Source organism: Acomys russatus, chromosome 3, assembly GCF_903995435.1.
Source record: "Acomys russatus chromosome 3, mAcoRus1.1, whole genome shotgun sequence".
Lineage (NCBI taxonomy): Eukaryota > Metazoa > Chordata > Mammalia > Rodentia > Muridae > Acomys > Acomys russatus.
Window position 1 is genome coordinate 70,628,698 of NC_067139.1, and position 70,943 is coordinate 70,699,640.

Genomic DNA, 70,943 nt, shown 5'->3' on the forward strand with positions numbered 1-70,943 from the left:
TGGCGCGGATTCCCGACGGATAGCGCCGAGAGACCGGGGAGACTCACCATGATGGCTACGGTGCCTGAGCCGCAGAGGCGGAAAAGAGGACCGAGCTCTGCCGACCAATCATATCAACACGCACGGAAGGACCCCGGCGCGGGGGCGTGGCCAAAGTCTTGGGGCAGACCACATCAATGCCTGACTGAAAGTGCCTAAAGCCACGCCTAGCTGGCACTTAGCCACTCCCCCCGGAGGTGTGGACTAGTCAACTAGAAGGTGGATTAGCTCAAACTGCTGTATGGTTACACAACCTCTGTTCCTCTCCGAGTTACTGATTTTCCCTGGGGAGAATTGTTGTTTTCTGAGACAGAATCTCACGATGTAACTGGCTGCTCTGGAACTATCGCAGGATAACCTCTAACTCAAGAGTCCTGGGATTAAGTGGGGCCAGGAGACTGAGGCAAACGGATCTCTGCGTTCACGGGCAGCCTTATCTACATAGCGAGTTTCAGGACAGCCAGGGGGCAGAGGGATCTACAGAGCGAGTTCCAGGACAGCCATGGCTACAGAGAGAAACCTTCCCCCACAACATACACACAGAGGCTCCATAGAGAGCAGCAGGGTTCGCTGATTTCTTGCTGCATCTGCTTATAAAACATACAATTAAAAATGAGTCCTATATATTCCAGACATGGTGGAATGTAAACTAAGCGCTGAGAATATGGAGGCAGAGGATGACAAGTTCGAGACCAGCAGGCACTATATAGTGAGATCCTTTCTCAGGAAACAAAACACACACACACACACACACACACACACACCCTGCGCTTGTCTTTATTACATTTTCCCCTCAAATAACTTTATAGACTGGAGTGCAACTGTTATCTTCAGATACTTATTTCTTCTTTTGATTGCCCACAAGGTCCTCTTCTGTTCCTTTGACGGGTGGATTTTGGCTTTTAATGTCTCTTAAACAATTAGATGCTCTTTGTCCACAAAGTATTGATTTTAATTTTCCCCCCAGTTGATGTAACTTTGGCCTTGGAAAGTGCAGTACTTCGCTGCTCTTTCTTATTTTTTTTTAACTTGATTTTTGTTTTGTTTTGTTTTGTTTTCTGAGAAACCCAAAGGCAAAGACATTTTTTGATCAGCATGGCCTAAGGAATTTTCATGCAGGAGGCGCTAGGTGGCGGTGCAGAGGTAGGGCTCAAAGCAGCGTGCGCGAAGCCTCTCTTGATAAACTCCCGGGGCGGAAGAGGAAATGGCGCGTGCGGCGCTCTACGGTGGCTGAGGAGGCTGCTGCTTCTCCCTTAACACTTACTCGTGAAGGACCCCTGGAAGGAGCAGCGACAGTGTTTTCTGTAGTTGGAGCCCCGAGAAGGGCACCAGGGCAGTCGGCACCATGGTGAAGGAACAGTTCCGCGAGACGGATGTGGCTAAGAAAATGTAAGATGCGGCCAGGAGTGGGAGGCTGGGGACGGAGGTCCCGGGTCCCAAAAGGTCCCAAGTGAGGGACAGTTGTTAAGAGAGCGAAGAAAGAAATTCCAGGATGGGATTTCAGATCCTGGGGCAGTGGAGTCGGGGGAGGTGTCCCTGGACTACGGCGGAGAAAGTGGGATGGATTGAACAATGTCGGGACGGGTATCCTGGGCCAAGATGCCCCCTCCCGAAGCCATGAGCTCGGCGAACCCTTTTCCCTGGCACGAGGAGACAGTGTATGCTGACCCAAGGTTGCCAGCTACAAAATGACTTCATAGGCAGCAAGGTGGCAGGCCCTCCGCTTCAAAACGTGATTATTAAGCCGACTACCCTCCTCCTTATATGAGTTTTCCGGTTTTTGTTTTGTTTTTAAAAAGATGTATCTTTTTTTTTTCCCCCCAACGTACATGAGAAAGAATACTCAGGCCGGTGCTGTGCACTGACGCTTCCGCATGAATGCATTCTTTGCTGCTTTGTCTTGCAAGTAGTGTCAGACTTTTGAAGTGTTTGACCAGGACAACATCTGAGTCAGATTACTCCTTCTGGGAGATTGTGACAGGGATGCAGACTGGGAAGTAAGACGACATGAACGGGGGGGCGGGGGGGGGCGGGCGGTATCTGAGGGTGGCAGTGGGGACATTGGAGAGAAGCGAATTCAAGGAGTCTCAGGGTATAAAGCGGAAAAGAGAACTGGCATTGACGTAATTGTATGCCCGTTACCATTCACTGAAACAGAAGTTACCTGGGTGACAGCACCCCCCCCCCCACACACACAGCTGTTCTCAGTCTCCACCCATCCCAGTCCTGCACACCTACTCTACTCACATAAAATACTTTCTCCCACAGCAGTCCACGGAGGCTGTAAGAATTGCAGATGGGGGGGGGCGGGGCTGGAGAGATGGCTCAGAGGTTAAGAGCACTAACTGCTCTTCTAAAGGTCATGAGTTCAGTTCCCAGCAACTACATGGTGGCTCACAACCATCTATAACGAAATCTGGTGCCCTCTTCTAGCCTGCAGGCAGAATGCTGTATACATAATAAATCTTAAAAAAAAAAAAAAAATGAAAGAGAGAGAGAAAGAAGGGGGCCAAGCCTATAATCACAACCCTCAGGCCAAGGCAGGAGGGCGGGAGTTGAGGCTCTCCCAAGCTGCGTAGCTGTGCCCTTCATTTCAGAACAAAAGGAGACCCGGGTACTTGACTCTTCCAGCAGTTCTCCGTTACAGGGACACTCGATTCCCAAGCCTTGGCCCCGCAGGCCTCCCTAGACTCATCGTGTGCTCCACTGTGTCACTTGCGTGTCATTCTTTGATGGTGCCCAATGCGTGTGGGCAGGGGAAGCCTTCCGTTTCAAGTGTTTATTCTCCTTAATTGCGTTATGAGTGGGTTCCTTCCTGCTTGGAATTCAGCTGGAAAGTCAGCTTCGCAGAGAGGCTTTCTGACCAGACAAATATCACCACTCCATGGGACATTGGTTCCATACCCACTACCACCCCCACCACTCCAAACAGATAGTAAGCTATGAAGATGCTAAGTCCTTTATACAGAGTGGCACTGTGTGTCTAGATAGACTATTTGGCCATGTAAGTTGCTGTTTTACTGTGTGTGTGTGTGTGTGTGTGTGTGTGTGTGTGTGTGTGTGTGTGTTTTAAAGAAAATAACAAAAGGGAGAGAGCCTGTACATTTCAATATAGACATAATTTCTCAGATACAGTGAGCTGGAAATGCCTGTGCCCAGTTAACTAGAAGCAGCTAACCTAAAGAGATTTGGAAGACATCATCTACACAAAGGACACACTTGGGAGGACTGTGTGATAAAAAGAAAACGAGGAGGGTTGTAACCTAGGATGGGGGTTGGGATGGGCTCTGATATTTAAATAATAGCAGTGGGAGAAGAAAACTTCAAAAGGCACTAAAGGAGTAAGTGAGTAAATAAACGAGTAAATAAACGACAGTAAAGGAAGAATATACCGAGAGAAGAGAAAACAATGTGCAGGGCACCCTGAGAGCAGAGAGACGGAAGCAGTTCAGGTTGGACAGGAATTGGGACGAGCCTCCAGTGCCTGCAGGACAGTAAAACAAGAAAGTGATGTTCTTTTTTTTTTTTTTTTTTTTTTTTTTAATATTTATTTATTACATATATACATATAGTGTTCTGCCTGCATGTGTATCTTCACGCCAGAAGAGGGCACCAGATCTCACTATAGATGGTTGTGAGCCACCATGTGGTTGCTGGGAATTGAACTCAAGACCTTTGGAAGAGCAGACAGTGCTCTTAACCTCTGAGCCATCTCGCCAGCTCCAAGAAAGTGATGTTCATCACTAGGCCGCTCACCAAGTTCATGACCTTGGAGAGCAGTGCGTGTCATGAGGAAAATAGAAACTTTCCCATAGGATAAAGGGATGTTTTGAAGGAAGACTTTGAGATGTTAAAATACATTTGGGTGGACTGAGCCTGTCCAGAGAGTCGGAAGGGCAGGTTGGTTTTGATGGTTTTGTTTGTTTCTGCTGCAGAAGCCATATCTGTTTTGGAATGAAGTCCCCTGAGGAGATGCGCCAGCAGGCACACATCCAGGTTGTCAGTAAGAACCTGTACAGCCAAGACAACAACCATGCCCCCTTGTTGTATGGAGTGCTTGATCATCGGATGGTAAGGCCGGGTCCCTCCCAGTGTCTGAAGTTGACGCACTAAGTCAGGTGGCTTGCCATATAGCAAGGAGCCAGGGCTTCTCCCTCTCTCCCTCACCAACATGAATGATAAGGAGTTTCCCATATCAGTCTGATGCTGTTTGTGAGGTAGGAGAATTGGGCCCCGTTTCTCTTTTCTTTTCTTCTTCTTTTTTTAAAAGATTTATTTATTATGTATACAACGTTCTGCCTGCATGCATGCCTGCACACCAGAAGAGGGCACTAGGTCCCATTGTAGATGGTTGTGAGCCACCATGTGGTTGCTGGGAATTGAACTCAGGACCTCTAGAGGAGCAGCCAGTGCTCTTAACCTGTGAGCCGTCTCTCCAGCCCAATTGGGCCCCTTTCTTGTGCTCTCCACTTAGGGTTGGGTGTACTTTCCTCCACAGGGCACAAGTGAAAAGGACCGTCCTTGTGAAACCTGTGGGAAGAACTTGGCAGACTGTCTAGGCCACTATGGATACATTGATCTGGAGTTGCCGTGCTTTCACGTGGGGTACTTCAGAGCTGTCATTGGCATCTTACAGGTAAGCCAGGGAGATACTCAACGGGGCTTGGGGACGTTGGAGTGAACTCAGGAACTGAGCGAGGAGGGGTATATCCACAAGAAGTTCTTATACTAAATACATAGCATTAAAATCTTACATTATGTTAAATTCCTTACAGATTCTGTAATGTTTTCTTTCCCTTGAGAAAGTAATAGCTGTCAGTGGGTAAAGGCACCAGGTGCCAAGTCTGACCACCTGAGTTCAATCACCAGATCCCAAGTTGTCGAAGGAGAGAACTTCTGTTCTCTGATCTTCTCACTAAAGTAAATACTTGTTGGGGGCTGGAGAGATGGCTCAGAGGTTAAGAATATGGGCTACTCTTGCAAAGGTCCTGAGTTCAATTCCCAGCAACCACATGGTGGCTCACAACCATCTATAATGAGATCTGGTGGTGCCCTCTTCTGGCCTGCAGGTGTACGTGCATGCAGAACACTGTCAACATAATAAATAAATAAATAAATAAGTAAATACATGTTAAAAAAATCCTCCAACAAATTAAAGTGGTATTATTTATTGCAAACAGTGCTAAGCCAGGCTTAACACACACTGTATTCTTAGCATCAAGAAGCAGAAAAGGAGACTCCCAGACCCAAGGCCACCTGGCTGTGCAGTGAAACCTTGTCATAAGGCCTTAAAAATCCGGATTCCAGCCAGGCGTTGTGATGCACAACTTTAATCCCAGCACTCTGAGTCAGAGGCAGCTGGATCACTGTGAGTTCGAGTCCAGCCTGGTCTGCAAAGAAGTTCCAGTACAGCCAGGCCTACACAGAAGAAACCTTGTCTGGAAAAATAAAAACAAACAAATCCAGATTCCACCTGTTAAAAGCTCTGTAGGAGTGGCGAGGTACACCTGTAATCACAGGGCTGGAGAGGCAGAGGCAGGAAGATTGCACATTTGAAGCTAGCCCGAGACGTGTAGTGAGTTCAAGGTCAGCCTGAACTAGATAAGAAGACCCTGTCGCAAAAAGGAAGGGCAAGCCGGGCGTGGTGGTGCATGCCTTTAATCCCAGCACTCAGGAGGCAGAGACAGGCAGATCTCTGTGAGTTCAAGGCCAGCCTGGTCTACACAGTGAGTCCAGGACAGCCAAGGCTATACACAGAAACCCTGTCTCAAAAAACAAAAACACAACACAACAGCAACAAAAGGGCAATATGTATAGTTCATTGATAAGCACTTGCATAGCATGCATAAGGCCCTACGTTCAATTCCAAGCACTGTACAAAAGTAATAACAGTTCAAACAGTACAGAAAGCACAAAGAAAAACACAGCAACAAAATCTTGCTCTCTGGTCCTGAGTGCTGCCAACATTTTGGGAACACTATGGCTGCCTCTATGAGCAGATCTTGGTTCATGAGAATGCTCTCCGTGTACACAACAAAGCCGTGGCATTTAGTAGTTTTATTACATTTATTTATTTTGTTTGTAGGGGGCCTCTCAGTAGAGGTCAAAGGAGTGGGTTTCCTCCCTCCACTTTGAGGTTCCCAGGGGTAGGAGTCAGGTCAGCAGGCTTGGCAGCAGGTGCCTTTCCCAGTGATCTGCCTCAGTAGCTCCAGAAGTGCCATTTTGAAGAGGAGGAATTTTTTTTCAGCCTCTTATCTTTTGTCTCCATTCTGCTTAAACTTTAAAAGATGATCTGCAAAACCTGCTGCCACATTATGCTGTCCCAGGAAGAGAAGCAGCAGTTTCTAGATTTCCTGAAGAGGCCTGGCCTGACCTACCTGCAGAAGCGAGGCCTGAAGAAGAAAATCTCAGATAAGTGCCGGAAAAAAAGCACTTGTCACTACTGCGGTGCCTTCAACGGTGAGGGGAATGCCCAGAGCCTCGGGGATGGCCCCTCTGCCTACTATATTTCATGAGTTGGTTCTGTGTGATGTTTTCCTGTGAATTAGGCTTCAGGGTCCAGTCGCTAGCTGGTGTGCTACTAGGAAATGTTCCTCTCCCCCCTTGATTGATGTATGGCTTCATTAGACTGTTACCTATAGCCAGCAGAGCTGAGAACCTTTTTTATCCTTGGTAAATGACTTCACTCTTGTAGGGACTGTGAAGAAATGTGGCTTACTGAAGATAATTCATGAAAAATACAAGACCAACAAAAAAGTTGTGGATCCCATTGTATCAAACTTCCTGCAGTCCTTTGAGACAGCCATTGAGCATAACAAAGAGGTCGAACCGCTGCTGGCAAGGGCACAGGTGAGCTCTCAAGCATCGTATGGGGCACACATCAGCACACACGTACATTTGTGCACGCTCCTTCCGTCCTGCACTCTCCATCCCCAGTGCATCCACGTTCTTTCTGTTGTTGTTCTGTTTTGTGAGACAGGGTTTCTCTGTAACATCCCTGGTGCTTTGCAGACCAGGCTGGGCTTGAACTCAGAGATCCTCTTGAGTGCTGGGATTAAAGGCATGTGCTGCCACGCCCGGCTCTACATTCTTTTCTCTTTGATTTTTTGAGACAGGGTTTCTCTGTGTAGCCTTGGCTATCCTAGGCTCGCTCTGTAGACCAGAATGGCCTCGAACTCACAGCGATCCACTTGCCTCTGCCTCCCCAGTGCTGGGATTAAAGGCGTGCACCACCATGCCCGGCTCAGCTCTACATTCTTTTTTTTTTTTTTTTTTGGTTTTTCGAGACAGGGTTTCTCTGTGTAGCCTTGGCCATTCTGGACTCACTATGTAGACCAGGCGCACGCCTGGCTCCTACATTCTTAAAAAAGAAACGATCCAGCAGTGTTGTCAGCTCTCCACAGTACCTCATGGGACTGTGAGAGATGTGTATCTGGCACTGAGTTTATTTGAATTGACTTTGTAACTCCATTGGTTGGTTCCTGATTTCTCATTAGTGTTTTCCTTTCCTTATGGGGGTGGGGGTGAGGTGGACAGGTTCTCAGAGTGTAGCCCAGGATCCTCCCTCCATTCCCGTGATTCTTGTCTCCTAAATGCTGGCATTACAGGCTTGTGCCACCACGCCCCGGCCATGGGTAGATCTGGTTAGTCCAGCCCAGTATATACTTTTGTGGGCAGCACCACATGATTGTGTAGAAAAAGACCTGCAGCAGTGACTCTCAAGCAGTACAGGTCCTCCAGGAATTGGACAGAAATTATAGTCTGTCCCCAAAAGACTCATGAGTCCTCACAGTCACATCACACAGTACAGGCCCCGGGGCTGATGAGACCCTCCATGGAGGGCAGCAGTCATTGTGTCTCCCTCATCCTCTGCCGCTGTGCTTTCTCACCTGTCGTTCCTGGTCTTTGTGTCCTTGTGTAGAGCACAGTTGCCAGAAACCTCTGCCCAGTGCCCCCAGGCAGGCCTGTGTGTCACTCTTGGAGAACTGCTCTTCCTAGTAAGTGGTTTCTAGACATTCCAGTGTCCCGTCTAACTGACTAGTTCATAGCTGAGGTCTGGCCTTTGTCCTGTTCCTACCAATTCTCAGTGGACTTCACCATTTCCTACCTTATTTTCTCAGATGCTAGGGAGGTGTGCATAACTGGAAGAGGGGAGCTAATGAGGGGCATTTAGTGAGGGCCTCTGCTGATCTCCCTAGTTATTGGTGTCATCCCCGCTGCACCACAGTTGCCTTCCTCCCGTGCTTTGGGGTCCTAATGGCAGTAGCTATTCAGATGTTTCTTTCTACCTTTGTTGCTCTCCTAGATCCCCAGGGGAAATGTAAGATTCAGTTAATAAATCTCCAGAAAATGTAACAGTAGAAAACAAGACACATAATGACCATTTATTGTTTCTGTTCTATGTCAGCGGTTCTCAGGTTGTGGGTCTTGACTCCCAAGGGTTGAACATCCCTTTCACAGGGGTCACCTGAGACCATCAGAAAACACAGATGTTTACATAATGATTCAAAACAATAACAAGATTACAGTCATGAAGTAGCAATGAAACTAACTTTAGGGCTGGGGGTCACTACAACATGAGGAACTGTGTTAAAGGATTGCAGCATTAGGCAGGTTAAGAACCACTGCTCTATGTAGCCCTGGCTATCCTGGAGCTCACTATGTACAACAGGCTGCCCTGCATCTGCCTTCCAAAGGTGGGATTAAAGGCATGTGACACCACACCTAGCTCCATTCTTTGGATTTTTTTTTAATCTCTGGTAAGTTTCCTAGTTCTTAATAAGTTAGTGAATCATAGCTTAACTTTTTTATTTTGTTTTGGGTTTTTTTTTTTTTTTTTTTTTTTTTTTGGTTTTTCGAGACAGGGTTTCTCTGTGTAGCCTTAGCTGTCCTGGACTCACTTTGTAGACCAGGCTGGCCTTGAACTCACAGGGATCTTTGCCTCTGCCTCCCCAAGTGCTGGGATTACAGGCGTGCGCCAGCACACCCAGCTATCACATTTTAACATTTTAAATAAAATATTTTGTTAATCATTAAGAATTTCATAGCTGGGCATGAAGGCGCACACCTTTAATCCCAGCACTTGGAAGGCAGAGGCAGGCGGATCGCTGTGAGTTCGAGGCCAGCCTGGTCTACAAAGTGAGTCCAGGATGGCCAAGGCTACACAGAGAAACCCTGTCTCGAAAAACCAAAAAAAAAAAAAAAGAATGTCATATATGCATATAATATATTTTCATCACATTCTCTCCCTACTCTTCCTCCTAAGTCCCCTCAGATCCACTGCTTGTCCCTCCCCAGCTTCATCTTCTCTCTCTTTTAAATAATCCACCAGGTCACGTTTTTGCTACCCATATATGAAAGTGTGGGGTCATCCACTGGAACATGAGTGACCCACCAGGGGCTGTACTGTCAAAGAGAATTGGCCCTCCTTCCCCTAAAAGCCATCAGCTAGCAATGGCCTCCCAGCTAAGGGTTGTCTTGTGAGCCCGTCCCCTCCTTCACAACATGACAATTAGTGAACTTAATTCAAAGGTAATACAAGCTTATTAAGAAAAACACGATTATAATAAAAAGACAAAGATTCGGCCAGTGAGATGCTTGCAAAAGGAATTGAGTTGACCGTTCAGAGCCCTCAGGTGGGGAAGGACTGTGTGGTGGTACATGCTTATAATCCCAGCTCTGGTGAACAGAGACAGATGGAGCCCTGGGGCTAGCCTAGGCAGGTCTGCACCACATAGCAAACACGGGAAAGGTGGCCCTGCCAACCTATAGGAAACTAACCTGCTATCCCCATCCCTTCCTTCCTACTTCCTGTAGGAGAACTTGAATCCCTTGGTAGTTCTGAACTTGTTTAAGCGCATCCCAGCTGAAGATGTCCCTTTACTCCTGATGAACCCAGAAGCTGGAAAGCCCTCTGATCTGATTCTCACCCGACTTTTGGTGCCTCCCTTGTGTATCAGACCTTCTGTCGTGAGTGACTTGAAGTCTGGAACCAATGAAGATGATCTGACAATGAAACTGACAGAGATTATTTTCCTAAATGATGTTATTAAAAAGGTCAGTGTTTCCCATTAACGTGTGCATTCTGTACTAAGTGTGTCTAGAGATGGTTGATCGGTAAAGTGCTAGAGCAGGTCAGTTTCTGATCTCTGTGCTTGTAGCACCGGATCTCGGGAGCCAAGACCCAGATGATCATGGAGGACTGGGACTTCCTGCAGCTCCAGTGTGCCCTCTACATCAACAGCGAGCTCTCCGGCATCCCCCTCAACATGGCACCCAAGAAGTGGACACGAGGCTTTGTCCAGCGCCTGAAGGGGAAGCAGGGTAGGTTCTTGGCGAGATCTGCCATAGTTACCTATTGAGAGAGTATATGTCTGTTCAGATAACCCCAAACAGCACAGGGTATATCATGGGACCCACGGTGTGTTTTGATTTATTCAGGTCGATTTAGAGGTAATCTGTCAGGGAAGAGGGTGGATTTCTCTGGTCGAACAGTCATCTCACCTGACCCTAACCTCCGGATCGATGAAGTAGCCGTGCCAGTTCATGTGGCCAAAATTCTAACTTTTCCTGAGAAGGTCAGTACCACTCAGCTGCTCACTTCTCTTCTTTCAATCCAATGTTTTCATTTTGATAGTTCATGCTGCACATAGAGGCAAATCTCCAGAAACCCTCACAGCTTTCCGGGAAAAGAAAAATCTCATTTCACTCTGTTTATGGGTTTGTTTGTTTTTAAGTGTGTGAGAGCTCTGTCTGTGTGTACATCTGCACCGGAAAGTAGCATCAGATCCCACTATAGATGGTTGGGAGCCACCATGTGATTGTGGGAATTGAACTCAGGACCTCTGGCAGAGCAGCCAGTGCTCTTAACCCTTGAGCCATCTCTCCAGGTCACTCCACTTTATTAAGCATACATAACCTTTGTGACTTCTATGCTGGTTCAGTCGTAGTTGTAGCTGGTGGTTGGTGGGCCTTTGTTTTTGTATGTTTGTTTGTTGCTGAGGTAGCTATCCAATCTGGGACCACTTGTGCCAGGCATGTGACCCTTCAACCATTGTCCAACCACAGACCAAGAACGGAATCCTGCTGACTCTAATAAAATAGCTATATTCAATCATTGTTTTTAAGTGTTTTGTTTTTGGTTTGGTGTAGTATGTTTTTGTTTTTGTTTTTAAGACAGGGTCTCACTATGTAGCTCTGGCTGCCCTGGAACTCACTAGGTAACCAGGCTGGCCTTGATTTCACCAGTCTCTGCCTCCTAAGTGCCAGGATTAAAAGTGTGTGCCACCACCACCTGGCTCAGCTTTTTAAGTTTTTTGTTCGTTTGATTGGTTGGTTGTTCTTGTTTGTTTTTTGTTTTCGAGACAGGGTATCTCTGTGTAGGCTTGGCTGTCTCCTGCACTCATTGGGTAGACCAGGCTGGCCTTAAACTCACAGCGATCCGCCTGCTTCTGCGTCCTCTGTGCTGTGATTACAGGTGTGTGCCACCACACCTGGCTAGCTTTTTAAGTTTTTAAAGAGATGGCCGATAAAGCACTTAAGTTACTTTCTTTGTACTCTGTTTTTACTTTTATCGTGTATATATGCATGAGTGTGAGTGCACATGCCCTACAGTATGCATATAGAAGTCAAAGGCCAAATTTCAGGGGTCAGGTCTTTCCACAGTGAGTTCCAAGTGGTTGAGTTCAGGTCCTCAGATCTACTGGCAAGTGCCTTTACCAAACCACTGAGCCCTCTCACCAGCTCCTATCTTACTGCTGTCAGTTAGAGATACCTGCAAATGAAAAAGGAAAGCTTTTTTATAGCTGCAAAGCAAAAGAATCAGCTTTTCATTTTTTTGCATTTTCCCCCAGTGCTGATGGGGGAACTGGGGCCTCATAGGCGGGAGGCCAGGTGACCTGATCCGAAGCCCATTCAGTAGTTTTTTTAGGGGGATTGGTGGTTGAGACAGGGTTTCTCTGTGTAGCCTTGGCTGCCCTGGACTGGCTTTGTAGACCAGGCTAGTGTGGAACTCGTGGCAATCCACCTGCCTCTGTCTCCCAGAGTGCTGCGATTATAGGAAGTCATACCTTCTATTTCAGGCTTCATCCCCACACCAAACCCACGCAATTCACTGTCAGCTTGGTCCGTGCCACCTCACCATTCTGCTTTGCACATTTGGTGATATGGGCATTTTGAGATGTGTAACGGTTTTGGGGGTGTTGTCTTTGGAGTGACTTGTGTCATGCTTCGTGTTTATGAATGCATACGTCCTACCTTCTGTGCTGCAACTTGTTTTTTCTACTGACAACTTTCAATCCCTTTGTTGGTTTAATTCTCAATTTTTAAACTAGTTCACTGAAAACGTGTTTTTGTTTTTGTTTTAACAGTGCTATTAAAAAATAGGCAGCACTTTCTGTTTTGCTTGTACATTTTTGTAGTCTAGCCATCCAAAGACTTCTGGTCACAAAATTGTCAAAATAATCAAATTAATCAGTTCTCCCTAGTTAGTTTTCTTGGGATGGGTTGTTAGTTTTCACTAAGTCAAAAAGTCTGATCATTTGAAAGCTGTTGCTGTTCACCCATAAAGCCTACAGCAGTCTGCGCTCAGTTCCCACTCTGAGTGCATGGAGACCGAGACCACTGTGGGGCCTGGTAATAAAAGCTTGCTGACCAGCTGCGTGCCTGATGTTTATAGACAACCTGGACCACTGATGCTTATGGCAAACCTGTTCCAGGTGCCCTCATTTGAGTGAAGAATGAGCCAATGCTGTCCTCTGAAAGCACTGACAGAAGTTACTGAGCATGGCTGGAGCAGGCCGCTGCCCATGCTGCCGCCGCCATCGTATCTTCTAAGTCTTAGAGCCTGGAAGACATTGGCAGATGAAGCTGCCTCAGATTGCAGTCCAGTCCAGTGTGGTACAGTGCAGTTCAGATGGGGACACTAGAGTCCAAGGACTTTGCCATGGCTCCTGTCTGCCAGCTTGTTGTTCTTAAGACTTCAGTCAAGACTGGGCCACAGCTGCCCCACGGTAGCTCTCTTCCTCATAGAACCTATACAAGGAACAGCTGAGTCCTGCTGGCTAGCTTCTAGAAAGGAAAAGGTGTCTTACTGTGTGTGTATGTTTTTTTTGTTTTTTTTTTTATCATGGTTCTATAGGTGAACAAAGCAAACATCAATTTTTTGAGGAAACTGGTTCGAAATGGCCCTGATGTTCACCCAGGAGCCAACTTCATCCAGCAGAGGCACATGCAGATGAAAAGGTAACGCTTTCCCAGTTGTGTGGAATTAACTTGCCTTACAGTACACTTCCCAACACCGTGGAATGCATTGCAGATACAGTGAGTGGCAGTTCAGAGCGTAGAACGTCCATGTTTGAGCTGAGTGAATCTGTGTCTGTCACTGTCTCCATTTGGCCACTGCATGTGCATGAAGCTTGTTCTTTCACATGCGGCGTTACTAGACCTAGGTGCAGAGAGTACCTTGAGATAGAAATGGCTCATGTTTTATGTCCTGGGCTCTCGAGGAGCTCTTGTTGGTGCATATTCCACCAGGTTAGGTTTGTAGTGCCAAGTGAGGTGGCTACAGGTGGCTTATATCTTGAGGGTTTTAAGAATCCTATAGAAAAAGGAATATTGCTATATTTCTATGATTCTAAAGCAAAATACTTTCATATTTTAACATCGTCTTCTTAGATGTGGGGTTGAAGCCAGAGCTTTGAGGATGCCAAGCAAACACCCTATGTACTGCTGGGCTCCACTTCCAGCTCCCAGCACCCTCTCTAAAAACAGGGTCCTGCAGGGCGATAGTGGCGCATGCCTCTAATCCCAGCACTCAGGAGGCAGAGGCAGGCAGGCTCTTGAGTTCAAGGCTAGGCTGGTCTACAAAGCAAGTTTTAGGACATCCAAGGCTACACAGAGAAACCCTGTCTCAAAAAACAAAAACAAAAAAAGGGGGGGAGGGGGTCTCTCTGTATAGTCCATATTGGGGTATAATCTCAGCTAGGATTTGAACCAAGGGCTTCATCCATGGTAGGTTACTGCTCTACCACTGAGCCATATTCTTGGCCACTTTCCCATAGATTAGCAACTTTTTTCATGGTGACACATAGACCAGTGTTATGACTTGAGAATGGAGCCATGTATGGTGGCGTAGTCTGTGGTACCAGCTCATGGAAGGTTAAGGCAGGAGGCTTACAAGTTCCAGGTCAGCTTGGGCTACATGGGAAAGACCTTGTCTCAAATAAGTCAGGAAGGTGGTAGCATCTCAGCTTAAGTGTTGTATGTAGGCTTTGGTTCCTGATCTGAAGTGGGAGAACTGTGGTGAAAGAACTTGGTTCAGAGATCATGTGTATCCTGCATGCTCAGGTTCCTTAAGTACGGAAACCGGGAAAAGATGGCTCAGGAGCTCAAGTTTGGTGACATTGTAGAGAGACACCTGATAGACGGAGACGTGGTGCTGTTCAACCGGCAACCATCACTGCACAAGCTGAGCATCATGGCGCATCTGGTGAGTGTGGGTTACTACTATTTCCTGCTGAGTGGGAGCTTACAGGATATACTCAGAGCTAAATTCTGAACAAGTAAAGTTAAAATTGCTGGAAATCGCAAAGTTTTATAACTTTCAACTTTCCCTTTCAAGTTGAAATAAAACTTGTTTTAACCTTTAAAATTGTGTGTGTGTCTGTCTGTCTGTCTGTCTGTCTGTGTTCATGCTATGATGCATGTGTTTAGAAATTTAGTCTTTTTTTCTGTGTGCTTTCCAGAAATTGAACTCAAGTTGTCAAGAATAAAACCTTTAATTTTGACTTCATTTTACTTTATTTTTTAGATTTTATTTTATGTATGTGTATGTGTGGGTGGGTGGGTGTGTCTGTGTGTATTTCACATGTGTGTAGGCACCCATAGAGACCCAAAGGGGACCTGGGATCCCCTGGACTTGGATTATAGGTGGTCTGAGAGGACCAGAATGGGTGCTGGGAACTGAACTTGAGTGTGCTGGAGTAGCAAGTGCTTGTAACCTCAGAGTCATCTGCAGCCCGCTTCCCTTCAGAGTTCTTAAGATGGGAGGCATCAGAGTCACACCCAGCACACAGTGGCCCAGATCTAATTGAGTGTTGGTGTGAAACGGCTGGAATGGTTTCATTTGGCAAAGGAAAATATGTATGTTGTGCACATAGCTTTGTATAAAATAGGCAGAAAATGATTTGGTTTTGCTTCTGCTTTGTTAACTTGGCAACTAAAATGCCTAAAATGCTTTCATCAATGGGTCTCTTGAAGTGTTGAGTGCCTCACCATAGAGTCAGGCATGGCTTTGAAGAGCTGTGTGCTATGGACTTCGATGCTGCCACTGCTCTCCGTCCCTGTAAGCTCGAAACAGGCCTGAAGGTCTCACCAGATTCAGGTTCAGGTTTTTGGCAGAACTGATGGATAGACGGTGCTAGTTATTGCACTTGGCTTCTTTGGGGAGGTTCGTGTGATCTGGCCACCCAATTCTTGCTGACGCTAAGAAAAAGATTTTAAAACCTGAGGCTACAAAGGGAGCCCAATTTCAGATTCCTTCTGTTCTCAATGCCTTATCCAGACTTTTTCATGAAAGTATTTCCTTTGCTGTTAGGGCAGTGGCTAACCCTGAGTACAGTTCACAAAGGAGGCAGCATGCATGGCTAGTTCGCTCCCTTTATTTTTAGTTTGGGGAGTTGAGACTCAGTTCTTCCAAGTTATTTACTTGATAGGCTTAGGTTTCTTGGTTTTTTGCTTCTACCTGCTACAAACTTAGTATGAAACTTTATGAATATTTGGGGAGCGTGAACTGTACATATTCTCTTCTGTGTTGGTATTACCCAATAATAGGTTAAATTTGGCTTGGTCTACTAGAGCTTGTTGACTAAATATGCAAGTGATTTATGTTTACCTCAACAGAATAAATAGATGTTTATTCCTTAAAATGCCCAGCTTTCTAAGCAGCATTGTCTGTCCTTTTCCCCCACCCCCCAGCCTCCCAACCCCCACCCCCAACCCCCCATCCCCTCACCCCATGGCTTGAAGCAGAGAAGCTGTTGGGTGCATGCCTAAGTCCTTTTCACATTTCACACTGTTTTGTACGGTGTTCTACAGGCCAGGGTCAAGCCCCACCGGACCTTCAGATTCAATGAGTGCGTCTGCACTCCCTACAATGCCGACTTCGATGGCGATGAAATGAACCTGCATCTTCCCCAGACAGAGGAAGCCAAAGCAGAGGCCCTTGTTCTCATGGGGGTAGGTGGTGGGGCACTGCCCGTGAGAAGGGTCCCACATGAAACAGCACTGCAGATCAGTGCCCGGCTCGGTGCTATGCACCTTTAATCCCAGTACTCTAGAGGTAGAGGCAGGCCAATGCCTAGGTTACGTAGTGAGTTCCAGGCCAGCCTGGGCTACAGAGTGAGCCCCTACTAGATAGAGAGTTTCCTTTTCCCTTGATAGACAACGGCGCTTCGAGGTAGTAAGGATGCTGGGGTGGAGTCCTCTCTGTTCCGCAGTCACGGGATGGGGGCTACAGTGTCCACCCGAGTGGCTGACTTGTGCTTCTTCCTCCTCCAGACCAAAGCCAACCTTGTAACCCCAAGAAATGGGGAGCCACTCATTGCCGCCATCCAGGACTTTTTAACAGGTAAGTTTGTGACGTCACCTTGAAAGGAGACCTAGTTTTCAGCCACGGTGATTGGGGCATGGCCTGAACTAAGCGCTATCCATTGTCTGTACTTGGAGTGTTGTACTTTTGGTTTGAGGCAGGGTCCCTGTGTGGCTCAGGCTGGCCTGCTGCTCAGAATCCTGTCCCACACTCCCAGGTGCCAGGGTTATAGGTGTGCACCACTGTCCCTTGCCCTGTATTTAGGCTTGTTACTTGCCCTTGAGCTTGCTGGAGGGTTTTGTTTTTGTTTTGTTTTTACTGATTGTTGAATCATTTGATCTGTGTGTGCTCACCGAGCTCCACAGACTTGACATTTATTTTTCTGTTGTTTCTTTTGTGGTGGAGGCTGAGGGCGGGAGTGCTTCATGTAGGCTGAGTCCAGAGGATTCTGTGGGGCTTCATATAGGCTGAGTTGGGGGAGCAGTTTGGAGTGGCTTCATGTCACGTTGTGTTGGGGAGTGTTCAGTAGGGCTTCATTTGGTCTCACCCTGAGCTTATGATGCAGCCAATGCTGGTGTTCCTGAAACTGGGGGTTTTCTAGGCCTAGTGTCTGGCCTAGATACTGCCACAGCTCTGAAATGAAGCAGTGGCCGAAACAAAGCCACTTTTCTAACTCTGGGGTAGAGTTGGGGGTCACAGTCTGTTTTAATTCTTCTCTGGGGAACAGTGTGACAGGATTTGAAGGTTAAAAATGCATGCATTGCCCAGCGCGGTTCCTTTTCTCTGTATGCTGCTCCTTTACCTTAGGCGCCTACCTCCTCACACTCAAGGACACCTTCTTTGATCGAGCCAAGGCTTGCCAGATCATCGCTTCAATACTGGTTGGCAAAGATGAAAAGATTAAAGTGCGCCTCCCACCCCCTACAATACTAAAGGTGCGCTGGGGTCCGTGGGGGTTGCTGGTGGAGTGGAGGGGACGGTGCTGGTGCTGGGCTTGCCTGTAGTCACTGTACCTTCTTGCCTTCCTGACATGTGCTATGTTGAGAGCAGACTTAGCCCTCATCTGCTGCCTCTTTTCCTCCAGCCTGTGACTTTGTGGACAGGAAAACAGATCTTCAGTGTCATCCTCAGACCTAGTGATGACAATCCAGTGAGGGCTAACCTTCGAACCAAGGGCAAGCAGTACTGTGGCAAGGGGGAAGACCTCTGCATTAACGATTCCTGTGAGTGGAAGGGAAGGGGCGGGATGGGAGGAGCAAGCAGGTGGAGAAGAGCAACTCCATTGTTTCTGCAAAGGCTCAGGAGGAGTCGGTTTCTTTAGGAAAGTGTCCATCTCTGCTTCTCTAGCTGGCGGAGATCATTCCAGCAGAGTGGTCCTTTCCAACAGCCTTGTCAGTTAATGCAGCTTGTCTTTTTTTCTGGGGAGTGGGAAGCAGGCGGAGATCAAGGGTTGCATAAGGTTCATAATTTATTATCATTATTATCCTCATCATCATTATTATACGTGCCTTTTAGACAGTGTGTTCATTGTCTAACAGCACAACTAAAGCTAAGTTTTTACAGAGGTAAGGTCTCAGACTAGCCCAGGCTGGTATGGAGCTAATAGCAGCTCTTCGGCCTCACCTTCAGGGTGCCGGGACTTAAATGCTGGATAGACCCACCTGGCTCTTGGTGGTGTGGGTTGAACTCAGGGCCTCATACTTGATGCTGTCATGGAGCTATACCCCTCCCCAAGACTGGTTTTATTTTGTTTTTTAACTGATTTTACTTCGTCAGAAAGAAGTCTTGCTAACATGAAGATTCAGTATAATATAACAGAAAGAGGATTTAAGGACAGTATCTGAGTCTCTTTAATAAAAACAGTGACCCTGAGTGAGGTTCATGACCAGGACCCAGGGGTTACTCTAGCGCAAACTCATGAGCTCTCCCCCGGTCACTGGCAAACAGCCACTGGCATAGCGAGGGTCAGAGTGAACGTCACTAACCAGGGCCCTGGGACTGGCTGCGGCAAGTCTGCAGGGTGCCCTACTATGTTCTCAGAAGATCTGAACTTCTGCTGTATTCTGGTGTTAGGAAGGACACTAGTTCTTCTCATATTTGTTTTTTTTTTTAAAGGAGAAATTCTTTGGCTGTACTTTGAATTTTCAGTAAATGTAAAACATTTTTCTCAACTAGATAATTGTTCATCTAAATGCATTGTCAGTATCGCCCTTCCAGATGTTACTATCCAGAACAGCGAGTTGATGAGTGGCAGCATGGACAAAGGAACCCTGGGATCAGGGTCCAAGAACAACATCTTCTACATTTTGCTACGAGACTGGGGGCAGAATGAGGCTGCCGATGCCATGTCGCGGCTTGCCAGGCTGGCGCCTGTCTACCTCTGTGAGTGTCTTAGCAGCTTCCTGCCTCATTAACACTGCACTGGGGGAAGTCTTAGTGTTTCATGACAGTGTGTTCTTCCACGGCTTCACCCCCACACCACCCAGGACAAAATGCCGAGTCATTTGTGGATTGGCAGATTTGAATTTGATTTTTTTTTTTTCCCTAATCAGAACCTGCAGTAGCCTGCTATTGTCTATAATGGGGTGCATTGCATAAAAGGCCCTTTGTGCACTACCTCCCAGGTACCTGGGGAAGGTCTGCAGTCTCTGGGCTTCCCTTGCACCCCAATTCCAACAGGATGATTCACTATCAGACCTCCTGTGCTTACTCACTCTTTCCTTTGCTTGTTCGTATATTAAGTGATTTTTATTTTGTTTTATTTTTCAAAATACAATTTCTCTATGTAGCCCTGGCTGACTTAGAACTCATACCGTAGGTGAGGCTGGCCCCAAACTCTCAGAGATACACCAGCCTCTGCCTCCTGAAGGCTGGGATTAGAAGCATGGCCACCTTATCAAGTGGTTTTTACATGTTTCCAAAATTAAGTTTTATTGCTGTTGTGTGTGGTGGGTTTGAGTGTGTGTGACTGGTGCCACAGTGTGGAGGTTAGAGGCAACTCGCAGGAGTCTCTCCTTCCAGCATGTGGGTCTTGGGGCTCAGACTCTGGTAGTCAGGTCTGGTGGCAAGTACCCTTGTTCACTGAGCTGTCCTGCCAACCAGAAAATTGACTCACACTTGACTGACTTCTTGGATGGAAAATCCTAGACTGGATATTTTCCCTCCAAATTCCTTCAGTATTGATCTGTAGCTTCTAGCGGTGCAGTGAAAAGGGTGTCACCGTTTTATTCCCTCAGCGTTTCGAATCTTTTGCGTTTGCGTGTGTTTCATCTTGTGTTTATTCTTATTGGATAAGTTTACAGTGGTAAGCCTTGGAGTAGGTCTTTTCATTTCATCTCCGTCAGCTCCTATAAATTTGCATCAGTGTCCTTGATTTCTGGAAATTTCCTCATTATTTCTTTGATAATTTTATCCCTATTTCTTTCTGTTTCGAACTTGTGTTAATTGAATTTATATTTTGCTGCATCAATTCTGCCTTTCTTACCTTTTTTCTGTTTTCTATGTCTTTATTCTTGATTCCTTTGATCTTTTATAATTTCTGCTGATTTTAAATGTTTTCTTTGATATGTCTTGGATTTCTGACAAAATTTTCCGTGATTATTATTGTCAGAGAAGGTGAGGCTTTGTCATCTACAGTGGGATTTTTCCAGCTTCCTCTTATTGTTTGTTTTTGTTTTCAAGGCAGGTTCTCACTCTATAGCCCTCGCTGCTCGCTGGCCTGCAGTTGATGTAGAACAGGCTGGCTGCAAGCTCATGGTGATCCTCCTGCCTCTGCCTCCCATGAACTGGGATTAAAGGTGTGCGCCTCCATGCCAGGCTGGAGCTTCTGTAGTTTCATGTCTGGATTTGGCTTTGAGTGCTCTGAAGGAATATTACTTAGTATTTTTATATTTGTTTCTTGAATTTTCCATTTAGGGAGGTTTGATTTCCTCAGACATCAGAAGACATCTCTTCTAGTCTAATTTCCCACCCAGGGGATAGTGACTTGGAGCTGGACAAGGAAGGGGCTCAGGGCTCCCCGTCATACATTGTACAAGTGGTTTTCCAATCTCTTGTCAGCCTGTTGGCTGTGGCTGGTATTCCCAAATCCAGAGTGCTTGGCTCCTTTCCTGAGTGTGTGAGCTGCTATGCCAGAGCAAAGCCCAGAGCCTGCTCCTTACACAGACTTCCCGCCCCTTCTCCTTCTCTTCGCTACATTAGTCTCTGTCTGCAGAAACTAGTCATCTCACTTCTAAGCCTCTCCAGACTTGATGGTTCTCCACCCGAGGAACTGGAGGTCCTCTCCTTTCACAGGCAACTAAGACTGAGTCACGCGTTTCACATTTGAAGCTTAGGCCTAGTCTACTGGAGATACATTTGTATTTGCCTCTTTTTTTCCCTGTTGGGGACTGAACCCAGATTCACATAGCGTTCTCTCCACTGAGATACACCCCCAGCCTGGCACCTCCTCGTTTCTCTTTTTGAGAGTGATTTCAGTGGGGGAGGGTAGGCTTTGGGGACAGCTTGACTGACAGTGGTCATCACTCTTTTACTCAGCCTGCCCATTCTTCCTCAGCTAACCGTGGCTTCTCAATTGGGATTGGTGATGTCACCCCTGGCCAGGGACTGCTGAAGGCCAAGTATGAGCTACTAAATGCTGGCTATAAGAAGTGTGATGAGTACATCGAAGCCTTGAACACAGGCAAGCTGCAGCAGCAGCCAGGCTGCACTGCGGAGGAGACGCTAGAGGTGAGACTGCCCTCCAGATCGGCACGGTCAGTTGACCTGCTCACAGTGTGTTTGGGATGGGCCAAAAGCCATGAAGAGAAGAAGGCGGCAGAGGAGCAAGAAGGGAAGCCCCGTCTTGCCCCAGTCCTGGCATGTTTTTTTATGTGTTTAACAAGGCAGGGCCATTGTTCCTTGCAACTCCACACTCTGTGATGTGAAGACATGGGCATCTGCTCATTGGACCACACGGGGGCTGCTCTGGTGTCCCTCAGTGCCTCTGCCCTTCCTGTTTGCAGCATCCCTCCATGGAAACCTCACTGTAGCTCTCAGTGGGTTGACATTATCATGACTTGAATATAGGACAGAGGATGCTCATGTTGGATGGTCCTACACACCCAGCCCGCAGCCTCCTCACGTTTGAAACCATTTGGCTGAGTGCTAAACTGGCCAGATCAAAATCTGCTACCTCTCCTCTAGGAGCCTGGAGTTCCAAAGTAGCTAGAGCAGCAGTTGGGGTACCCAGGCTTTGTTTTGTTCTGTTCCTGACAGCCTCACTCTGTAGCTCAGGCTGGCCTCTAATTCAAGGTCTTCTCACCTCAGCCTCAAGTCCGGGGATTTGCCAGTACGTGTTACCATACCTGGCTCTCTTCTGCCTTCTCCAGGGCCTGCCCTTGCACCCTTACCTCACTATAGGTGGAAGACAGGCTCATGAAGCACTAAGTGTCTAAGCTGCATGTGGTGGCACTATAATCCTAGGCACCTGGAGGCTGAGGTAGAAAGATGAAGAGTTCAAACCCAGTATTTTGTTTTCTCTTCAGATCACATAACTATTTTGCTAAAGAGAGTTCAAAACCAGGTTGGGCATCCTTAGCAATACTATGACTGAAAGAGAGCTGGAGAGATGAAGAAGTCTTCCTTTTTGAGACAAGGTTTCTCTGTGTAACTCAGTCTCTAGTTCACAGTCTTGCCATAGCCTCCTGAGTGTGGGCTTGAAGGAGTTATTAATCCCCTGAAAGTCTGCTCGCTTTCCTTCAGTCTTCCTGAGTCTTCAGACAGAGAGGGAAGAGGATGCTTCTCACTGTGCCTGTTAGAAAATAGAGGTAGGGCTGGAGAGATGGTTCAGTGGTTAAGAGCACTGGCTGCTCTTCAAGAGGTCCCAAGTTCAATTCCCAGCAACCACATGGTGGCTCACAACCATTTGTAATGTGACATGATGCCCTCCTCTGGCCTGCAGGTGTACATGCAGGCAGAACACTGTATACATAATAATAAATAAATGAATCTTTTAAAAAAAAGAAAATACTTGAGGCTTCAGTAGGATCACAGCTTCTAGAGGGTGCAGCGCCTTAAATTGTGACTTGTGGCTGTGCTTTCAGGTCAGGGTGCTGTAGTCATTCATTCTTTGCTCATGCAGACTGAAGCATGCTTGGTGAGAGCAGGTAGAAAGACGCATTGTCCAAGCAGAGAAAGCACTTGTCCTTCACGTGCGTACGGTGCGTCTCTATAGGGGCGTGCCTACACACGGCCGTAAGTCCAGTTGCTGTCACATAGACAGCAGCACACAAAGCCATATGCAATCTGCTTCATGAGCAATTTGAAATTGTTTTCAGGACTTTGTTTTAAATTGCTGTTCACATTCTTCCAGAACTCTTCCAGAAGAAAAGCCTTTATGCAGCTTGGGCTTTTTGATTGTCTGAGCTCAGTAAACTTTATTGATTGGAATTCTGACATGCTATTTAAATGTTTTTGAATTTTCTATAAATGTCAGATTGAAGGGTTGTGATCTGCAGCACCAGAGTATGCCTCCTCAGGGACTGCGTTTTCTTCCCTCCTGTACCCCGACTCCCCAGGCCCTGATCCTGAAGGAGTTGTCTGTGATCCGGGACCATGCTGGCAGTGCCTGCCTCCGAGAGCTGGACAAGAGCAACAGCCCCCTCACCATGGCCCTGTGTGGCTCCAAAGGTGAGCTAAGCCCTCAGGGTTGTTGTGCACCCTGTAACATCATGGGCGCCCTTCACTTCTTTAAGTTCTTGCCTTTAAATCTTGGAAGACTGAGCCTTTGTTTGCATCTGGGGCAATTTAAGTCTTTGGAGAAATTAGTTGGTAGTATAGCTGGGTTTTTGAGTTTGAAGGTGCTTTGACTAAATTTGACGTTAAAAAGAAAGCTGAAAATTTTTAGTTACAAATTTAGTAATGTAGCACTCCTCCTTCCTCTTCATCTCCTTCTCCCCCTCCTCCTTTTCAACGTGCATGTGTGCATATGTGTGTGTGTGTTACTGAATATCAAATCCAGAGCCTCATAGCTTAGGCAAATGCTCTTCTACTGACTCTAGCCCTAGCTTAGATGTGTCAACTTTTCACTTCATATTTACTCAGTCCCTTAAAGCATTAGGTTTCACATACCATGCTCACACTCAGAACCTCAGGCTTCCATTGCTGTGGTTTTTGTTTCCTGTGAGGTGGGGTCCCGGCTAACTTGGCTGCCTTTTGCTCTTGTTCTGCTTCCTTCTCGTGGTGCACACTTAGGATCTCCCTCCTTTGTCTTTGCTTCTCACTCGGCCACACACATTCAGACGCCTTCTCCCTGTCCTCTTCTGTGTGCTACCCGCATGTCCACAAAGACAATCTGGTGTCCATCTGACAGTGGCCCTTGGCTCCACCCTACACGTTCCCATGCCTCGGAGCCTTTTCTTTGGCTTCACCTATATTCCTGTAGCTTCCCCTTGGACTCCTAGGCTGAGAATGAGGGTTGCACTGTGTCACCCTGTTTTCATCCCTCTGTTCTGCCTGGCTTCTGTTACTGTTTTACATTTTTACCTTTTCCAGTACAATTTTACATTTCTGACCTGTTCTCTAGGTTCCTTCATCAACATATCACAGATGATTGCCTGTGTCGGGCAGCAAGCTATCAGTGGCTCCCGGGTTCCAGATGGCTTTGAAAACAGATCTTTGCCTCACTTTGAGAAGCATTCAAAGGTAAATGGCAGTGAAAGATTGGAGATGTGTTTGTCTGGATCGTCCCATGAGGAACACAGATCTAAAGGCATCAGTTGTTTAGTGTGGTGTTTACTGTAATGTGTTGCTGTGGCCATCGAGGTCCGCTTCATGTCAGTCTTCAGCCGTTTGAAGTGCCTGTGCGGTGACTATTGGTATGTCAGACTTGCACCACCATCACTAGAGTCTATTTTTATATTTTTAGTAGCTCTAGCTGCTTAGGGTTCTGGCTTGGAGGTAGGCGGGAGTGGCCCATAGCTTCCCAGGGAATGGGTCAGGCACCCTCTGAGGTCCTGGACATTCCTGGGATAGCAGCTCCAACTCCCATTTTCCTCTTCTGAGTCACTCACCTGCACTGGCACTCTAGCAAGGACAGGCTGTCTAAATTATTTCTCTTATAGGCTACGACATATAGCACCTGCCAGTTCTAAGTCACTGGCTGGATGTGTAGGCCCCAGGGGATATCTTTTTATGTAGATGGGTTTAGAACTTTGAACCTTGAATCTTGTTTGATTTTTCTTTTCTCCTACTTTTCTTTAGCTCCCTGCTGCCAAAGGCTTTGTGGCCAATAGCTTTTACTCTGGCTTAACACCTACTGAGTTTTTCTTCCACACAATGGCTGGTCGGGAGGGTCTGGTCGACACAGCTGTAAAGACTGCTGAAACAGGATACATGCAGGTAACTTGAGGAGGTGTCATTTGCCACAGAACAACAGCACTGGGTGAGTGTGAGCTGTGCCTGGGGGGGGGGGGTGTGTATGTGCATGCGTGCGTGTGTGTGTGTTTTGCCTGTGAGCTATGATTTACTCCCATCTTGGTATTGAAGGGGAACGTTTAGACATGTTGCTTCTCTGGACCTGAAGAAACAAACAAAATACCCAGCTGAGATTATCCTGTGCGCCCGGAATGGTAGAGACCAGGCCAGAGTCCTTGTGGCTGAGTTCCCTAGAGGTGCCTGCTGAGCTTGTAGCCTAGAACTTGTCATTCAGCTTCCCTGAGCTGTTTCCTAGCATGACTGGGATGTGGGGGTGATAGCTGCCTGCTAGTCACCTGTGGTTTTAATTGAGAATTCCTGATCATTCTGTTTTACCAATAAAGACTCAGGAGCCAGATGTTGTGATGAAAAGCCTGCTAGCTCAGAGAGACAGAGAAAGCACCCAGCTGGCAGTTCTCCTCAGTGCATGTCCCAATGGAGAAGGCCAAAAGGCTCACTAGATCAACTGACAGCCCAGGAAGAAAAAGCCAAAAAACTCAAGGCTAAAAGCTTGCTAGCTCAAGGCTCAAAAAAAGCCAAAGGCAAAGGAGCTGAGGAGCTCAAGAGCTAGAGAGTTAAGAGCCAAAGAGCTAAGAGCTACAATCCCAAGAGTAAAGCCCAAGAGCTAAATGCGCCAAACACTACAGACCCCTTCTGCTGCTACATGCTGTCTTAAATACCCCTCAACTCAAAGCCCCTCCTACTCTTTAATCCCTGTCAGCTGGTTTTTTGCTACACCTCTTGACCTGGGGTTAACTTTATTAAATCCTGTGTACTGATAGCCCTTGGATGCTAGGTGTGTGTAAGGTTGGCTGAACCATACCTTAATCACCTGTTTACAATAAACAGAAAGTTCCTGGATTAAAGGTGTGTTAGGGTTCGACCATAAGAAACAGGGATTTACAGTTCAGTCTCTGGGATCAACAACTGATTTTTATAGTTCTCAGTCTCGCGGGTCACACTGAGATCAAATATCTTGCAAAAGTCATCTAGAAGGTTCTGCCGCCAAAGTTGCCACTGTTTAGTTTCCATTATTCAGCCTTTTTATAGCTGCCAGGAATCACAGCTGCAGGGTGACAGGCCTGAGACAGGGTTCTTTGCTGTGGAACTTGCGCCTCTGTGCCTCCTGTAAGATTGCAGCAGGGTTTCTGCAGACCCCACGATCATTTCCACTCCCCATACATCAGGAGGGGTGTGTGTGTGTGTGTGTGTGTGTGTGTGTGTGTGTGTGTGTGTGTGTGTGTGTGTGTGTGTGTGTGCGCGCGCACATTTGATATGTATGTGTATTTGTTCTTGTGCATATGTGTGTGTATGTGTTTGTATATGCTGCTGAGGATTGAGCACAGGGCCTTCCAAATGCTAGGTCAGTGCTTTAACTGCTGAGCACAGTCCCAGCCCCCAAAACTGTTCATGTATTTGACTGTTTATGGCACCAGTTAAAGTCAACAGGCCACATTTTTTGAGCCTCAAACCTGATTCAGGCTTGTTTCCTGTCTGTCCCCTCTGTGGAAGCATGGTCCTTGTAGACTGAAACCGGGGTTGATGAACCAGTGAGCCAGACGGAGGTGATGAGGGTAAAATAGTGACAGGAGATAGTTGTTTTAGACAGAGTTCTCGGTACCTTGTTTTCTGTCACCTGATGCGGTAGATGGCTGCTGGGAGTCACCCTCTGGTTTTGAGGTGTGCCACTTTTGTCAGAAACCCAGTCACCTGTGAATGCTTTTCCCACACTTGGCATGAGGAGCTGTGAGGTAGGTGTCTACATATGTAATAAGAGTTTCCCGGAGCAGTGTGTTGACCTGGAAGTAGTAGGTTCTGCCAAGGGGCTGTTTTTCTACAGCACACTGTTGGCCCATGGTGGAAGGTTCTCCCAAGCAGAGTTCAAAATGGTTGCTGCTCTATATTCAGACCCTCACTTGCTTCCTGCTCCTCTGTCCGAAAAGAGGGTTTGCATCTGGTTCTCTGTATTGCAGTCTATAGCTGTGCTAGCCAGGGTGTGTATAAAAACTCTAGTTTGTACCCTAGGGAGCTGGAATGCACTGTGCAGAGTTCTTCGGGCGGGTGAGGTTTCTGTTGTAGGGAGACTTGAGTGCAGTGAGGACTGAACATAAGCTGCTTCTCGGTGCACAGGCTCCCAAGGCACAAGTGGCCCTTGCTGTTTTCAGTCAAGGAAGGGACTCTTAAGGGACGGCTAATAAAGTATTGCTGATGTAATTAAGGGCTTGTAACCCAGGGCTGGGGTCTGGCTTGGTGACAGAGTGCTTACTTAGCACACACAGCGCCCTGGGTCAATCTCCAATAAAAACAAACAAATAAATAAATGACTTACAACCTGGAAACTTTGATTGTGTGCTGTGAAGCAGTCTTTAAGAGGCAGCTGAGCTTCCCTCTCTTCCTGTAGAGAAGACTGGTCAAATCCCTGGAAGACCTCTGTTCCCAGTATGACCTGACAGTGCGGAGCTCCACCGGTGACATCATCCAGTTCATCTATGGAGGCGATGGCTTAGATCCTGCTGCCATGGAGGGCAAAGACGAGCCGCTGGAGTTTAAGAGGGTTCTGGACAACATCAGGGTGAGATACTGCACTGTTGACGGCTACAGACGTCTTGAGACTTTGTCCTGGTGTTGGTACTGTTCCTGGTTCCACGCTTGCCTTTCAGCCATCTCTGCCTCAGTACTAGATTAATACCTTTCTCCAAGTTACTCTGCTTTTATTTCTGAACCTATCAGTCCAAATCAGATGCCAGTGGAAGAGGCTCTGGCTCCTCTCATTTACTGGAGTTGTCTAGAGATGAGCTTCAAAAAGAATGGGTGTTCGACAGCAGGCTCATTTCATACACTGTGGCCAGGAATATGAGTTGGAACCATTCCTTTTGAAGAGTAATTGGGCAGCTCTGGATTTCAGTTTAGTGCCTTTTGACCTAGCCCTTCTAGCAACAGAAGGTTGTTCCACTTAGGTGTTTCTTCCAGTTGTTTCTAGTAGTTGCAAGCCACCAGTTAAGAATGGGTTTTTTTTTAAAAAAAAAAAAGCCTCAGCAAATTTTCCCATAAGCTTGAGGAGTGTTGAAGTGTTTCCCTCTTGAGATGTTTAGTTGCCTGGTTTTGTAGCACTGAAGTTGAGGCCAAGCGCTCAACCAGGAGCAACATTTTTGACCCTTTGTTACTTTTTTACTTTTTATTTTCAGACAAAGCTACCGGATTTGTTTTGTAGCTAGGCAAGCCTTGAACTTGGGATCCACCTCCCTGGGCCAACTAAGCTGAGATTACAGAGTAGGACTCTAGGCCTGGCTACAGCAATGTGTATTTTTTACAAATATAAAATATGCCTGGCATTGGTGGCCCACACTTTTAATTCCAGGACTTGGGAGGCATAGGCAGGCAGATCTTTGAGGCCAGCCTGGTCTACAAAGAAGTGTCAAGACAGCCAGGGCTACACAGAGAAACCCTGTCTCCAAAAAAAATACAGATGTGGGCTGGAGTCAAGTTGGGGAGCAGTAGCTCCATACTCAGTAATTAAGAGTGGAACTGTTTAAATAAGGTGGCGTTCCTGACTGGGCATGACAACATGTGCCTGTAATCCTGTCACCTAAGAGAGAGGAAGAGCAGGAGTCAAAGGCTAGTGTCACTACATAGTGAGCTAGAGGCCAGCCTCAGCTACGGGATACTGTCTCAGACAAACAAAACAAAAGGCAGGGTTTATCTGGATTTCATTTTCACATGAAAAATGGGAATCTGGAGTTTGTTAGCAAAGAAAGCCAGTTTTATGTCTGATAAATCCTCTGCCTAGTACTTTTCCTCCCTGTCACCAGGCATTTGTAACACCATGTCCTTTTGGTATTCAGGCAGTGTTTCCGTGTCAGACTGAACCTGCTCTCAGTAAGAATGAGCTCACCCTGACCGCTGAGGCCATCATGAAGAAGAGCGAGTTCCTCTGCTGCCAAGACAGCTTCCTGCAGGTAGACTGTGCCTAGCGGTGCTGAGAGCATGGTCTCTCAAGCACCACCCACTTTGTTTATTTTATTTACTTTTTTATTTATTTGCATTGGTGCATGTATGTCTGTGTGAAGAGTGTCAGATCATGGAGTTACAGACAGTTGTGAGTTGCCATGTAGGTGCTGGGAATTGAACCCGGGTCCTTTGGAAGAAAAATTAGTACTCTTACCAGCTGAGCCATCTCTCCAGCCTGTTCCCACTGTGTTTTATAAGCCAGGATTTCAGTGTGGGATTTGTTGTGTGCTGGGCAGTAGTATCATTAGCCAGTATGAAAACTAAATGTCTTGTCTTTCCCACACGTGACTCCTTGTTAGGAGAACGAACCTAGAACCCTGCTCTGTGTGACCCCTCTTCCTGCAGCCATTCTGAGCTGCTGTCTTTAGCTATCACAGTTCAGAAACCTACCCCAGCGTCGGTCTGGAGCTGCCGCCACAGTGTGCCTTGAAGGGTTTATTGGTTTCAATTTGGCTCTGACTGGTGAGGCTCTGTAGCTCCTCCGCATCTGTAAGCAACTAGACTCAAACGCAGGGAGTTGAGACCCCAACCAGCGCTCACCTCTAGCTTTACTCCTGCGTGTCTTGTAGGCAGGGTAAATTTTGTGTTGAAATTTTCGTGAGTGGATTGGTGTTCCCCTCCCCACTAGGGGTCCTGTCTAGTGACATAGTATACTCTTCAGTCGCCATGACCCCTAATATGAGGAGTCTCAGCTAGAGTCACCCCCATATCCTCCCAGAAGCCTACACTGTCATAGGCCTCCAGCTTGTTACAGAGATGCCCCCGCCCACAGTTTCTCATCTCTGCAGGCCCTCTGTCGTGTTGTCTGTCGTGTCACTCCACCCACCCCCTAGGTCTGATCTCTCCCTCACTCTCTCAGCACTCCCTCTCCTACCTAGTTCCCACTCCTCATCCACTCCTGCTGTCTATTCTGTTTCCCCTTCTGAGTGAGACTTAAGCATCCTCCCTTGGGTCCTTGTTACTCACCGTCTTTGGGGCTGTGCGCCGCAGTATATTTATCGCACTGTTTGGCTAAAGCACGCTCATGAGTGAGTACGCACCATGCGTGTCTCTCTGGGTCTGGGTTCCTTCACTCAGGACGGTCTTTTCTAGTTCCACCCATTTGCCTGCAAATTTCAAGCTTCCCTTGTGTTTAATAGCTGAGTAGTATTCTATTGTGTAATGTACCAGAGTTTCTTTATCCATTCTCTACTTGAGGGCCATCTAGGTTGTTTCCACTTTCTATTACTAATAAACCTGCTATGAATATACTTGACCATATGCCCAGGAGTGGTGTAGCTGGCTCCAATAAAGCGCTTTTTTTTTTTTTCCTTCTAGTTTTACAAGACAGGGTTTCTCTATAGCCTTGGCTGTCCTGGACTCACTTTGTAGACCAGGCTGGCCTCAAACTCACAGAGCTCCACTTGCCTCTGCCTCCCATGTGCTGGGAAAGCTCTTTCTTAAATGAAGTCATTTTGATCTAGAAAGATAGTTGCACCCTCCATGTCTCATATATTCTTAATATAAATAAAGAGTTGACTAACCCCAGGAGCTATGAAAAGCAGTAGGAGAGAGACAATGATGTTTAGGGTGATTGTCAGTGCCTCCACAAAGGCCTTCACGGTGAAGTTCTGGGGGTTCTGAGTGTGGGAACCTATTCCTCATAGCGTCCCCAACAGCTATGCCAACCTCTTCTCCACAACCATGTGACTGAGATAAGAGCCCAGGGTAAGTGAGGCCTAAAGAGCATGTTAAGCAGAGGGTCAGTTTTCTCAGAGTGTAAAGAAAGACAGTGTGTTCCTTACAGACACTGGGTAAAAGAACCAGTACCCACATTGCATCCTCAATGCTGTGTATTTAGCAGTTGCTAAGATATGGTGCACTGTACATTGTTGGAAATTACGGAATGATTGTGCTGTCTAAACCATTGAAAATCATACAAATTGATATGTGTTCTATCATCTTTTCAGGAAATAAAAACATTCATTAAAGGAGTGTCTGAGAAGATCAAGAAAACCAGAGATAAATATGGCATCAACGATAATGGCACAACAGAGGTACTGCCTTCCCAGATGTGTCAGGACACAGTGTGTCACAGATGTGTCCAGCCTTGACTGGTAATGGCACAGCAAAGGTACTGCCTTCCCAGATGTGTCAGGACACAGTATGTCACAGATGTGTCTAGCCTTGACTGTGCACTTGCTTTCGTCCTTCCAGCCTCGTGTGCTGTACCAGTTGGACCGGATCACCCCCACCCAAATAGAGAAGTTTCTGGAGACCTGTAGGGATAAGTACATGAGGTAGGCATGCTAACTGTCCTAGACTGCCAGGCAGCCGTGCAGGACTCCCACGTCCTGGGTAATCTCCATGGGCTCAGTATCCTGGCTGGCCTAGTTTCATCTCTGTTAATGTGATAAAATAATGTGACCAAAAGTAACTTGGGGGGAGGAAGAATTGAGTTTTAGCTCAAAGTTTTGCTCTATTTGTGGGAAGTCAAGGCAAGAACTCACCCAGTAACATGGCGTCACAGTCAGGAACACAGAGACCGGGATACAGCCATGCTGCCTGCCTGCCTCTGCTTATGCTCAAGCTGTCTGCTCTTGCACTGTTGGGGACCCGCCAGTGAAATGATTCTGCCCACGTTTAGGGTGGGTCTTCCCAACTCAATTAACAATCTATAAAATCCTCACAGATAGGCATGATGCTTCCTCACTGCATGTCTGTCTTTCCCCACGAATCTAGGTCAGACCAGGCTGAAGATAAAACTAACAAGCTCACTGCCCCAGCATCGATGCCAGGCTCTGAGCAGAGTTTTGCATTGCTTCTGTGGTCTCAGTGGGGCCACAGGATCCTAACCATGAGAGATCGTACAGAGGAATTTCCTAAATATCTTTTGCCCATAAGAAAACTCTTATTTTATCTCTCTGACCAATTTCATTGCTCAGTAGGAGCAGACCACTTCAAATTGTGTGAGGTGAACATCACCCCAGGACACATATGCTGACCACACAGAATCTAGTCACAGTCAATTCAGTGGGCTTCTGAGCACCTCACTCCTCCCTTGTCACTGGTTCCTAGCCTGTGCCAGCCTTTCCTCTGCCACAAACACTGCCTTTATTTATTTTTATGTATATGAGTGCTCTATCTGCATGTACACTTGAATACCAGAAGAGGGCATCACATCACTTTTATAGATGGTTGTGAACCACTATGTGGTTGCTGGGAATTGAACTCGGGACCTCTGGAAGAGCAGATGGTGCACTTAACCCCTGAGCCATCTCTCCAGCCTCCCTTTGCTGTTTTCATCCTGAACCTAATCCTTTAAGGGGCAGTAAGCAGAAGCCTGTCCCCAGCACTTTTTCTGGCCTTTTCTTTGTTGTGTCATGTCCTCTTCTGTGCCTTTTCTTCTAGGGCACAGATGGAACCAGGCTCTGCAGTGGGTGCACTCTGTGCACAGAGCATTGGTGAGCCAGGTACCCAGATGACCCTGAAGACTTTCCACTTTGCAGGGGTGGCCTCCATGAACATCACGCTGGGTGTACCTCGGATCAAAGAGATCATCAACGCTTCCAAGGCCATCAGGTAGCTGCTCCCTGGCATGTTCCATGTGGACCAGTGGTCCTTGTGCTCATGTTCCCGCAATTTGGTAACTGGGCAGTGTCTGGGGTCCAGAGGGCAGGTGTGCTGTGTAGACCACTGTCTGGAGTTTTACAAAGTTGCTCAAGTCACAACTGGATATGCTGAAAAGGGAATCTGAGGACTTGTTTTGTTTTGTTTTGTTTTGCTTTGTTTTGTTATGGCTACTACTTACATGATATAGAAAATATTACATGAACTAGCAGTATTAATCACTAGGTCAGTAAATATTTCACTGCCTTGGTGCCGTTGCTCCATTGCCTGAACAGCCTGATTGATTCTTCCCCTGCTTGGTTTGTAGCCATTCTGTGCGAGCCCCCAGGAACTCAGTAAGTGTTCAGGAGACCCGAGACTAGAAGAATTAGAGATGCATTCTGTTTTCAGTGGTAAAAATCATTTTGCATATTCTCTGAGTTTTGCAGAAGAAATAGCATCAAGAAAGTGCTATTTCTGTGTGAAAATAGCTGTCCCTGGTTGTAGACCAGCAACTGGGGGTATGCAGGGTGGTTGGAGGTACACTTGCCTCCTGCAGGCTGGTCCAGTCTGTCCCAAGGGCCTGTGTTGATGGGATACTGTCCCCTGTGAGAACAGAAGACGATAGTGGTGGTTAGAGGAGCGGGGATGTTGCTGGAGAGGGCCAGACGGAGGGGAAATGCACTAGGACATGGTTCCCTGGGGGTCAAAGGTCAAGATTAACTGGTAGGTCTTCTTCCACAAGGAAGTTTTCTTAAAGTCTTCTCACAGATGGAATGCACGCCTGGGATCTCTCAAAACTAGTTAGCCTCAGTGAGAGCTCTGCAAAGTCCTTTACCACAGGCCTCCCCAAGTTGTGCCCTAGTAAAGTAGTCGTGCCTGTGAGTAGCTCTGAGACTCAATAAAGCTGTGTACTGCACGCAGTCCTGGTCCCTTCCTTGTGCGCTGACGCTGTCTCCTTCTTGCAGCACGCCAATTATCACAGCACAGCTGGACAAGGACGATGATGCTGATTATGCACGCCTGGTGAAGGGCAGAATTGAGAAAACACTCCTGGGGGAGGTACTGAATCCCTTTTGAAAACAAGAAAATGTTATCAGCAGTGTTGAGGAAGTGGCAGAGCAGCCGCTGTGGGTGTAGCCCGCAGCGGAGGCCATGCGCCTTGGTGGAGAGTGTGCCGGTGGCCTGGGGTGGAGAGGGGCCGTGCGGGCGGAGGCTAACGCTTTGCTCGTTTGCCGTGGCAGATCTCAGAGTACATTGAGGAAGTGTTTCTTCCTGATGACTGCTTTATTCTTGTCAAGCTTTCTCTGGAACGGATCCGGCTTCTGAGACTGGAGGTGAGTCAGAGAGTGACCGTGTGAGAACGTGCTCCTGTGGGTCCTGAGACGGTGCTGACGTACCAGGAGGGACATTCTGCAGCTAAAGAAGCAGTGTACCAATTCTGGCTGGTGGTGTTGGTCACACCATTAGCTGTCACGTCCTTCTGAGTTGACCATGATGCAGACAAGTCATGGCTACATAAGAAACTGTTTGATTCGGTGTCAGTGCCATCTACATTTGTCAGCTTGTTAACACATAATGTTAAGATATTTGGTCTCTTTGTCCATCTTTACATGCTGTGGAGGGAGCCTGGGCCAGTTCTGCCTTAGTACCCTCACACAGCACTTGGCTGGTTTGTCGTTTTCAACTGGTGGCCTCACCTCACCTCCCTTACTGGTATTTGTGGAGAGCGAGCGAGCGAGCAGTTAACTGATAACTTTTTTGAGAGTCAACTGAGGTCAACTGTTAGTTAAGCCTTTCTTAGCCTTTTAAAAATTCTGACAGCCGTTGTCAAGAGCCATAGTCCTGTGGTTCCCACACGACAGTCAATTCTGTCTCCTGTGCCTTGTGACTCTGGCAACAGTTCTTTATAGGCCTTGATGTAGTTGGTGGTAGAGTAATTGCCGCCCGTGTACAAACAAGGTCTTAGGTTTTATCTAGGGACCAGAAGAAAATAAAAATTGAAGATCCAGTTACATCTGGGAGCGTAGCACACAACAATAAGCTTTCTGGCCTTCCTGGCCTCGTCTCCAGACAATCCAGAACTTTCTCCACGGACCCTATTTGTTGCCGTTAAACATGAATATTCAGTGAGGAAGATGGTCATTCTTTCAGTGAAAAGCACCTGCTCTTTATGGACAAAGTGCAGGTATTGAGCATAACTATGTAGGATATCAAACTGTGTGGGTTTAGAGAGAGGTTGAGCAGGTAAGGGCACTTACTGCTCTTCCAGGAGACAAAAGTTCTGGCTAAGCACCCATACAGATGCCCTCAAAACCTCTGTAGCTCCAGCTTCAGGGGATCTGACTCCATCTTCTTGCCTTCATGTGACCTTCCCAGAGGTGACAAACATTTTCTCAGACAAACACACCACACATGAATATAAGTCAATTTTGTGGTAGAGGAGGTGACAAAAAATGATGGGACTCCTTAAATAGCCCTCATGCCATCAAGGACAAAGCCATTGTCACAGAAGTCTGCGCATGTCTGCTGCTAATGTCCCTGGCACCCTGCAGGTGAATGCCGAGACAGTGCGGTACTCCATCTGCACATCCAAGCTCCGAGTGAAGCCTGGCGATGTGGCTGTTCACGGAGAGGCCGTGGTGTGCGTCACCCCCAGGGAAAACAGCAAGAGCTCCATGTATTATGTGCTGCAGTTTCTGAAAGAGGATCTTCCGAAGGTGAGGCAAAGCCTCCTCTCGTGCAGAGTCAAGCAGGAGTGGGGCTGGGGACCAGGTCACTACAAAGACCAAGGATGGACACAGTACTTCGTTCCATATCCCCAAGGGCTCAGTCTGGTTCTTATTTATTTGGGAGTGTGGGAGTGTGTAGTGTGCCTGTGGGAGTTGGCGCTCTCTCTCCACCTAGTGGGTCCCAAGGATCACACTTGGGTTGTCAGGCTTGGTGGCAGGCTCCTTTATCCACTGGACCCTAAGGCAGGTTCTATATGCAGTTTGGAGCCTGCAACTCTGTCCAGTAGTGTCCTTTCTGCTCTCTTCACCGTGATTGTAGCGTGGAGCACAGTCCCCTGGCCCATGCTTCCCCGGCCCCCATGCAGTACACAGTTACTCCCGGATTACATACATTGCTGGGGATGATGGCTGAGAATGGCATGAACGAGGTTCCCAGCCCATTCTTCAGCCATGTTTCTGAGGCTCTCAGGTGAGACCAAGGGTTCCTGCATCTTGAACATTCCGTGTTGAATGTAGGTGGTGGTACAGGGCATCCCAGAGGTGTCCAGAGCTGTCATCCATATCGACGAGCAGAGTGGGAAGGAAAAGTTCAAGCTTCTAGTAGAAGGTGACAACCTGCGGGCAGTCATGGCCACCCACGGTGTGAAAGGCACCCGGACCACTTCCAATAATACCTATGAGGTAACGTCCCCTTTGCACCCTCAGCCAATACCCAGCTCAGTTTCCTGACCCTGACATTTGCTCTCTTCCTTCAGCAACTACAGAACAGTCTGTTTGGGGGAACAGAGCAGGAGTTTGCTTGTCAGAAAAGGGAAGTAGGAGTGGGGTAGGTCCCAGAAGGGGCCCTACTCACTCCTAGCTCTTCCTAGGTGGAGAAAACTCTGGGCATTGAGGCTGCCCGGACAACTATCATCAACGAGATCCAGTACACGATGGTCAACCATGGCATGAGCATCGACAGGAGGCACGTGATGCTGCTCTCTGACCTGATGACCTACAAGGTGTGAGAGGGGAAGCTCCAGGTGGTCGTGGGTACCTGAAATCCACTGTAGGACAGAACGAGAGAGCGTGTATGGCTTGTAAAGCACACTGCTGTGAGAACTGACCTGGACAGGAAGTAAGGCACCACCACCCAAAGAGTAAGTGTGGTGGTGGGGCCAGGGGTTCTGGTAAATTCCCAGTGTGAGAATTTCAACAAAGCCAGTCTTTGCAAGAGAAAAGCTGGAACACGGCCTTTTCCATGTCCTGAGTTTTTTTTCTACAGTAAACTAAGCTGATCATTATCAAAACATGATGCCCACCCAGGCATGGTGGCGCATGCCTTTAATCCCAGCACTCGGAAGGCAGAGGCAGGCGGATCTCTGTGAGTTTGAGGCCAGCCTGGTCTAGGACAGCCAAGATAACATTGAGAAACCCTGTCTTGAAAAACCAAAACCAAACAAACAAAAAAAACCCATGATGCCCATGGTGTCTTGGAGTGTTGGTGCACTAACCCATTTCTTGTGCTGCTTCTGTAGCGGTTTCCAGAGAGTAGAGCTGGGAACATAGCTCAGTGGGCGACTGCCTGTTTAGCCTGCATGGATTTTCCATCAACACACACACACACACACACACACACACACACACACACACACACACACACACATTTCCTCAGGTTCCTAATTCTATTCCATGAATAGCTGCTTTTGGTGTTTGGTGTTCGGATGTCTGCTGCTTTGCTTTGGAACTTCTGGGAGTGGCTTTCACCCCATCTGACCATCTCTGCTGACACAGGGTGAAGTCCTCGGTATTACCAGGTTTGGCCTGGCCAAGATGAAGGAGAGTGTGTTGATGCTGGCGTCCTTTGAGAAGACAGCTGACCATCTCTTTGATGCTGCCTACTTTGGCCAGAAAGACTCTGTATGCGGTAGGTTTTGAATGGATTTATGTCTCTAGAGCCCAACGAGGGACCCTGCCCTCCCTCTGCTGAATCTGTGAGCTACTTTCAGTGCAGACATTATTTGAGTTCCAAAAAGAATATGTGGGACCTGAACTGGTGTTAGCCCTTGAAGCTATAACTGGCCACGTTGACTAGCACTCTGTGTTGTCTAAGCTTGATATGAGGTGGACAATAGAACAGCCACTAAGTGTAGCAGAGGGCAGTCTATGGTCATGCCTCCTGGTGAGGCAATGAAGTTCATTTTGAGAGCTAAGTACCCCAGTAAATAGGGAGACGTGGGGTAAAGGTGGAGGTGTGTATGTGTGGTGGCATTAGACAGAGAGGGACAGACAGACAGACAGACACACAGACACCAGCAAGCTAGGCCAGGTGATGTGCAGTTTTAATTCAAAGAAACAGGAATCAGAGGCAAGCAGATATCTGAGTTCCATTCCAGCCTGTTGTAACAGTGAGTTCAGGCCAGGCAAGGCTACACAGTGAGAGCCTATCTTAAAAACACCCAGGTGAAGTGCAGGAAAGTGAACAGAACCTAGGGTGAGGAGGCTTGGCATGGAAGAAACCCCGGCCCAGGCCGGAGTATAGCTGTAAGACTCTAGGACTGGGACCCAGCACCCACTCCTGACACCTTCACAGCCTTGGCACAGCCTCTGTCCCCCATCGGACTTGGAAGTGGCCCCTGTCTCCAGGCCTGCAGCACTCTAGCCCAGCATTAGCTCTCACTGTATATTGGGCTGAGTTTGGCTCTTTGCCTCTCCGGTTCTGTTGTCCTTGGTATCAACTTAGAATGCGTCTGCCTCTTGCTTGCGCATGGAGAATCAGAGTCCTAGCATAGAGCCTATACGTAGACGGTTTAAGAATCTGGGTGGTGGAGCACACCTTTATCACAGCACTGAGGAGGCCGAGGCAGGTGGCTTGGTCTACAGAGTGAGTTCCAGGGCTGACAGGGCTACACAGAGAAACCCTGCCTCGAAAAACCAAAAAATAAAAGAAAGAAAAGAAACTTGAAGAAAGCCAGGAGAGAGAATCTGCACCCTTCCCTTCTGGAGGTCAGTGAAAGCCTTCCACGTGTTTTAATAAGGGCACTGGTACCCATGGCCCTGCGCTTCCAGCCCCGTTGCTATCTTTTCTTCTAGGCGCTAAGCCAAGGAAGCGGGTGGCAAACTCAGCATCTTCTGACCATGTGCGGGGTTCCTGCTGCCTAAGCAGTTTCTCAAAGACTGTCTATCTCCTGCTTTATGAGTCGCATTGCAGAGGAATGGCTGAGCTCAATTGGCCTCCAGTGACCTGCTGAGCTGTGACAGGCACTGTCCTTCCAGAGACAGGGCTTCTTGGCCATCCCCCTGCTGTACATGGGAAGGAAAATGAAGAGCAGAATCCAGCTAGGTGGTATTGGGAGAGCTGGGCCTCAGATCCCACTCGTGCAATCCTAAGTCAGTAGTGTCCCCTCTACTCTGAATCCAGGTCTCTGACCTTAATTCTTTTTGGTTCTAGGTGTGTCTGAGTGCATCATCATGGGAATCCCAATGAACATTGGAACTGGGCTCTTCAAGCTGTTGCATAAAGCCAACAGGGACCCAAAGCCACCCAGGAGGCCCCTGATCTTTGACACGCATGAATTTCACATCCCTCTTGTTTCATAGTTTATGGCAGGATGTCAGCATTCCTGATGTACTTGTCCCGTCTGCTGCTGAATGGAAGAACTTTGTGTCACTAGAACAGATGCTGCATGACTGTGCCATGGTCAGACAAGGTCCATGGCCTCAACAGGAGCTCCTTGAATGGGAAACTGGAGTCTGTTTGTTACCTGAACTGAGGGGCTGAGGATCCTAAGATGTACCCATCCCTGCCTGTAAACTAGGTCTAGGCAAACGCAGGTCAGGACACAGTCCTGGTTTCCCGCTCCTCAGTTATGCTGTATTTTTCAATGATGTACTTGTGTAAATACATTACTGTTATTTATTCATTCACTTGAGAGATGGTCAGTTTACTATTTTATTTTGAAACCAGAGGCTGTAGAATCAAGAAAACCAGCTTGAAACCATTATTGGGACAGCACCTAGGAATGTGAGGTCCAGTGTGGGGTGGCTGCGCCATGGCCGGGCATTGTCTGAGTTTAAATGCTTCAAAAGAAAAAGAAAGGGAAACTTGAGTTTCCTAGTAAAGCGAGTGACGCTGGAAGGGCTCTGTAGCCCGTGGGTCCCAGGAGAAGACTCTGACAAGATGAATAGCCGTCCTGAGGATGAACGGGGGGTGGGGGGTTGGGGGGGGTTCCCCTAAAGTCTTTATAGCCAGCAGTCCTGGCAGGGTCACCTCATACTGAGAGCAACAGTTGTTTGTCTACACCCAGTCCTACAGGGTTTCCGGGCCCTGGGGAAGCATCGCAAGGTTCTCATCAGGGATGTAGGTGCCTGGACTCCACCCTGCACTGAATCTGGAAGGGTGGGGGGAGGGGATCATGTGCAGTTAAGTAACCCAGGAAGTTTGCAGTGGGTCAGCTGGATTTATTCTCTGGCCAAGAAGTGGAATGTCCCTGATGGCTTCTGTCTAGCCCTGGAGGGCATCAGTGGGGTTTGCTCAGCACCTTCAGCTGGGACAGCATCACTCAGGGAAAAGCTCAGTTTGTCATAGGCGCAGTGTTATGCTAGCAACAGTGGAGCTAACTCAGTTCAGATGGTGATACTCACTGTCATCGGGTCCCCGTGTGAACCTAAGGAAAGACAGAATAGAAAGGTTCCTTCCACATCCTCTCCATTGTTCCCAATGAAAGAGTGGAAGGAGAGTGGTGAGTTCTTGTCAATAGGAAAGGTCGGTGGGCGGGGTCTTGAAGTTGGGTGTGCTTCAGTTACGCTTTTGACACAGGGTCTCATGTATCCCACGCTGTCCTCACGCTGGCTATGAGCTTAACCTTGAGCTTGGATCATCCTGCTTCACTTGACAAGGGCTAGGAGAGCAAGTGGAGCCACAAGGCCAGTGAGGACAGCACTGGTCGCTGAGCCCTGAGACTACTACATGCTGGGCAGTCGCTCATGTCTATCATATTGTCCCTGCCACCCTCTATGACTTCTTTCTTCAACAGGATCTCAGTGTGTAAGTCGCCACCCTCAGCCTGAGGGCTTTTTCTCTTGGTGGCTCCACTATTTCAAGTTCCTCTGCCAACAGTTCAGCACACGGTTGCCAGCACCCTGACAGCTGTATGGTCCATCTGCTAAGGCGTGTTGGGGCAACTTTAACAGGTAAGCACATGGATTCTATGGCTGACCCCTAACAAACATCCCACATTGCAACCAGCCCTTCAGGCTCTTCCTGGATGAGCTTTAAAAAAATATATATTATAATTTATTCACATTATACACGGATTGCACTCCTCCTCCCCCTCTAATCCGTTCCCCTCCCCTAGACCTCTGATAAGTGGGTCCTCCTCCCCTACCTTCTGACCACAGCCTATCAAGTTTTATTCCATAAAAGACAGAGATCCAAGGTACAGGGGACTCAGATGGCTTCACCCTCTCCTCCCAGCCTAGGCTCCCACCTCATCTGGAGGACCTGGCACTGATGCTGCAGGTTTAAGGCTGAGTCTTTGCTGGATGGCCAGCCGCTTCTGCTTCCATGTGCACTGCAGCCTTTCCTCCAGTCTTCCTAGATCCTGTTCATTACAAGATGGTGGTTAGTGGAGGGCTGCACACAGGCGTGCACGGACTTCCATACGGGAGCAAGCACGTGTAAAGGATCCCAAGAGCCTGCTGGTCAACAGCCCAGTCCAGAGATGTCCCCATCAGGCTAACTTGGGTAGAAATCCTGCTACAAGGTAGAGACCGACAAGAAGGAAGGCCAATGCTCTCCTCTAGCCAATGGGCACACTAACAATGCAGCACACTGCCCACAGGCTTCTTGCTGGATGAGCACGGGAGTTTAGACTCAGCACACCAGCTCTCTCAGATGCTCTCACAACTCTGAGGTTCATCGCTTGGGAACTAAAATGGCTGTGGCGAGTGCGCTCTGCTTGTCAAGAGTAGGTTGAGGTGGTCAAAGAGTTTTTCACCCAAATCCCTAAGGCTGTGACATCTCCAAGTGTGTCATAAGTCCCTCCCACATCCCTTGTCTCCAGTCAGCTGCAGACTGCAGGCTCCAGGAAGGGAGAGCACTCCAGCAGCACTCACAGAAACAAGGCTGACAAGCTCTACATCAGGCTCCTGTCCGTGTGAACCAAGAGCTGGGCAGGGTGAAGAACGGAGGCCACACGCCACCCGAATCGATAACAATGAGAAGCACGTGTCTGGCGTTTGCACTTGGTTCCTTTTCCAAGCTACTTCCCAGCACATCTCATTGTCTGGGAATCCCACATGTTTCTGAGACCAAAATGGACTCTGAACACACGAGAACCCTTCTTCCTCTGAAAGGCAAATGAGTCTTTCAGTTCTGGAGAACCCCAAAGAGTCAGTTTACTCATTCCTTTGGAAACACTCCTGGAAGGTACAGTGAGGAAGGAAAGAGGGAGACATGGCCTAGGAAATTTTGTAGCTTGCACAGGTGCACACGTGTGCATGTGTGTGTGCATGTGTGTTTGAGTTTGGCTTCATATTTTTTCCAGTCCTGAATGCTGAACCCTGAACCTTGAGTGTGCCAGGCAGCACTCTACCATGGGCATGAATGTAATCCCTCTTTTCTTTGGAGAAGCCTACCAGCAAAGGGAAGCACAGCTCCTGTGAGTGCAGACTCCTGACTGGAACAGAAAGGGAAGGAACCAGACCCCAGGTATGCTTATGGGAAGAGGAAGTGGGTTGTACGGCAGCTGACCAGAGGATGGAGGGTTTCAGCATTAGGTGGCTCCCTAACAATCAGGGCGTTTTCCTTCTAAAAGATGCAGGCTCAGGACTATTATCCAGCTCACAGATAGACAACTGAGGCAGCCAGGGGGAGGAATGAGAATAAATTTTACCAGTCTAAGAGGAGTTAAACACAGGCTACTTGATCCCAGCTTGCTCCAGCAGAGGGCAGCACTTACTGTCCCTGGCCTTGGGTTTAAGGTAGTGAGAAAGATGGAGAACTCCAAAGAGTCAATTTACTCATTCCTTTGGAAACATTCCTGGAAGGTACAATGAGAAAGGATCCTGTTCCTGATCAAGGGGACGCTGGGTGTGGGCTGAGTAGACACTTAGAGAGTCCTGTGTAGCTGCATAGAGTAACAGGCTGGGCTTTTCCCACTTGTCCTTCCCAGGGCCCTGGCTCACTGGAGTCTTTCTGCTAAGGTTCTGCGTGGTGTAAGTGCAGAGGGCCTGGCCTGAGGGTCTGGGCAAAATGCAGATAATCCAGTGGAGGCAAAAATCTGGGAAGCTAGCAGGTGTTTATCAAGTCTTGGCCATTTGGGGAGGGTTTTTAATAGAAGTGCAGCTTGGCTTCCTTGACTGACTGCTTAGATGGTAGATTGGCTTTTAAACTGGCTGCTGGCTCATTTCTTTAAAAGTATTTTAAAGGTTTTGTTTGAGTGTGTGTGTGTGTGTGTGTGTGTGTGTGTGTGTGTGTGTGTGTGTGTGTGTGTGCAGTGCAAGTCTTCAATCCCGGTACATGGAAAGCAGAGGCAGGTGAACTTCTGTGACTTGACAACCAACCTACATAAAGAAAGCTCCAGACCAGCCACAGCGGCAAAGTAAGTGAGACAATGTCTTGAAACAAAAACAAAAAATATATATTTATTTGAGTTCATGTGGATGTGCTTGTGCCTACATTAGTTTATGTGCACCACATACGTGTTTGGAGGCCTGAGGGCATTGGATCCCCTAGAACTGGAGTCATATCTGCTGAATATAGGCTGGAAACTGAACCCAGTGTAGGGTTGCAAAGAGACCTGGGGCAAAGGCTAACTGTGGTACCTATTACCATACCAAGGCTCACCCTGGTAGCCAAGCTCACTCAGTGCCTTCAGCTCCTCTCACTCCCCTTCAGCCCTAAACCTCAGCAGGTCAGGGCTGAGCTTCCCTTCCCCCAGCTTCTCATGCCCATACACCCAGCCTTCCTGGCCAAGGCCTAAGTTGGTTCTTTTCGCTCTTTGTTCTCTGGGTCCTCTGCTCTGGGGTCTTGGTCCATTCTTGCCTGACTCCCCTGTCTCTTCTCTCTCTCTCTCTCTCTCTCTCTCTCTCCTTCCCTCCCTCCCTCTTCTCACACGGCCTGATTCAGTCTGCTGGCCACATTCAGGTTACTACATTTTCTCCCTGCTCTGGCTGTCCTCTCCCTCTTATCTAAAATAAAACCTTCTCCACAACCAAACTTTGGAGTGCTCATGTCCTCACTGTATCCACCCAGGTCCTCTGGAAGAGCACTAAATGCTCTTAACCACTGAGCCATGGTGCCAGCCCCTGGGTCATTTCTTTTTTTTTTTTTTTTTTTTTTTAAAGATTTATTTATTTATTATCATGTACACACTGCTACAGATGGTTGTGAGCCACCATATGGTTGCTGGGAATTGAACTCAGGACCTCTGGAAGAGCAGACAGTGCTCTTAACCTCTGAGCCATCTCTCCAGGCCCCCTGGGTCATTTCTTTTGCAAATATAGCCTGGCTGTTTTTCTGTGTCTATTTGGTCTCTCAGAAGACTTCACAACCCTGCACACAGGAAGCAGACAGGTGGCCCCTGCTGTAGGAATCAGAACCTTGAGTTTTCACTTGCCTTCCCTCTGGGGATCACCCAATAAGATCTGCCTTGTCTTCCAATGTGGCCATGGTCATCAGACAGCTGCTTTCCAGCTGTTGCTTCTGCACAGAGGAGGCATGCCTAGAGGACTGGCCTTGACAGTGGTCACCCTGTGGAGGGTGATCCTGCTTCTCCATCCTGACCAGGCTGACTGGCCTCTCTGAGCTTTAGTAGGGGACAGGGACAATTGTTCCCTGTCATAGTGTGGACAGGAGGACACATGAAAGGGTTGGAAAGAAAGGGTCTGGGCAACATAAGTTCTGCTTTCTCCAGCCAGAGTTTCTGAGCTGCAGCCATTCCTCTAGCAAGCTGCTTCTGGCTCTACAGCACTATCTCCTCTGAGAGCCTGGAGAACCACAGGACTATTTGCATCTGGTTTGAATATGTCTCCACCCACAGGGCAGGACAGCCTTTGCAGGGCTGTTCTTACCTTCTTCAAGAGCTCCTGTAGACTTTCAGCCACTCTGCAGCTGAGATGGCTGTTCCTGCGGGACAGGAGGTGCACACTGCCAGGAGGGTGGGAAGGAGTCACAATGCTGAACCTCAGGTCACTCTTCAGCATCAAGGGCCTGTCAGGCTGTCCTGTCATTGGTCTCCCTTGGGAAGAGACTTTGAGGGCTCAGGGGAAGTATCAGAACAGGGTCTGTGTGATCTTGGTGCTCAGGGAAAGGGCAGTGTTCTGCCAGAGCTCTGTTCTCTCATGGAATCGCTGGGTCTCAGAGCTCAGTCCCTGGTCTGCACAAGAGAAATGGAGGTGAGCTCACTGAAGTTCTTGGCTCTTTCTGAGTGGTTAACAGGGGTCATTTCTTCTTCCCCTGTTCATTCTTCCAACCAGAAGCTCAGAGCCCTGCTATGCCTGAGGCTAGAAGCTGACATGTTAGTGGTGATGATGATGATAATAATAATACCAAAAAGTAGTCAATTCTACACACGGTATATACACATTTCACTTATAAGTGGGTCTTAGCCATATTGTACAGGATAAACATACTACAATTCACAGACTTAAAAAAGATAAGTAACAAGGAGGAACCATGGGAGAACGATTAAATCTCTCAAAGGGGAAATAGAATAGACAGCAGAAATGGTTAAAGAGAGGAAAAAAGGTAGGAAAGAGAGCACAGAGAGAAATGCGGGTGGAGATTAGACCTTTGGAGAGAAGGGACAGGACAGAGGGCCTGTGAGAGAAGAGAAACCATAGGCAAGGGCATCTCTGTGATAAGATGGAGACCTAAGACAGGCGAGGCCTCTGGGAGGATATGAGGGTAACAGCAACTGAGACTCCTAGTAGCAGGGGCCATGGAGAGTGAAGAGGACACCCTCTAACTAGACAGCACAACTAGTGGAGGGAGGGGAACACCAACACACCCACAAAAGCTTTGACCCAAAGTGCACCCTGCCTACGAGATGTGAAGGGATAAAGATAGAGCAGAAATGGAGGGAATGTCCAACCCATGCCTGGCCCAACCTGAGACCCACACCCTGGGAGAGAGCCAACCCCTGACACTATTGCCAATACTCTATCTAATATGCTTGCAGACACAAGCCTAGCATTGCAGTCCTCTGAAAGGCTACAACCAACAGCAGATCCAAATAGTTATGGAGACTCATAACCAAACATTGGGTGAAGCATAGGGAGTCTTGTGGGAAAGTCTGGGATGAGCAGAACGACCTGGAGGTGACAGGAGCTCCACAAGAACCCAACAGAGCTGAGTGTGGTGGTGCACGCCTTTAATCCCAGCACTCGGGAGGCAGAGGCAGGCAGATCGCTGTGAGTTCGAGGCCAGCCTGTTCTACAAAGTGAGTCTAGGATAGCCAAGGCTACACAGAGAAGCCCTGTCTCCAAAAACCAAAACCAAAACCAACCAAACAAACAAACAAACAAACAAACAAAAAAACAAAAACAAAAAAACCCCAACAGAACCAACTAACCAGGGCCCAGAGGGGCTTGCAGAGAGTGAAGCACCAAGCAAGGACCATGCACCCTACACAAATGTAGCAGATGGGCAGATCAGGGTTCAGGAGGGTTTTCTAGTAAGGGGAGCTGAGGCTGTCTCTGACATTGACTTGGTTGTTTGCTTTTTGAACACTCTGCCCCGGTGGGGCTTCCTCAGCAGGCTACATGGGAAGAGAATGTGCTCAGCCCTGAGAGACTTCATGAGCTGGGGTGGGTGATGGGAGGGTGGGGCTCCCCTTTTGGGAGGAATATGTGAATGGGTGATGAGGGAAGAGAGTGGAAGGGCAGGACCAGGAGAACAGGAGGTAGGGGGCTACAATCAGGTTATAAAGTGAATTAATGAATTAAAAAAAGAAGTGATCAGTACAAAAAGGAAGCGATACAATTCCCTCCACTGAAGTTTATAACAATGAGAACCCCAGAAGGGAGTGCTGCCTTTAATCCCAGCACTCTGGAGGCAGAGGCAGATACATCTCTGCAATTTCAAGGCTAGCCTGGTTCCATATAAAGTGAAAAGGGGGAAAAAAGCCAACAGAGCCTACCACACACCTGAGGACCTGTTCCTGGGGAAGCCAGGGGCATGTGGGCAGAGTTCTGTCTCAGGGGCAGAAGTACAAAAGGACAAGGAGCCAAGGTCAGGAATAGTTCACTGAACTGTTTGCTCAGGAGGACATGACAAGAGGCTCCTGGGTAATTTTCAGTGTCTGCAAGACCTGGGAACACCATGTCTTTGATTCCGATGCCAGCAGAGAACACTAGAAATGCACTAAATTGTGAAGTGCGTGCTGTCTGCATCATGGAGAAAGGCACCTCAGGGAACTGTAACCACTCCCAATCAAGTTGATGAGAAAACAGAAAGAAACCTTATGGGCTGAGTTGGGGTGTGTGAGCTGAGGAAAAACCTGGCTGATCATCTAGCTGTGTGGCCATGAAGGGGTACTGTTCTTGCTCTCCACAGTGACCCCTAGAGGACAGTTTAGCCTGTGAAAGGCTGATATGAAACTATTGTCTGTATGCACAAGTGCCAATAGAAAAAGCCTGGTTAATCAACACATCTGGTAGCATTTAGGAAGCATCCAAAGGTATAGTCAGGCCCAGGCTCTTCCCAGCTACTAAGATGAACAGGAAGACTCACTCAGAAGCATAGTAACTTGGGAGTATGGCCTAAGCTAGTCTCACCTAGTGTCCTGAGTGTCCACAAATGTCCTTTCTGTGTTAGTGTGAGCTCAGAAAGAAGGTTCCCTGTGGCAGAGAGGAACCAAAGGTTCTCCCCAGCTTCTTTGGCTGCGGAGCTTTTAAAAGGCCACAGGAGTACTTCCTCCACACTTTCACTCTCTGACTCACCTCCAATCTAAGAAGTCAGATTCATCCCACAAATCAGAGAAAGTGTCACCTGGAAGAAACACTTGCTCAATACACTCTGACATCTGTCATGGCAAAGGGGCAGCTTCAGTGTCCCTCACATGTCCCAGACTTGCACATGCATCTTCTGCACCAGAAACATGCAGCCTGTGCTGCAGGCTCCAAGCACCGTGGCTGCCTCGGAGATTCTTCCCCGCACTGCTTAGATGAAGATCTTTTTCTTATCAAAAGGGATTGGTTCCCCATCCCTAGCCTGCACGAGGAGCATCTCAAGCCTCTGTGTTACCACAGGTGACTTCTCTGCATTCTTATCCTCAGGGAGAGGTGAGAGATCTGCCCCAACACAAAGAAGAAGTGATGCTGGGGCAGGATCCTGAATCCACGGAGAGCAATGAGGTGCAAGAGCCCCGCAGGGATGCCTGGCAGCCTAAGATGATTAGCCACACACCTGTCCCTACACAGTGCAGACACACATCCACTTGACTGGGCGTGGTCCACTCCAACTACTGCAGCACATGTGCTGGAAGGACAATAGCCAAGTGCAGGAGCAGGAGTGATGGCTCCTAGGTTAAGAGCATTTGCTGCTCTCAGAGAAGCCACTGGTGCCTAACAATCACGTGTCACAGAGGATCTGACTCCCTCTTTTGAGAGAACTGCAAGAATGTGGAGCAAAGACTTACACTAGACAAAACACCTCTTCACCTAAAATAAATACAAGTGACTCTAAACAACAAACACCACACCAAATGGCACGGAAAAGGCCAAGAGCTAACAGAAAAATCTATTTCCCAGCATGACTTGGAATGTAATTATCTCTGTTGTGCAGTTATCAGTAATGCTGTATTGCAAGAAAAATGAGACACACAGCCCAGGGGTTCCTGATTTCTTTTACACCCCCTTAGTGAAGGTTTTTATTTCCTGAGAAGCTATAGAACAATACTGTGTGTTTCTCAGTGATTTGGTCCACAGGGTCAATAGGGATAGTTTGTTATAGAGTACTATACTTTAGGTGTAGCAAAATACATGACATCATGGATACCATATGGCACTGATTGCATCATAAAGTGTGTATCTATGGAATAAGCCACCTATCAACACACAAGACACCATGCCCTGTGTGTCCATGGTGCCTGGAACATACAGAGATCCATCTCTCTCGTGAGTTTTTCTTCAGCACACCTGAAGAAAAAAGATGGGCTTAAGAGTGAGGAGTTGGAAATTGTACTTTTAATCATAAAAAATACATTTTTTCAAAAAGGGCTTTAAAGGAGCAGTCAACATTAAGAGTGAATAGCCTTAGAAAAATTTGAAAAACAATAACAATAATATATAACATCCAATAACCAAAATAGTCAAAAGCAAAAACCCAAACCACAACATGAACAGAAAATTATGCTCAGCAGTGTTTATTCTCTCCCTGTGGACTTAGCAGTACAGACCCACAGCCTGTGGCTGCTCTCGTACACTTAGTGGCAAGGCAGTCACTTCAGTCCTTTCAAGGGTGTTGTCAGAGAGCAGAGAGAGTCCTACCCAGAAGCAGCCTGGCTGGCTCACTGGCTAGATAAACTTAGGGCCTATTCACAGAAGGAAACCATATTTGAGGAAGAAAATCGCAATAATTCTGTGGTTGCTGGGCACAGGGCTCAGCAGGTGTCCTGATCCAGCCGCTCCCTCTACAGGAGGCTCTCCTGCTGGGCTGAGGCCAGTTTCAGCTCCTGCTGCAGTGTCTCAGACCTGGGAGAGAAAGACAGTTAAGGCACAGGCCTAGTGGTGACCTGCCGTGTCAGCTGTCAGACTGCTAACGCCCACCACTTCAATGGTCCAGACAGTTAACATAACGCTTTAACTGAAAATCACTGTAACTTCAACGAATAAGAGTCTAAGAGCTGGACCTAGAAATTTCCTTAACCTTAAACCCACGTCAGACTTTTATCTAGGTTCTATCTGTTCTCTGTCCTTCTAGAAAGGCTAGGACTTTCGCCTACAGCCCCCTGGTACTTCGTTTTGTAAAAGTGGCCTACCATAGCCAAAAGCACACGAGGGAAACACACGTTAGCCATGATGAGCTACTGATGGACCACATCGTTTAATAGATAGACATGATAGAGCCTGGGCGCCTCAACAAGACCATGAGACGAGCTCAGTCCTCCTCCCCAGGAGGCACCTTGCGCCCAGGAGGCAGGCAATGTAGAGTCTGTCATGCTGCAGCTGCGTTTCCTGAGCTGTGTGCCTGAGAACACCGGCCCTGTGCAGACTCGGGCACCAAACTGAAAGCCGTGCTCTCCTGTCGGGAGCCCTTCTTTGGAATGCTTACAGAAGCAGGCCAGAGGACTTACGACCTTGGCTTACAAACTCTCCCACAGCCTTGAGGACGTGGCAAGATGCTTGCGTTGGTTAAGAGGGGTTATTATTAATTCCAGGTCGCGATGTGGAACTTGATGTAACTCTTTGACCTAAAATTTGAAAGAAGTCTAAGCATATAGATAACTAAAGTAATTGGTAGCTTTCATTTGTGTTCCAAGAATCCTCTGGTTCATACGTATGTATACTGTATAAAAGCTGTGAGAGAAATAAACTCAGAGCTACAGTATTTACTGTTAGTCTTCACAAATACTTGTCTTTTTTTTTTTTTTTTCCTTATCTCTTTTCCTATATCTTTTCCTATGTCTTTTTATTTTCTCAGCCTCTCGCTCCATATCTAGGTACTGGTCAATATTGTCCAGAGCGGGCTCTGGCAAGTGGCGCCTGATCCAGGGACCTGAGACACTGCGGAGTATGTGAAGGCCACTGTGGTAAGTATGAGCTCGGATCAATCAAGAAGTGCGGTGAATACATCTTTGGGAGGACTGTAACGTAATGGGGAGTGGATACAGTCGCCTGCTCTTTGTAGATATGCTTAAAAATAGAAAGCAACGGTTAAGTGATTTTTTAGATTTTTGTTGAACAAGTATGTCTGTGGTTTCTAGAAGAAGGTATTATAAATACAGAAACCTGGGAAAAGGTGGTAAAAAGTTACAAGATTATTATAATGTGCATAGACCTGGTAAGGTTCCGAGAGATGCCTTCTGTCTCTGAGCACTTATAAAAGACAGTTTAGACCCCAGGCATGAGAGAGAAAAGTTAGAAGCCAAGTTTACGCCTCAATGCTTGGGAAAAGTGAAAATACGCCTTCTGCTCCGTCACCTGAGCCTGTGTAAACTGAGCCTGCCAAAAAGATAGAAATATACAGGCTTTTCAGACAGCTTTCTCAACACTAGCAGTGCAGATGAAACATTTAAAAAAAAAAAAAAAATAAGCCCTCAAATTAATCAGAATGGCTTTCTAGATTACAGATAAAGAAATCTGCAAATATTGTAACAGGATTGGATCCTCCTTCATTTGAGGGCTCTCCTCCTATGATAGCTGTGATTAAAAATGCTCAGAATTCTAAGCCAATGTCTATTACACCTAAACTATGTTTCCGCTGCAAGCCAGGGATAAAGGAGAGGACCTTCAAGGCTTTCAGTTGGCATAACCGAGTCTTTGAAGACACTGATGGATGCTCGGGTTAGAGACTAAGAGCTCATAGACCCATGCCCTCAATACAGTTAAAAGATCCGAAAACAACTTCATAGCTCCTTCTAATTCTCCCTGAAATCTATTCAAAGTCTTGAGACTGTGTCGTTTTGTTGTGCCCATCTTACTTTGTTTTATGGTCATCATGTCAAATTTTGTTTCTATGTGTGTAAATTTGTTTAATTGCTTAAATGTTGTTTTATGTCTTATGTTTTATATTCTGAGGGGGAAAAGGTCAAAAAAAAAAGGCTGTTAGTTCTAACTAATTTCAAAGATTCTCAGAAAAAGAGGCAACAAAACTAATAAACTAGCTCTGTCCTTGGAGCCAGGCACTTGCAGCTGAGAGCCTCTGCCTACATCAAACTGACAACTAGCCCAGGGCTGCCTAAACCTCTAATGATGTACTCTGAGCTCTGACAAGCTCAGAAGCCTGGACATGGTTAAAAATCTGTAACATCTATCACAAAAAGTTAACTTAAACTCGTAATTTAAGGTTAAAGCCATTCTAAACAACAAATAACATAAACCAACTCAAGAAGTCTCCAAATGTACTTTTAAATTGGGATAAGATTTTTATTTAATTCTTGTCCTATCAGATTTATAAGTGTTAAGATTTAAGGTAATGTTTTTAAGTGAAGTATTAGGGCTGCACATCTATGTGTTCATATACAAGATCTTTTCTTGCTGGCAGACAAACTTTGTAACATGAAAATAATATACTTGGTATTGATTTTTAAAAACACTAAATTGGAGCTGGTCATGGTGGCACATGCCTTTAGTCCTAGCATTTGGGAGGCAGAGGCAGGTGGATCACTGTGAGTTTGAGACCAGCCTAGTCTACAAAGTGAGTTCAGGACAGCCAAGGCTACACAGAGAAACCCTGTCTCAAAAAACAAAACAAAACAAAAACCACTAAATTGTTCATACTGTTAAAATTTAGTTTTATTTTATAAAAATTGTGGTTATGCTCTATGACTTCACTTCCAAAAAGGAAACTATGATATATTATTACCTAAGTAAAACTTACAGTAGAAAAATCAACAAATAAGATATATTGATTATAATTTAGATTTAGAAGCCTATGTTTTAACTACTAACCATACTCCTACAGCTGTTTTATGGAAAAAGTCTCCCCATATCTTTTAAAGTATTAACTCCTTACTATGAATTTGTTGCATATTTAATTCAATTAATAAGAGAACAATCACACAAATATTTTGCTATTGAACTTGCTATTATAGGAATCCCTTTTACTAAATAGCAAATTGATTGGTTATTTCAAAATAGTGATCCATGGGTGATATCTTTGGCTTACTTCATGGGGAGAATAGATAATCACTACCCTAAGGTAAGTTATTACAATTCTTAAATGTTCATACTTTAGTTTTCCCAAAGATAATGAAAGAAAACCCCATCCTTGACACTCCAATAGGTTTTGCTGAGGGTTCACCCAATGGAACTGTTGTATATGTGATCCAAGATCAAAATACATATTAAAAACATGTTCTGCTTCAGCACAAGTAGTAAAATTAAGAGCTGTGACCGCTGTGTTTGAAGTGATGGCACAATACTCTTTTAATTTGTCTTGTGAGGTTGTGGGTCACAGGGACGTCGACCTTTAGGCAGGTTGGGTGGAGTTTCTGGGGACTGCTGGCAGGTGCAGTTCACAGCAGTGCGTGGTCATTCCTGGAATGCAGGGAGAAGGGTCACTTAGAGGACAAGTTCTCACAGAAAATATCCACTATGGCATTAGTTACAGGACATTCAGAACATGGCATTAATTACAGGACATACAGAACATGGCATTAGTTACAGGACATACAGAACATGGCATTAGTTTGGCCCTTACATCCCTACCTGCTGTTTCTGGGTCTACAGTTCGCTGATCTCCTCCTCTTGGTCCTTGCAGATCTGCTGCAGCAGGGCCCAATCCCCTTGCACTTTCTTCTTCTCCTGCTTCAGCATGTCCACCCTCTTCTTCAGCTGAGCCTGCTCCATCAGAAGCCTGCGGTGGAGGTTGCTTGAAACACCCCTGCAGAGTCAGCCCCTCCCAGCCTCCTCCTTCTAATCCCTACTCCCAGCCCATAACCCTCAACTGGCCCCAGGTTCCCATGAAGAACTAGGAAATAGGCCAATCCAGCCAAGACAGCTGCACTCAGAAAATCATACAGAGAGAGCAGCCAATTCAGGAAAGAACAAACAAATTCTAAAGTCCCCAACACCTATAAGGAAGTTTTAAAGTCTCCAACATGGGATCCATGATATTCAAAATGGAAGAGGAGTCGCCACCTGGCCTTTGCCTTCCAAGCATCAAAAAGAAGGCAAGATGGCAGGCACACCAAGGAAGGGTTAGCTGGCTATCCTGAATGAGACCTGACAGACTGTGGCCATATGGTGGGGGAGGTGGTTCCTTTCTGTCAGAGCTCTAGGGGAGGGAAAGAGGTGGAAGAGAGAGGGAGAGTGGGACAAGGAAGATACAAGCCTGGGGATAACACTTGGGATGGAATCTGGATAAATTACAATAAATTAACATTAAAAAAAGAAGGAAACAAATACTCTCAAGGAAGGACAGGAGTCCCAAGGGGAGAACAGCCTAACTACTGTCCCTTAAGAATAAGCTCTGTAAACCCTGCCTGAGCCCCTGAGGGCCAGGGATGCCTGACGCCTCTCTCATGCCTCTAGATAGAAAAGGGATTCACAGCAGGAGAGGGGTAGAACCAAAGCTGGGGACTCTCCTGTCCAAAAACCAAGAAAGGCTGTGATGGTCACTGCAGAACTGTTGTGGTCGCTGACAGGCACTTACCAATAGAAGGCAGTCTCCTTGTCCAGCTCTGTGAGGTTCTTTGAGGCTTGAGCATTCTCTTTCTCCAACTTCTGGAGGTCCAACATGACCTGTTTGTGCTCCTTCCTGAGTTTCTCCAAGAAAGGGTTTGGCCTGTTGTCGGGCCTGGCCCCAAGAGCAAAGAACCACATGAATATGGGCCTCAAGGAGCTGGTGAAGTCAGGCTGTGCCCTGGACTTAGGCAAGCCCAGAAGATGCTACATCCTGGCTTCTAAGTACTGGGATGTCCTGCTACTCATCAAGCTTGCTTATGAGACACCAGCAGAGGCTGGATGTTCAGTTGAAGGGTGCCCTGGCTGCATGAGTTCAGTAAGGAGAGTCAGTAAGCCAGAGGGGCTGTCGAGCCCATTACGTTCTCATAAGTCTATCCCACAGGTCCTGGTACCCCAAAACCTGTGCTTTCATTTCTCCTGCTTTCAGAGCTGTGATTCCAGATCCTGGGTGACCATAGAGTCAGACTGTGCACATAATTCTGGGGATGAGACCCAGCATCAGGGCAGCTTTATGAACTGCCCAAGGCATTCTAATGTTCTCCAGAGTATAAGGCACAAGGTCAGAGACAGTGTTGATCTCTAGGCCTTCCAGTCATGCATTGAGATAGAGCAAGTGGGACCAGGACACTCCAGCTGCTACCAGGAGCTTCTAGCACTCAATCACCTGCCAGGCAAGTAAAAAAAAAAAAAAATCTCATCCCAAACCCACTTACTATCTCACATCAGCCACCACCTGTCAAGGCCTTTCCAAATGCATGCTGGGAACTCACTCTCCACTGCCTCAATCCCTGTGTTGTGTGACTCAGACCACAGGATCAGGTTTTCAACTGGAAGAAGCAGAAGAGTCCGTTTCCCATCTCACTCTGTCCAAACTTTAAGTCGTGCCTTCCCTCTGAGAAGCATCAAGGGACATGAGGCTTGGCACAGAAACACCTTGAAGGTGCAGCCTCCTAAAACCCATGACCTTAAAAGGATAAGGATCAAGGTGGCATTGCAGACCCAAGACTGACACCACGGGGTTTGACACAATGCGTACTTTTTATCCAAGGATCCTTTGGTTATAAGGATGAGCCTATCCCTCAGGTCATTTCCCTCCTGGGTTATCACCTGCAGCTGTTTGGTCAGCTTCTTCATTTCCTTCCTCATCTGCCTCTTAGAGAGGAGTTTTGTGGGGCATGATGGCTCCCCACTGGCCCCTGTAGGTAGAAGTGAACTTGCATAGTGACAAGGCATAGAGTTCAGACAGACAACCCCCATTTCCATACAGGCAGAGAGTCTGCCTGGAACCCAGTGACACGCTAAAAATTTTTGTCTCAGGCCTGAGATGCCTGCTCTGTGGAGCTCACTCTCCCATCACTCTGCAGAGAAGTGTCTAAGCAGCCAGGATTTTCTCCGCCTTCCTACACATGCTTCAGGTGACCACAGAGATGGCCTCCTCAGGCTTATTCACAACAGCATAGGAGGCAACTTGGCTTCAGAGCCGTTGAGCCTGTGGTTACAGAAGTCAGGAGAATAATGGCACAGTCACAAGCACCCAGGGGCTGTGGACAGGCCCAGGCCTCCTGCCTTGTCACTCTAGGACGGTGACTGTGGATTAAAAACCCATCAAGTAGCAGAACAGGATCCATAGACTGATCAGTTCTCCCCACTGACAGACCCAAACACCCCAGAGCTGGCAATAAGGATCCAGTCTCTGTCTTGCTCCACTACCTGTGACGGTTTGCCTGCACTAGAGATATGCCAGCCACCCACAACTACTGATTCAGAAACCTATATATGCCACTGTCAGGGAGAGGCGGTCAGAGGAATCCTGAGAACAGAAGGTCACAGCCAGGAGCATGTTTCTCTCTCTGTTACTGCTGTCCCATAGCCACAGCACTAAAAGAAGCCAGTGGAAGTGAAGTGCAGTGATGCCCTGCCTTAAATTGGGAAACACTGACACTCCTTGACTCCTGATGGCCTCCACTGTTCCCATGTTACCCCTCAAATGACCAGTAAGAGAAAACCTAGGCGCTCCCAGTATAACAGCTTTGGCTTTGCCAGCTCCAGACTTTGGAGATGGACAAACTACTTTTGTGAAATCCTGAACTTTCAGGAATTTTGATAAGCAAGGAAGTCTATTTGCTTCCCGGAGGCTCCTGTTCTGTGCCCTATTACTGGAAAGGCCAGCTCAAGCCCCCACCTCCTCCAGGAAGGTCTGCATCCCCTGCCCAGGACTCACTGTGCCTTCCCCAGGACCACTTCTTTCTTGGTGATTTAAACTCAGATGGAAGGCCAGCTTCCTTCTGTCTCCCTGGGCTTTCTCTGTTGCCCCGATTCTTTCTCCCAAATAGACTCCTCAGTCTGGTCAACATCTTGCTTGATAAGGCCTATAGGCACTGGAAGAATGTCCTAAGAGCACTTGCTAACACTAGTGACATCACAAAGGATGCCAAGAGAGTGTCCAGAGAAGGGAGTGCTGATGTCATGGGGAGGGAGCAACCTTCACCTCACTGCTCATGGTCTCCTTGTGCTTAGCAGAAGCTGAGGTGCCCTTTCCAGCATTCTCTCTTGGGATAGCCGCTGACCACCACTTCTTCCCAAACCAGAGATCTTTCTAGGCTGGAGTAGAAACAGTTGAGCTCTTTCCATGTGGGGGAACTGAGTGTTTACTTGCCAAACAGTGCACAGGAATGTCTTGTTCCTTCCTCAAAAACCCCTATTCATCAATACGAGAAATTAAATAGTGGGGAGAGATCACACCAGGATGAATGTGGAGGAAAGGCCACCTGCCTCATGTGTACAGGGGTTTGAAAGCACATCCAGGAAGAGCCTGCAGGGCTAATTGCAATGGCGCATGCTTGTTAGGAGGTACAGTCATAGAAGGCATGTGCTTACCTTTTGAAAGCTGCCCCACTTGAAGTCTAATAATAAACATGCAGAGACCTGTGCTTTGTCTGTGAAACTTCAGATAAAGTCCTGATGCTCAAGAGCTCTGTGACGAGTTCCTGGATCATGTGACCATCAGCTGACAGGCATATGTGTAGAAGGTGCCATTCCAAAATTATCCAGAAGCAGACGAGCACCCCACATCCAGCTCAAAAAGGTGGATTCACAGCCCCGTAGACTATGATGAGATCCAGCTGTGTAAATGTCAACATATGGAAGTCTCTTGTGGCTCAGGTGACAGCACCACAACTGGACAGTCACAGCAAACACCAGCTGCAGTGAGCATGGCCAGAGCTTGCTGCCAGTGTTGTGCCTGCAGCTGATGAGGTTCAGGCATGACCCTCAGATGACCTGACTCTATCAGGCCAATTGCCACTTGCTGAATTTGGGGGGGAAACAGAACATAAAACACTACAAATTATTAATCATGCAGCACTGATTCCAGCAGAGAGCATCATAATATATGAGGTTCATCATAACCCCAAAGGTGACTGCAGATGGTGTAATGTTGGGGTGATGAGGTGTGCTAAAGAAGCATGCCTGAAGAAGGGGGGGCCTGATGTCACCCTTGCAGGTATGTGCGCCTAAAACATGGAGCTTTAGTTACTCGTGAGTTACCGTGCTGAACTGTTGATGCCACATACATTCCATCAACGCATGACTTGCCATCCATGTAAGTGGCAAACAGGAATTTCCCAGAACCTGAGGTGTACCTTTCATGTTAAGTTAAACCCAAAGCCACTGTGAGGATTCAGGATTCCTACTTTTCTCGTGATAAAGCCCCCTGTTTACAGAAGGGTGGTGACACTGTGGAGTCCAGGAGCCATGACCTTGAAAGCAACAACAATGACTCCCACTACAAACAGAGTCTTCTGCTTCCTGAACATGGACTCTACCTGGCTGCAGTTTTCATGTCTCAAGGCTGTAGGTTTGGACCTAGTGATTATCTGTACATGACTGTGTAGGAACAGTAAAAACCCCACAGTTCTTCAAGCTGAGAACCTAAGAGCCTTCACTATCAATGGCTTAAGTTAAAAGCAGATAGTTGTGTGTAGACAGAAGGTTACTGTGTACTTTAATTTCTGATTTCCTGTCTAAATGTAGTGTCAACTCTGCTCCCCAATTGTCCTCCTATTATGGCAATAAAGCAGCCAGTTGATGAGCAGGGGAGAGAATAGGGCTGGACTTCCCGCCAGCCAGAGGAGGAGAGAGGACTGGGTCAGGGGATTCAGGCATGGCTAGAAGTGCAAGGAAGATCAGGAGCTGGAGCCCAGGAAAGCTACAAAGTGCAAGTATCACTGGGATGTTTGCTGCGAGGAAGGCAAAATAACATCGAGGGTTAAGAACAGGCTTAACCTGCTCAGGTTATTCTGTTGTATTATAAGAGTCTCAGTTATTTGTGGGATAGCCAGATTAAGAAATAAGCTAAGAGAAATAAACACAGTTTTATCAAAATGAATTTAAAACTTGTGAATGGACAAAGTGTTAAGTGTAAGAGGCCCAGAGGCCAGTTCAGAGCTGAGGAAGTCACACTCTATCCGGACCTGCATGGCTGCCTGCAGGATGCATAGGGAAATGAACAAGGCTATGGGGTTCAGGGAAGGCACCGGGGGACTATGGCTCCCAGAAATTATATCATAGGAAAAATAAGATGCACATCAAGAACTTCCAGAATCTTAGGTCCTGAGGAGTAGAAAATTTGAGCGGAGGAGACACCATGGCCGAGAGTCACCACAGAGGTGCATTTTCACCCAGAAACTGGGATTCCCATTTTGTTGGGGATACACCAGGGACGGTCAGAGAAGGGCTGAAACACATCTAGAGCTGCTGACCTCCAGAATAGCTCTGAGAGTGATAATTAGAGCGTGTTCCGATGGGACATCAAGGATGCTTTATTAAGTGTGAACAAAGTGAATTCCAGAGTTTGAGCCAAAACCTGCAGCATGTTTCTTCCTTCACCATGGTGAGAGCATGACATGTAAAGCCCCAAAGAGGCATGGCTGTGCTCCTTTTGCAGAGACTTTTACAATTTTATCTGCCTTGCTACATGTATATACAAAAAAAGAGTAATGCTGCAGATCTGTGCTGCTGCATCTGCGGTGAGACCGTGTTGATTGGCATAATATTTTGTTTGTGTTTTAGTTTGCATTTTACCTTTGGCTGTTTTTTTTTTTTTTGTACATTTTTTTTTTTTTTTATTTACTGTTTTTCATCCTTTGCTAAGGCTATTCACTATATATTGACTGGCTGTTTGAAGCTCTTCTTTTTCTCTTTATTTATTTGTTTGTTTTTGGTTATCTCAAGACAAGATTTCTCTGTGTAACATTCTTGGCTGTCCTAGACTCTCACCTTGTAGATCAGGCTGGCCTCAAACTCACACAGTCTGCCTTCTGAGTGTGGGGATTAAAGGCCTGTGCCACCAAGCCTAGCTTTGAAGCCCTTTTTTGAGAAAATGTTTTTTCATGAATTGAAAGTAAGTGATTTCCAATTTTTCACACTTAAGAAGAACTTCTTCAGTCAGGTGTGGTGTCACACACCTGTAACCCCAGAACTCACAGGCAAAAATGGATCTCTGCAAGTTCCAGGAAATCTGGGCTACCTAGCAAGTTCCCAGCCAGCTAGGGCTACACAGGGGGATGGGCTTTTGGGTGTGGATAGCTTGCCTTACTGCATGGATGCACACTTTATGGTGAAGGACCATACTGTATCCATGCTGTTGAAGGAACCAGCCCCCTTAACGACCCCCATTAAAGCCAAAGTCTGGGAAAATGTAAAAGTCAGCCTATTCAGTCCTCCCTTAAAGACCCCCATTAAGGCCAAAGCATGTACATTTCTAGAGGGTCCAGCTTGAACCAAGGACAGACAGATATCAGATCACTGTATGTGTGTAGCAGGGACAGGAAAAACCTTCAAGAGTCCAACTTGACTCAAGGTCTCAGTCTGTGCTCAGGGTCCAGCTGGACTCAAGGACAACCAGCTGTGTTTAAAATTTCCACTACCCCTCCCCAACTAAAAAAGTTCCTAAATGCCCCCTGTGACTGCTTCAACCAATCTTTTCCATAGGTTAACTTGCCCGTCCACCCATTATCCAACCACCAAACGCCAAAACTTGTAACTCCCTGCTTGCAGCTTTTCTGCCCAAATGCCAACCAATCACATACTGTAAAACTCATTTCTTTGTCTAAAACCTATAAGAGGCCTGTGCCTCTGTTTCTCGGGGTCTGCAGCTTGAAAGATCTGGACAGACCCCATCGCGATGGCTCAATAAATTCCTATTCCTATGTATTTGCATCGACAATGGACTCCGTCTCTTAGTGGGGACTCCGGGAATAGACTAGAGATCTCTCTAGAGGTCTCCGTCTTACACTGTCATGTATTTAGTGACCCCTAAAATATAGTGCCCTATATACATACTTTCATGAAGTGATCGTGCTGCACAAATTATTGAGACATATTCTGGCATTGCTCTATAGCTTATCAGGAAATAAAAACATTAATCGGGGAGTATAAAGAAATCAGAAAACCCAGAGATATCTGCATCTGTTTTTGTTTGTTTGTTCATTTGTTTGCTTGTTTGTTTTTGCAACACAGGATCAGTGATAACCGCACAACAATGATGACCTGTTTTAAAAAGTGAAAAATCTCAATTACTTGATTTTTACCAATGAAGACTCAGGAGCAAGATGCTGGAGTGAAAACCTATTAGCTCAGAGAGGCAGAGAAAGCCCCAGCTGACCTTCCTACTTAGCTCACACCCTGAAGGAAAAAGCCAAAAACCAAAAGCCCAAGGCCAAAAGCTTGCTTGTTCAGCTGACAGCCCAGGAGGAAAAGGCCTGGTAGCTCACCCCACAGCCCAGGAGGAAAAGGCCTGGTAGCTCACCCCACAGCCCAGGAGGAAAAGGCCAGGTAGCTCACCCCACAGCCCAGGAGGAAAAGGCCTGGTAGCTCACCCCCACAGCCCAGGAGGAAAAGGCCTGCTATCTCACCCCACAGCCCAGGAGGGAAAAGGCAAGAGCTAAAGAGCTCCTTCTCCACACTGTGATAAATGCCCTCCTATCTACTTAATCCCTGTCAGCTGGTTTCTTGCTCTGCTGGACCTAGGGGTTAACTTTATTAAATCCTGTGTACAGAAAACTCTTGGATTAAAGGTATGTGCTAGGGCTGGACTACACCAACAAGAAACAGGCTTTTACAGTTCACAGTCTTGGGGTTCACAATGGGATCAAATATCCTGCAACAATGACCTTCCAAGTCAAGTTGTGAAATAGCTTTGTATAGATGCTGTTGGTCCTCGCATTAGGTGTGATGTTGGTTTTCAGAGTATTTAGATTTATGTGAATGGGTGTTCTGACTACTGTATGTCTTTGCCCCATATTCATGCAGCTCTGTCAACTAAACAACAACAACAACAAAAACAAAGAGGAATCACATCCCCTGTTATCCTGTTATAGTTGATTGTTAGGCTCCATGTAGGTCCTCTGAGAAAGCAGCAAATGCTACTAATCAATGAGCCATCACTCCAGCGTCTGAACTTGGCTTTTGTTCTCATAGTTTTAGGTGCTGTATTCGTTGGACTGGATCCCCACAACCAAACGAATAAATCTCTAGGAACGTGTAGGGACAGGTCCATGAGGTAGGTGTTCTGATTGAGGCTGCCAACTACCTGTGCAGGGCTCTGGTGTCCCCACCGCTCTCCACGGGTTCAGGATCATGCACCAGCACTACTTATTGTCAGGTTTAGAGCAGATCTGTCACATCTCATTAGGATGACAACACAGATTGGGCACAACTGATCAAATACAGAATTGAGATGACCGTCCTGGAGGCTGGGGCTGGGTAATGAATCCTTCATGGTAACAAGAAAAAAGATCTTCATCTAAATAGGTTGAGAGAACCCTCCACAGCAGGCGCGGGGCATGAGGCTGCAGCACAGGACACATGCTTCTGGTGGGAGCATGCATGTGCAAGCCTGCAACATGAGATGGACAATTTACGCTGTCCCTTTGCCATGGCAGATCTCAGGATATATTGAGGGACTGTTTCTTCCAGGTCACTGTTTTATGATTAATGGAATGGATCCGAATTCTGATATGGGAGGTGAGTCAGAGTTAAAGTGTGGGAGGGGTGATCCAGTGGGTCCCCAGACTGTTGGGGACAAACCAAGAGGTTTTAAAAACTCAGCAGCAGGGCCTAGAGAGATGGCTCAGAGGTTAAGAACACTGGCTGTTCTTCCAGAGGTCCTGAGTTCAATTCCTAGCAACCACATGGTGGTTCATAACCATCTATAATGAGATCTGGTGCCCTCTTCTGGCCTGCTGAGAATACTGTGTAAATAATAAATAAATCTTTAAAACAAAAACAAAACTCAGCAGCAAAAGAAGCTGGGTAGAGGCTTTGGCTTTTCTCTGCCATAGGTCACTTTTTTTGTCTGAGCTGACCATGACAGAGAAAGGGCCATCTGCTGACACACTGGAAACTAGGTGAGACTCCATTAATGCCACACTACCCAGATAGTATTCTATTGAGGGGGATCTCCTTGTCCATTTTAGCAATACAAAGAAGGAGCCTGGAAATGGCTATTCCTTACTCACCCATGCGTTCTCTGCATAGTGTTTGGCTGGCTTCCTAATTACTCCAGAGGGGAAGATCAACCTCGGTACTTCTACTGGCAATTGTGCATATAAATAATAGTTTCATATCAGCCTTTTCCAGGCTAAACTGTCCTTTGTGCACACAGTCAACTGAGGCCCCTCCTTTTCTCTCCCAGAGAGCGAAATATCCCGTTTGAAACAGTTCTGTCATCCACTCTCACAGACCAGGCTTGGGGTGGCTAAATTTCCAGCTGAGTGTATTCATGCAGCCTGCTCTGTGGTTGCTGTAGAAGATGAATAGAGTTCAGATGAGGGATGTAACTCAGGATTAGATGCCTGGCATGCTTTATGCCCTAGGTTCAATCCTAGCTCTAAGGGCTACAAGAGAAAAAAAGTAAGAAACCAATTATGTCCATAAGTGTAGCCTACAACAACAGGAAAGAAACCATAGAGCCTGTTAAGTCCTCCAACCTTCAGCTTCCACACAGACCTCTCCATGAGATCCACTTGTGAATAAGCTACAATTCATTAATAAAGACCGTGTGCGCACACACACACACACACACACAGGCGTATGCAAGAGAAAGGGAGAGAAAGACAGAGAGACAGAGAGAGAAGACACAAATACAGATAAGTACCTTACGATATACCATGCTAGTCACATCACTAGTCTACAGTTGTTTTTCAAATCATATTCTAAAAAAAGGAATCACAGACTTTTGAAAGCAGTGACTCAGAAAGAGTTTTACTGGGGATCATGTCCTCTACTCAACATTTGTGACTCAAATTTTCAGGAAGTAGGTCTTCATATAGAAATTGTTTCTCCCAGGAGTATACACACCCCAAGGTTTCAGTACCAGATCATGCGTATGAGTAACTACACAACACTACATTCTGTATAAGACAAAATTGTGTTTCACGGGAGTTTAAAAATGTATTCACTGTACTCTATTTGAAATCTGCATTAAACTGATGTGCACAATAATACAACCAAAAAATGAAGTTCTTTCTCCTTGCCTGCTTGCCCTTGCTTTACCTAGCAAGTTCATTCCTTCACTAGTACTAGAGCCAACTTCTGCAGGATTCTGACTTGCAGGCATATACTGAAGACCAGCTATACAACTAGTCACCCAGTGACCCGAACAACAACTAGATTCTTGCACTTTCCTTCTATAGGCACCCACTGTTGAAGTAGATGGACCACAGCCTGTAATTCATTCTAACAAATTACAACAAATCATATGCATACATATGGGATTAATAGATATATATTTACATTTAAATATACTCATGAGTATATATGTATTAGCTATACATATATTTATATACAAAGAGAGAGAAAAAGAGAGGGAAGGAGAGACTCATTGTGTAAGTTCTGTTACTCTAGAGAGCCTTCACTAATACACAGCAGAACATGATGTAAATTCAAGTACCTTGAGCATATTCAACTACAGTGAGGAAATATACTTGGTCTTATGTCATAACCTATTTGGTTTGTGAAAATTCAAAGGGTATTTCTTCAAGCTCTTTGCCTTCCCCACAGAGGTATCTATTGTCACATTTTCTTCATGTCCTTGCTTGCAAGTAGATTCATTTATCATAGTTTTGCAGTTCTTTCTGGAAGACCAGTTTGTGGAAAGAGCATTCTGACTCTGTGCCATCCATAGGTCAAAGCTTTCTTAAACAGATTCCTGCAATAGTTTGGTAGCAAGGTGTCCCTAAACTGTATAAGAACAGAATCAGTACAATTTATACAAATGACAATGGGCTGACAAAAAATTAGGAAAACAACACCCTTCACAATAACCACAAATAGTATAAAGTATCTTGGTGTAACTCTAACCAAGCAACTGAAAGATCTGTGTGACAAAATCCTTCAAGTCTTTGAAGAAAGAATTTGAAGAAGATATCAGAATATGGAGATAACTCCCATGCTCATGGATCAGCAGGATTAACATTGTAAAAATGACCATCTTACTAAAAGCAATCTATAGATTCAACACAATTCTCATCAAAATTCCAGCACAATTCTTTACAGACTTCGAAAGAGCAACCCTCAACTTCATATGGAAAAATGAAATACCCAGGATAGCTAAAACAATCTTGTACAGCAAAAGAACTTTTGGAGGTATCACCATTGTGATTGTACTGCAAAGCAATAGTAACAAAAAACCCTACATGATATTGGCATAAATACAGACAGGTTAATCAATGGAAAGGATTCAAAGATCCAGAAACAAATCTACACACCAAAGGACACATGATTTTTTACAAAGAGACCAAACCCATACAATACAAAAAAAGAAATTATCTTCAACAAATGATGCTGGGTCTATCTGGATGACTGTATGTAGAAGAATGCAAATACATCCACATTTATCACGCAGCACAAAATTCAAGTCCAAGTGAATCAAAGATCATAACATAAAACCAGATACACTAAATCTAGTAGAAGAGAAAGTGAACGCATTGGTGCAGGAGACAACTTTCTGAGAACACCAGTAGCTCAGACTCTAAGATCAACAGCTAATAAATGTCAGGTCATGAAACTGAAAGCTTCTGCAAGTCAAAGGACACTACCAATAGGACTAAATGGCAGCCTAACGAATGGGAAAAGATCGTCACCAACCCTATATCTGACAGAGGGCTAATATCTAAAATATATAAAGAATTCAAAGAATTAAACAGCAAACCAAATAATCCAGTTTAAAATGGGGTGCAAAGCTAGACAGAGAATTCTCAACAGAGGAATCCCAAATGTCCAAGAATCACTTAAAGAAATGTTCAACATCCTCAGTCATCAGGGAAATACAAATCTAAATGACTCTGAGATTCTACCTTACACCCCTCAGAATGGCTAAGATAAAAATCTCAAGTGACAGCACATTCTTCTGAGATTGTGAAGCAAGGGAGCATGCCTCCACTGATGGTGGGAGTGCAAATTTATACAAGCACTTTGGAAATAAATCTGGAGGTTTCTCAGAAAATTGGGAATAGCTTTACCTCAAGACCCAACTCTACCACCCCTGAGCATGTACCCAAAAGATGCTCCACCCTAACACAAGGGCACTTGTTCAGCTATGATCATAGCAGCTTTCTTTGTAAATAGCCAAAAACTGGAAACAAACTAGATGTCCTTCAAGCAGAGAATGCAAAAGGAAATGTGGTACATTTACACAGTGGAATACTAATCAGATATTAAAAACAAAGATAGCATGCAATTTCCAGGAAAAGTAATGGAATTGGAAAAGATCGTCCTGAGTGGGGTAACCCAAACTCTGAAAGACATGCATGATATGTACTCACTTATAAGTTCATATTAGCCATAACATACAGGGTAACCATGCTACAATCCTCAGACCCAAAGAAGCTAAGGCGGGGCCCAAGGGAAGATGCTGAATTTGACTCAGAAAGGGAAATAAAATAGACATCTGGAGTAGAGGGAGGGAGGAAACTAGGTGGGAGGGGGGTATTCAGGGAAATGGGGTGAAAGTGGCGGGGATCAGGTATGGAGTAGGGGGTAGGATAGTGGGCTGAGAGAGAGAATGGAATTTGGGGGATCTATGGATAGAGGAGGCTCCAGGGAGTCTATGGGGGTGACCCTAGCTGAGAATTCTAGCAGCAGATGGGATATGGAGCCTAAAGTGCCACCTCCTATATCCTGGTGGGACTTCCAGTAGAGGCAGGAGAACACAAACCCAACCATAAAACTTTCGACCCCAAAATTGTCCTGCCTACAAGAAGCATGATGATAAAGTTGGAGCTGCGATTGAGGGAAAGGTCAACCAATGACTGTCCCAACATGAGACCCAACCCATGGGAGAGAACAAACCACTGACACTATTAAGAATACTTTGCTATGATTGCAGACAGGTTCTTTATTTAGCGTAACTGTCTTCTGAGAAGCTTTAGCCCACAGGTGAAGGAAACAGATGCAGAGACCCACGACCGGACAGAAGGCTGAGCTCACAGAATTTAGTGGAAGAGTGGGAGGAAGGATCGAAGGAGCTGGAAGGGTCAAGGACACCACAAAAATACCCACAGAGTAAACCAACCTGGGCCAATGGGGAGCTCACACAGACTGAACCACCAACAAAGAGCATGCGTGGGCTGCACCTAGACCCCTACACATATGTAGCAGATGTGCAGCTTTCTCATTATGTGGGTCCCCTAACAATGGGAGTACAGGCTGTCTCTGACTCTGTTACCTACCTTTGGCTCCCTATTCCCTGCCTGGGCTGCCTTGTATGACCTCAGTGAGAGAGAATGCACTTAGTGCTCCTGAAACTTGAGGTGCCAGGGTGGGTCTGTACTCCTTGGGGGCCTCCTCTTCTCTGAGAATACTGAGAGGGGTCAGTGGTAGGAAGGGGGTGTGAATGTGGGAGGAGAGGAGGAAGGGGGCTGCAATCAGGCTGTGAAGTTAATATATATATATATTCCTCAGGACCCATGGCATTCTCTGTAAACACCTGCACTCTCTGACTCACCTGCAGGATCAGAAGTCATGTCTATTCCAGGGAGAGCTTGAGAGGAATAAAGGAGTCATCTGGAAGAAACTCTTCCTCACTAGGCTCTGAGATCCGCCACGGCAAAAGATAAAGCATTAGCCTCCACTCTCACGTCCAGTCTGCTCCCTGGGCCTGCACATGGGACTCTCCACCAAGGCGCATGGCCTCTGCTGCAGGCTACATGCACAGTAGCTGCCCTGCTGCTTCCTCAGCTCTGCTGAAAGGAAACTCTATTTTCGAGATTCCTTGTCTCCCCCAGGAGGGTTTCCTGAAACCTGTCTTTCAGCAGGCGGCACCATCTGCACTTCGCTCCTGTCTAGCTGTGCTGGGATAACTGGACGCTACAAGGACAAAGGATCAGCTCACAAAGAGGAGCCAGGACTGGGTGCAGTGCACTGCTTTAGTAAATCCCAGTGCTCCTGGCAGCCACGGGCACTTTACTAGAACGGACTTCAGGGAGGCCTGCAACAGAGAACGCACAGACCCCTCACAGAGCCTCCAAGAGGCCCCAGGTGCCCTTTCCATCCAGACAGGATTACAAAAATGTTTCCTCTCTGGAGCTGAGAAGCAGCTCTTGACATTCTGCTTCCAGGGAACAATCCATTGTGGATTTCACCTCCTCCTGTGCCTCTCCAGGAATGCCCCTCCTCCTCTGACCACCACTATCACCTTCTACCATCACAGGAGGCTGCATACCCTCAGCACAGGCTGAGCTGACCAGCCCAGAGCAGGCAGCAGACCTCCAATGTCCTAGATGATCTGAGCTGCTGACCTACAACCAGGAGCAGCTAGTTTTCATTTGATGTTATTTATTCGGCAGGAGATAAGTTTTGTCCCTAAACCAATGTGATGTAGCTCAACTTCTAGTCTCATGTCTCTTGAAAAGCTGACTCTATCCCTAGAGACTTAGAGAGAATGGCCAAAAACCAAGCAGCAGAAACACCAATCCGGCCTATTTAGATAAGGATTAATGATACCAAGTGAACACTGACACCGTGTTCAATACTGCTAGCTAGTTTAACATTTATCTTTCAATAAATGGTAGTCATAAAAAGACCACAGGTTTCCCTTTGAGCATATCCAGTTTGGACCTAAGCATCTTTCTAAAAATCCAAGCATATCAACAGAGAAAATCTGCCCACTGGACACCAGGTGCTGCCTAGTTAACAAATCACAGGATTCCTGAGCACAAGGCTCACAGGTCAACAAGATCCTTGGCAGGAGCAGCTACCTGATGGCCTTGGAAGTGCTCACGGTCTCTTTGTTTAGAGGCACACCGAGGGTGATATTCATGGGGGTTAACTGGGCAAAGTGGAAAGTCTTCAGGGTCATCTGGGTGCCTGGCTGGCCAATGCTCTGGACACAGAATGCACCCACAGCAGAGCCTGGCTTCAGCTTTGCCTCAGAAGAAAAAGCACAGAAGAAACTATTATGCAATGAAGAAAAAGCCATCAAAAGTGCTGGGAACAGGCCTCTGCTTATTGATTCTTTACACACACACACACACACACACACACACACACACGCACATGCACGCACACACACTCGCGCACACACACATACACACGCATGCGCACACACACACACACAGCCAAAACACCATGAACACAACATTTATATAATTCCTGATTGGTTCACTGTTCTTTTTGCTATATGTAGTTTATTGTATGTGTATGTAATAATATAAATGTATATGTGAAAAAATAATTTAAAAAACTAAAAAAACAACAACAACAAACCCCAAAAGCCATATAGATTCTGTTGGGTTTAGGATGGAAACAGCAATGGGCCAGGCAGTATTTGTGCCACAGGCTAGGAACAAGTGACAAGACGGAAGTGAGGTGCTCAAAAGACCTCTGAATTTAGTGTGATAGATTCTGTGTGGTCAGCATGTGTGTCCTGGGGTGATGTTCAGTGTGTGGAGCAGTTCCAAGTGGTCTGCTCTTCACAGGTAATGAAGTTGGTCATAGGGATGAAATCTGCCATACATAATGTGAGTTTCCTTATTTGTAAATGACATTCAGGAAACTCCTCTGTAAGACCTTTCATGGTTAGGATCCTGTGGCCCCACTGGAGACCACAGAAGCAAGGCAAAACTCTGCTCAAAGCCTGGCATCGATGGTGGGGCAGTGAGCTTGTTAGTTTTATCTTCAGCCTGGTCTGACCTAGACTTGTGGGGAGAGACAGACATGCAGTGAGGAATCGCCTTGCCTGTCTGTGGGGATTTTACAGATTGTTAATTGAGTTGGGAAGACCCACCCTAAACGTGGGCAGAATCATTTCATAAGTTGGAACCTGAACTGTACAATAGTGAAGAAATCTAGAGCACACGCCCAGGGCAGGCAGGCAGCGTGCTGTACCATTTTCTTTCTGCTCTTGACTGTGGATGTCATGTGACTAGCTGAGTCACTGCTTTGTCTTCCCCAAAATGAATTTATAACCTGGAAAACTGAGCTAAAGTTAGTTCTTCTTTCCCTAAGTTGTGGCCCTGCGGACTCAATGCAATAAAGATCTTTAGGACAGAACATATCAGTACCAGAACAGGAGCCCCTGATTCTTCCTGAACCTGACCTTGTGTATCACAGTATTAAAATTGCACACACACACACACACACACACACACACACACACACACACACTGACACACATCATGTCACCCTGTTTACTAATGGCTACAGATAGTGTATTGTTATTTTCCTCTATTCCATAAAACAAGCTTAAACTCACTGGAATATATTTTTCAATGAATGTCCTGTCCCTTAGAATTTTGAGATATGTGGAAAAGTGCAAAATCACAGCCCTAAGGATGAATCTCAAACTCATGGCATGCCCTTTCTTAGACACATGGGGAAGATCCTTAAAGATGAGCCAGAGGTCACACCTTAATTGCCAGCTATGAGTGGTGGAGGTGATAAATGGCCATCTGTCCGCCAGTTTCTTTCATGTGGAGACTAACGCCAGGGCTGAGGACACAGATCCCTCCGAGGACGTCCAGGCTGCCCTCTACCGTCAGTGCTTCCTCCGAGAGACTCGTGCACACATATCTTTGGCCATCTCCCTCCTTCAGCACTACACAGAGGCTATGGGAATTGAAAGGTCACGGTGAGCCTTCCCCTTCTAGAACACGGGACAGCCCCTCCCGAGCAACTTCAAAGGATAGCCAGACAGATCACCAGCTTTGCCCAGGAACTCTGATAACCACCATTTACAGCAACAGGATGCAGGTCTCAGTGACAGAGTGAATGTCAGAATCCAAGAGAAAGACAGATGGACATCCATGAAATGCTCTGTTATGTGGCTCCGAGTTTAGCCTCTTTTTATGTCAGTTTCCTCCAGCTAGACAAGGAGGGATAAGAAGGCCGTGGAGATGAGAGTTGTTCACAGTGACACCATATAAACTCACCCCATAATACAGACCTATAAAAGACACATAAAAGGTTCACCTAAACCTACGGTCTACAAGCTGCTAAAGCCATTCTTCCCCAACTTACATTATTCTTTTTTTTTAATATCTTTTTAAATTTTTTCTATAAAATATTGTCTTTATTGATTTTATTAAGTATACTGATTCTTTTAAAATAAAATCAGGACCTATATGAGACACAGGTGCTGTCTTTAGGCTGTGAATATTTTCAATGAATAAATAGACATTAATTCAAATCTCTTTGTATTCGACCCTTTCAGAGTATTTTACCTACTTCAAGCCACAGTTTCCTCTCTGGCAAAGCAGGAATAGTACATAGTACACATTCTGTTAACAGCATTAAATGTGATACGGTAGAGTTCCAACTAATACTGTGTGTGCCAGCCTCATCCTTCCTCTGCGCTATGCCTTCCTCCTTGTCCAAGAGCCTGGCTTCCCACCAGCAATGAAGGAGCATTCCTCTTTCTCCACATCCTCGCCAGCATGTGGTGTCACTTGAATTTTTGATCTTAGCCATTCTGATGGGTGTAAGATGGAATCTCAGAGTTGTTTTGATTTACATTTCCCTGATGACTAAAGACGTTGAGCATTTCTTTAAGTGTTTCTCAGCCATTCGATATTCCTTTGTTGAGAATTCTGTTTAGTTCTGAGCCCCATTTCTTTTTTAAAACATATTTTATTAATTTATTCGTATTACATCTCAATTGTTATCCCATCCCTTGTATCCTCCCATTCCTCCCTCCCTCCCAT

At 46.7% G+C, this 70,943-nt stretch overlaps 2 protein-coding genes across 5 annotated transcripts in view; one reads left to right on the forward strand and one right to left on the reverse strand.

Annotated features, from left to right (window-relative positions):
- The window catches only part of Rps24 (ribosomal protein S24), a 4,973-nt gene extending 4,826 nt beyond the window's left edge, over window positions 1-147 (reverse strand). For 3 of the 4 annotated variants that reach the window (XM_051142482.1, XM_051142499.1, XM_051142492.1), the window contains exon 1: window positions 48-147. In XM_051142482.1, the coding sequence (XP_050998439.1) occupies window positions 48-50 (3 nt within the window). In that variant the 5' untranslated portion in view covers window positions 51-147. The remainder of the gene's footprint in view (window positions 1-47) is intronic. The other variant, XM_051142509.1, reaches the window with a different exon arrangement.
- Window positions 148-1,218: 1,071 nt separating this feature from the next.
- Polr3a (RNA polymerase III subunit A) lies at window positions 1,219-39,308 on the forward strand. Its single transcript, XM_051142519.1, has 31 exons — window positions 1,219-1,428; window positions 3,975-4,110; window positions 4,538-4,675; window positions 6,327-6,498; window positions 6,734-6,888; window positions 9,856-10,095; window positions 10,200-10,362; window positions 10,480-10,616; window positions 13,178-13,281; window positions 14,386-14,527; window positions 16,135-16,275; window positions 16,597-16,666; window positions 17,435-17,562; window positions 17,712-17,850; window positions 18,845-19,009; window positions 21,183-21,355; window positions 23,185-23,296; window positions 24,192-24,310; window positions 24,869-25,006; window positions 27,483-27,653; window positions 28,924-29,037; window positions 31,039-31,125; window positions 31,286-31,368; window positions 32,480-32,650; window positions 33,646-33,739; window positions 33,922-34,014; window positions 35,233-35,397; window positions 35,926-36,090; window positions 36,279-36,410; window positions 37,183-37,315; window positions 38,840-39,308. Exons 1-31 carry the CDS (start codon window positions 1,385-1,387, stop codon window positions 38,986-38,988), a joined length of 4,173 nt encoding a protein of 1,390 aa, XP_050998476.1. The 5' UTR covers window positions 1,219-1,384; the 3' UTR covers window positions 38,989-39,308.
- The last annotated feature ends 31,635 nt before the right edge of the window (window positions 39,309-70,943 follow it).

Excerpts from the sequence above, each read along its gene's own strand:
- Polr3a (XM_051142519.1), top strand. The coding sequence starts at position 1,385 with ATGGTGAAGGAACAGTTCCGCGAGACGGATGTGGCTAAGAAAAT. Across the intron at positions 31,126-31,285 it reads ACGATAATGGCACAACAGAG|CCTCGTGTGCTGTACCAGTT; the intron begins GTACTGCCTTCC and ends TCGTCCTTCCAG. Across the intron at positions 36,091-36,278 it reads CTTCCAATAATACCTATGAG|GTGGAGAAAACTCTGGGCAT; the intron begins GTAACGTCCCCT and ends AGCTCTTCCTAG.